This window comes from Solanum verrucosum, unplaced genomic scaffold (genome assembly GCF_900185275.1).
Source record: "Solanum verrucosum unplaced genomic scaffold, falcon-dt-bn FXZP01000241.1, whole genome shotgun sequence".
In the NCBI taxonomy this organism is placed as follows: Eukaryota; Viridiplantae; Streptophyta; class Magnoliopsida; order Solanales; family Solanaceae; genus Solanum; species Solanum verrucosum.
In genome coordinates this window covers 5,376-77,464 of record NW_026020543.1, presented here as the reverse complement: position 1 = coordinate 77,464, position 72,089 = coordinate 5,376, and the positions used below count along the sequence as shown (strand labels likewise).

General features: G+C 36.9%; 3 protein-coding genes across 3 annotated transcripts; 2 read left to right on the top strand and 1 right to left on the bottom strand.

Annotated features, from left to right (window-relative positions):
• Window positions 1-22,928: 22,928 nt before the first annotated feature.
• On the top strand, window positions 22,929-23,851 carry LOC125810017 (uncharacterized). Its single transcript, XM_049489535.1, has 4 exons — window positions 22,929-23,109; window positions 23,198-23,373; window positions 23,469-23,538; window positions 23,629-23,851. Exons 1-4 carry the CDS (start codon window positions 22,929-22,931, stop codon window positions 23,781-23,783), a joined length of 582 nt encoding a protein of 193 aa, XP_049345492.1. The 3' UTR covers window positions 23,784-23,851.
• Window positions 23,852-43,938: 20,087 nt separating this feature from the next.
• On the top strand, window positions 43,939-47,883 carry LOC125810014 (uncharacterized). The gene is given in 6 exon segments (XM_049489532.1): window positions 43,939-44,093; window positions 44,163-44,249; window positions 45,976-46,201; window positions 46,516-46,601; window positions 47,220-47,327; window positions 47,715-47,883. Coding segments are annotated over 6 exon segments (759 nt in total). The 5' UTR covers window positions 43,939-44,003; the 3' UTR covers window positions 47,877-47,883.
• Window positions 47,884-49,129: 1,246 nt separating this feature from the next.
• Window positions 49,130-59,147, bottom strand: LOC125810008 (auxilin-related protein 2). Its single transcript, XM_049489524.1, has 8 exons — window positions 58,430-59,147; window positions 54,170-55,820; window positions 53,890-54,028; window positions 53,695-53,792; window positions 53,476-53,541; window positions 50,868-50,957; window positions 50,194-50,370; window positions 49,130-49,762 (listed from the first exon to the last, which is right to left on the bottom strand). The coding sequence occupies exons 1-8, from the start codon at window positions 58,939-58,941 to the stop codon at window positions 49,724-49,726; spliced, it is 2,772 nt and encodes a 923-aa protein (XP_049345481.1). The 5' UTR covers window positions 58,942-59,147; the 3' UTR covers window positions 49,130-49,723.
• Between the last annotated feature and the right edge of the window lie 12,942 nt (window positions 59,148-72,089).

Sequence of the window (72,089 nt, the reverse complement as noted above, 5' to 3'; positions counted from 1 at the left end):
CACTTCTTCATTCTCTAAATTCATGCCATAGAGTTTGGCTCTATTAGGTCTTTCTCATAATCCATGCCCTATGGTTTTTCAGGGTATGGCTAATACAAGGGCAAATTATAGGAGGGATGAGGAAGGCAATGTTGAGAAAGAGGCTCCTCCCCAAGCTCTAATTGACCCTATAGGGGAGAATGTGACTAATGTGGAGTTTAGGTTAGCTATCCAAATGTTGGCTCAAGCCGTGACGGCTCAAGTCAATAGAGAGGTTGTAGCTCCGGTGAACCCCAATGTGAATTCAGCGGCTTTAAGAGTGAGGGATTTTATAAGGATGAACCCTCCGGAGTTTTATGGCTCCAAAGTGTAGGAGGATCCTAAGGAGTTTATAGATGAGGTTTATAAGGTACTTGATATCATGGGGGTGACTTCAGTAGAGAAAGCGCAGTTAGCCTCTTACCAATTGAAAGTTGTTGCTCAAATATGGTATGATCACTGGAAAGAGAGTAGACCGATAGGAGCGGGTCCCATAGAGTGGGAAGTGTTTAAGTTGGCATTTCTTGATAGGTTCTTTCCCCTAGAGTTGAGGAAGGCTAAAATGCAAAAGTTCATTAACCTTAAGCAAGGTAGCATGATTGCTAAGGAGTATGCCTTGAAATATACCCAACTATCCAAGTATGCTCCAACTTTAGTGGTGGATTCGAGGGATAAAATGAATAAGTTCATCATGAGAGTGTCCGACTTAGTAGCAAAAGAATGTTGTACGGTAATGCTTGTTGGTGATATGGATATCTCACATCTTATAGTGTATGCCCAACAAATTGAGGAGTCAAAACTCAAGAAAGAGAAATCTAGGGAGAAAAAGAGGTTTAGAGTGGATGATGATAAGTATTTTCATGATGGGTCTGATAGACATGGTCGCTCTAAGAATCGACAAAGGTTTTCGGACAAGGTGCTTATAATACTTCTAAGTATAAGGAAGAGATGGTGTCTAACCCTAAGCCACAAGGAATTAGTAATGATTCCCTATGGCCTACTTGTGATAGGTGTGGAAAGAGACATGAGGGTAGATGTTTAGCCGGTAGAGAGGGTTGCTTTAGTTGTGGTGAAAGTGGCCACAAGATGAGAGATTGCCCAAAGGCAAAAACTATGAAAAGAGAGGGTAAGCAAGTTGCCACTAGTGGTTCGGATGAGAATGCTCAAATGAAGAATAGATTCTATGTTTTTCAAGCTAGAAATGAACAAGAGTGACCTCCTAATGTTGCTACCGGTATGTGTTTTATGCTTTATTTAGATTCCAGTGTTGTTTGCTCTTTTGTGACTTTATATGTTAATTAGACTTTGATGTTGTCTTGAGTATGAGTGGGCTACACTATTGTTATGTGTTGTTGATAGTAGAACCCTACTTGGCCATTTTGAGCTTTGGGTATGTTTGGTGAAATCTTAAGTGATAACTTGATCCGACCTTAGAATTAAAAGTGATGGTGCTTAGAAACTCCACTTAGGCTTACTCCCAAGGGAGAGATGGTGTGCCTAGATAGAAAGGACATTGTGTGTTTATATGTGGCCATGATTTATTTATATGCATGTTCATGAAAAAGCTTAGGTCTAGATAGAAATGACTTATGTGCATTGTTTTACCTCATGTTGTAGTGCATTTAGTAGAGTTGCCTATAGAACTTCATGAAATGAATAGATGAGCATGCCTTAGTTTCGAGTGGAAAGATTCTTCCTTGAATGAATGTTTTTTTAGAGTAAACTGCATATAGGCTCCATGAGTGTATGTTTAGCATGTTTTAGCTTGGAGATGGTAGTTCCTCCTTGAATATGAATAGATGTAGAATTTCATGCATTTTGGGTTGTTAGATGTAGTTCCTACCTCCTTATTTGCATTGAGTATGTTTAGCTTGGAGTTAAAGTTTTACTCCTTGGTTGTGTGCATTTAGATTAGTTGCATGCATAATGGATTGCTAGACTAGAGTCGTGACCTTAAGAAGTGCTTAGAGTGTCATTCGAGGATGAATGTTCCCAAGGGGGAGATATTGTAACATCCCGTAGTTTAGTAGGTCAACTAAAGGTTGACATGAGGGTTAGAGTCATAGATTTAACCTCCCGTACTTAGAATGAAGGGTTTAGGGTTAAAGCGTCAAGGTACGACTCCCCAAGGAACAACCAAGGGCCCTTGAAAAGAACCCTAGCAAAATCACCCTAAAATTGCCCCAAGGTAGTGCATCCACGAAGGGACCCACACCACATAGGGGGATGGTCTCGTGGGTCAGGGCCCCTAAATTACACCTGAAGACCACCACCCACGGATGACCAGCATGCCCCATGGGTCCACCCACATTCCGTGGGTGTGGTCTCATGGGTGAGGCAGTGTACATGTTTGAGACGGTAAAATAGGGGTATTGTGGAACTTTCTGGAATTAATTAGGGGTTAAGTGGTGTCATTTTATTAGAGTTTAGACCACCTATATAAAGACTTTAGACCCTTAATTTAGTGATTCTAAATCATTATTTCAATTCACGAAAAAGAACCCAATTCCCTCTCAAATATTCTCTCTCTAGAAAGCGAAGAAGAATAGGAAGAAGATCAAGCTAGGTCACGTCAAGACTCCATTGTTGAAAGCTTTGTGAGGCTTTATAATCAAGTTATGTTAGCTTATTCATCCATGGATACTTCCATCAATGGAGCCCAATAGAATTCCTCCAATTGTGAAGATGAAATCCCCAATTCAAGTTAGGGTTCCTTCCAATATTGTGGGTTATGTTAAGTGTGAATCCAATTGAGTGGATATTGCTTATTTATGATTGAATTAGTAGTGAATCATGATATTATAATGATATTACATGTTTTCCATGGCTAACCCTAGGCTAATTGATGAAATTGAAGTAATGTGGGTTTATGCCTTATGAAGGGGAAATTGAGGATTTATAGATGATCTTCTAGAATTGATGACATGTATAGTAATTTTTCAAGAATAAAAGCAAGTAGACATGAATTGAACTATATTATAGTATATATGATGGATCATGACTAGAAAGACTTGAGATTGAACCTTTATGATGACATATGGCTAGAATCACTGAAGAATGAAGCATGTGATTAGAATGACTTGAAATCTAGGTATGTATGATGATTGTAAGTAAAGATTTGAGAGTAAGGCTTGTAGCCATGAATGATGATTGATAGGGCTTTGAGAGTAAAGCTAGTATGTTGAATTATGTATGTTAAGGCTTAAAGAGTGAAGCTTATATGATAATGGTAGACTACTAGATAGAGTTATTGTGGAAGGACTTTACCCACATGACCTATATTTTGAAAGTATGAGATTATGCATGTTCTTACAGAACTTATGTAAATGTTTTATGAACTCTTTGAGAGTGAAGTGTCTATGATTATGATATGTTTTTGTGCTGTTGAAAGGCAATTCTCATATACACATGCTAGGAGATGAAAGGTTCTCTCACATAGAATGATTCTAGGTTGAAAGATTTACTCACCTAAAATGAATCAAAGCATGTTAGACTAGAATAGCTTGCAGTTGTGACATAAGATCCCTTCATGAATAGCTTGACTTGGTAAGACCAGACCATCTCAAGGGTAGCTTGAGTATAAGACCTCATGGTAGGATTTTATTGAGAAATCACACTCTTCCTAAGGGTAGCTTGCACTAGTATTCATAGAATGCTTGCATGGTAGCATGAATTGGTTAGGCCAAATCACTTCATTGGTAGGTAGGATGGTGAAATAATACCCTTCCTTGTGTAGTTTGGACTTGCATGATAGTATTCCTCCTTTGGTAGCATGGTCTAGCCTATTATAGTGACTATTCCATGGTAGCTTGTCTAGTCCAATATGGTGAATATTCCTTGGTTGCTTGGTCTAGCCTAATAGGGTGCTATTCCTTAGTATTCTAGAAATGATAAATAGTAATCATTTAAGTATGATAGCCTAAAAGTGGTACTTAGGATAGGTAGGATTATGGGGTCTTAGCCATGCATTGCAAAAGTATGACTTGAAGCTACTTATGAAGTGTTCTCTTATATGTTGTATGCTTAGCTTGGATTGTTGCTATAGTTGCCTTCCATGATATGTTGAACTAAAGGTGAAGATTCTCTTGTCTATGAGAAATAAGATAACGATGAGATCCAAAGATGGTAAGTGTGAATATGATGACCAAAAAGGGATACTTAGTGTGGGTGGGATTATGTGGTCGCATCCATGCATTGCACAAGTATGCTTGGAGATTACTTGAGAAGTAGTTCTCTTAAGATATGAAGGACTAAGGATTGAATAATTCTTATGTTAAGTCTATGTTGGATATTACGCCTATGACTATTTTGTTGTCTCTTTTGCTTATAGTTTATGTTTCATGAAGTATCTCTTATGATTATGGCATATGATTCATGTTGACTAACCCTTATGTTATGCTTTTATGGTATTATGCTAGCTATCATATTTAGTACAATTTGTACTAATGCATACTCCTGCCTACATTCTTATCAAATGTAGGGTCCGGCGATCTTGAGTTCCATCTTTGAGGCTAGGTTCTTAGTAGGAGCAATGAGTTGAAGATTGGTGAGTCCTCATAGCATCGAGGATAAAGCCACCATTTCCTTTTTGTCTTTCTTTTATGTTTTAGACTATTGTATGGGCTGTGTCCCAAGAGTTATTCAAAGTTGTGTTAGGTGGTTTGAGACAAAGTGTTAAAGTCTTCCGCTTCGTTTTATGAGACTTGGATTGTTATGAAAAATGTTTTAAATTTCCACACTTTTCTATTATCTTATGTTATGATATGCTAAGTGGCTTACGTCGAGACCTTCGGGGTTCTATGTTCCATGTTACATCAAGGGGGTACCCTTGGGTCGTGACATATATACTTGGTCATTGCATTCAGTTTAGTTCTTTTCAGTATATCTTAGTATTTCCATTATGTTCAGATTATGTCATTGCTCGGTTATGCTTTGTTCAGCTTATATATTTTGTTCAACTTTTATCCTATCATGCATGCTCAGTACCTTCCAAGTACTGACACATACTCGGCGCTATATCTTTTCATGATGTAGGTTCAGGTTCTCAGCATCAAGATCACGCGTAGATCAATTCTCGATCCACATTCAGTAACTTCAGTGGTGAGTCCTCATACTTCGAGGACAATAGACATGTTTTCAGCTTTAGTCTTTCATTTCAGTTTCAGTTTTGCTAGGGTTAGCTGGGACATGTCCCAGCAACTCTAGTCAGTTAGAGGATTTTTCAGACATAGTCTAGATTCAGCATTAGTTTTTGAATGATTGTTCAGTATCATTAAACTCTTAGAATTTTATATATATTTAGACCACTATTGGGTGTTCCCCATCATTTAGTTATTTCATGATTTAGCTTCTATATTAGTTATATTTTCATAGATATGTTCAGTTTGCTTTTGATATGTCAGCTCAGGGTTAGCTTGGGGTCACTCGTGATCCTAGGTCCCGTGTTTACGTCCAAAGGGTAGCCTCAGGGCGTGACACTTACAAATGCTGAATATTTTACTCATATGAGCATATGGGTCTTCGAATTGCATACCATAAAATAGGACTCTGAATGTAAGCATTTGCATTAGATTGCTAGTAACTACAAACATCTATCCGGATGGTAGTGGAGGTGCAACTATAGCACTCGTTGATCCCACATCATTATGATCAACCCTGTAATTATCACGCACATCGGGTGCTTGTTGATCTTGCACTATCGCAGGGTTTTTCTTATTGTTTCTTGGTACCACTTCTAGACTTGGAAGTTGAGCTCTAGGATTATCCTCTTGTCCTACTCCGATTGGGTCGTCATTCAGCCCTAGATTCCGACCACATCTGACGGTCACCATTCTTCACAGAGTTTTGTTTAATTCTGGATTGAAAGGGGTCAGGGTATTGCCTTGACTCTGTGTACTCTACATACACATTGAACTAAACTTGCAGAGAACAAAAATAAAAGAAAATGTAAATCGAGAAATAATTGACTAATAGTGCAATAACAAAATTGGTCTAATCTAAAAGCCTTATACCCTGGCAACATCGCCAAAATTTCTTACGCCCAAACATTTCCTTAAAGAAGTATAAACAGTCGTTGTTCAAATAAAGAACCCAACAGAGGTTAGGATCGATCCTACGAGGAATGAGGTCTAGATTTAGGCTAATTAACTGTTGATTGTACTTTTACTAATTATTTCCGTAAAAAGAGGGTTTCGTGAAATAATTTATTAATTGATTGATTTTAGTAATAAGAAACTAAGTAAATATGATTTAATGTTTTGTAGAATCAATAAAAGATGAAACTAGGGTATATGTGTTCCCCAAAAGTCCTTAACGCATTAAACCTTATAGTAGTACCCGGTCTACGGGTGTGTGCTTTACTAACCCCCAAATTAGCTCTCTCAGAGATGGTTTAAGTATTAGATATCATTTGTAATCACCAAATCTCTGTTGTAATGTCTTTTCCCATTCGTTACTTCCTTCGTCTGGCAAGTAGGAATAAGATGGGTTCTAACATTGACCACCATTAAAAACATTCAAAACAAAGAGATTAACAATACATGCATAAACAATATTCAAGAGTTACAAATCATTAGGTCTACGTTGTTAATTCCTCATGGTTCCCACAACCCTAATGGTGGATTTAGCTACTCATGCTTGAGCTATCACAATTCATAATAATATTTTTAAAATAAATCATGAACTTACAATTAGAGTATTTGAATTTCGTAATCTTGAATTGACGAACAAAAAATTGTATTAAAACAATGCTTCAAGAATTAAAAGTGACAAATTGCTCACCAAAATAATTCTCAAAACCAAAATTAAAGTAATAAATTGTCTAACCATAAAAAACATAAACTAAAACGAATATTAATAAACATATAATCCTAAATAATGTAAAAAAAGGAAACATAGAAAAGTGGGCTTTGACAGTCAAGTCTACAGGTCATGATCTACAACTCATAGGTTAAACTGCAACTCGTAGACCAAGCTCGTAGAAGGAAGCTTCTTCAAAGGCTATCTGGACTCTCCCTATGGACATGATCTATGAATCGTATACCTTTGTATGGTACATGCTGGTGTAACACCTCGGATTTCAAAAAGGATATTTTTGCATGTTTTTGGGCTACATGTTTTGATCTACGAGACCACTCAATGATCCGTAGAAAGTTCTACGGGTAGTAGACCAGTCTTGTAGGTAGTGGGGGGAAATTTCTTTGAAAATCAAGTTCCAGTACTTTTCTTATGATTGATCAGTACGGCCTATCAAATGATCTACGACCATAAATAGGTCTAGTAGAAAGGTCTCATACTTAGTCAAATTGTGAGGTTTAAGTTGAGTTCTACGGGTTGGGTCTACGGACTGTAGAAAGTTCTACGGGCCGTAGAAGGGTCTCATCGAAAATGAGTAAAATTCATGGTCCCAATACTGGTCTACGGTTGACCAGTATGGACCGTAGAAAGTTCTACGGTCCGTATTTCTAAATCATAGATCGAGTTCGACATTTATTTTAAGAGGCTTTTTAGGTCTGCTCCCTATTCTTTTAAGGCTTAAAATATGATGTGTTGACCCTTATCTTAAGCCCAATATAAATACTTTAAGTCCTAAATCTAACCATTTTAATTCATTCTCCTATTTCCCCAAAATCCAACCAAAGTCACTCCCTAAATTTTCCTCTCAACCTAAGGAAGATGAAGAAGACCTAGGATTCAATACAAGTTTCCAATTCACCATTCATCTTGGGCTTTTAGTATCAAGGTATGTGGGTATTCACTCATGGAGTCCACTCCTCCATAGGTTTCCCTCAATTATGATTTATTATTGTTGATTAAGTCTTCTAATGCATGATTTAGTAAAACATGATATTTAGTTGAAATTATATTGACCCATGATAACTCTCAAATCACCCTTCAAAACCAATTAAAAAGGCGAGCGATCGTAGTCAGTAAAAACCCAACGAAGAGTCGAGGTCGAATCCCACAAAGAATGGTGTATCGTAGAGAATTCTTTATCGAGAGATTAGGATTTTAAATCAGCTTATTTAGAATAGTAAGAACAAATGGGTAGATGGTGCCACCAACTTATTATAAAGCTTTTGTTATCAATTATCGTAATTAAACTAATATTTAAACGAAATCAAGAATTAACAAGCAATCTAGGGGTGTGGGGATTGGAAATCAATATAATATAGGAGTAAACGTGCTGCTCTATAGTGATATTCATACATGAATAGGTTAAGTCATTTTTAAAGACGCTAATCATCTTACAATCTCAAAGCTTCTACGTCTAGAATCTCCTTTCGATCTCATCTAATGTCAATTCTTAACAACCCAATACCTTACTCTATCCCTTCTTTTAAGAACAGGGCAAATAGATCCAACCCATAACCTCTCTTTCGAGCAAGTCAAGGACATCAAACCTAAATTTCTAGTATTGAACTAATTACCCACTCTAATTAATCTCTTTTGATCAACAACCAGAGATCGGAAGTAAGAATTAAGTTGCAACCTAAACCCTTATGTTAACCCCATGATAATGAGACCAAACTTATGCAAGAATAACAAAAAAAATAGAGTATAGCACAATACTTACTACATTAAATTGACACCCAATCTCATTAGAGCACCCCCTAGATCTTAGGGTTTTATCCACCCATCACAAAAGTGAAGAAAGAATACCTTCCATGAAAGCAACCATGGGTAACGTAAAATCAAGAAATTAAGAGTAAACCCACTTTGGATTTTACTTCCAATTATCGAATCAAGATTCAAATGGTAAAATCCTAAGATGACTGGAAAAAGTGTTCTAAAAAGTAAAATGTTTTCTCTCAAAACTTTCTCATGAACTCAGTTGTTCAACACCCTGCTCGAACATCCTTAAAACTCTAACCACTGGGCTATTTATATTTCCCCAAATTTTGGCCTAAAAATCCACTTTGCGACCAACTCGACGACATTAGCCGGGCTCACCTAACTCACTCGGTGAATCGCCTCTTTTCACCAGTTCGCCTTCATGGTGCTCTAGGCTTCAGGTGTTTGAACATCACTTTGAAAACACGATTGAGTCAAGCTTTCTCGTTCGATGCATCATCAAATATCACTGTTATTCCGCCTTTTGAGCATCAAATCTTTAGCTTGCACTCTGCCAAATTAGACGATGTGCTTTAGATCCGCCTTTTCCATTTGGCGTGTTGCCTTTTCTACTAGAGTTCGCAAACTCTCTTTGGTAGACAAAAGTGCTATGCACTGTCAAATTGGGTGAGGTCTTACTGAATCGGCAATCTCCCATTCATGCTTGGCGATCAACAATGTTTGTTTTGCACTTCTTTCGCATTTTTAGCCGTTCTTTCAAGCTTAAGTCCATGCCTTGTATAATTGTCTTTATAGCTGCAAATCATCAACATTTGATTAGAAAAGGACAAAGTGAGGCATTGAGTGCAAATCTACCACTCATCAACACCCCCTACTTAAGCTTTTGCTTGTCCTCAATTAAATCAAGAATACCATAAGCTCAATAAGGGTGTCTACGACAGTAATTAATGAGAGTTAAAATTCAAGAACCATGGCAAGACTATTCTTAATAGCATGTTACCCTAAATCATGATAAAAAAAGCTTCACAAGATGACTCGCTAGTCTTAACACAAGCTCAAGCTCACTTTAGCTTCTTTTCCAATGCAAGAACATGTTTCAACAAATGCATTCAAATGCCCTCACATCAAGAACGATTCCATGCTCTCACAAAGAAAATCAACAAAGGTAATAGGAATCAATGCAACTCTCACTCTCTCAAAAGAGAAATATATGCAAGCTTTGTCGCATAAGTTTGCCTATATTTTTCAACCATCAAACAACTTAGTTCATGTAAGATCCAACGGGTCTTTTAGGCTTGTAATGGGGCTAAGGGTTAAGGCATGGTCAATTTGAATAAGTAACTTACACCTTTTTCAAAGCATTGTTGCAATCATCATCACCTCTTCTCAAGTTCTTTTCCTTCTTTCTCATTTGAGGACTCAAGTCTTGACTTTCCACTCAATTTATTTGGAACTCCCTTTTATTTGATTCACTTCTCCTTTTCATTTTCATTTTTCTAGGCTATTCTCATCAAATTGATGACAAATACACACAATTTTTTATTTTTTTTTTGTATAAGGAGGGGTTCTTTATTCTTGTAAAACTTTAAGATTTGAGTCTCATTACTTCTTTGCTCTTCACTTGGCTCTCATTCATCCTTCCTATCCACACCCCATACTTAGGCTTTTGTCCTAAGTGGGCTATTCAAGTATCACCATGCTTCAAAAATGATTTTAGGTGAGAAGGTAGGGGTAATTTTGGTTCAAGAGGCTTCTTTCAGATGTCAACCAATAGGTTAGGCTCAAATGGTTCACACCCTCACAAGGTAATCACCCAAGTATTAATAGAAAGTTTGGCTCCCTCATTGAATTTTCGCCCAAGATCATGTCCCACATTCACCAAGATTCAACTTATTGGACTAACAAGGCAAATTCTAGGACTCCACATGCATGTTTTCAAGTAAACCTCACCACACATGGCACTTCAAAAGACACTCATCAAGCACATCCCAAAAATATCAAAAGTGCACGTGTGATGGTCATTGCAAGGCTCACATAACGGTGCTAGTCAACACAAGATTCAAACAGATTGCTCAAAAGATGTAACCACATCGATTTCACTCTTGCAACACCAACACTACACAACATGCTCATCATGAGTACTATGTAAGATTGATATTCAAACAAATTGATTCCCAAATTGTTATCAATGAAAACAACAAGCATTTTATGATTTGAACTCATGGGGGGTTCCATTAATTAAAAGAGAATGAAAATTAAAGTACAGAGACACACTGTCCCAAAAGAGAAGCACTCTGATATGAAAAAAACATTAACTACAAAATTTCAAAATATGAAATAACCAAAATACAAGCAAAAGGGTAATTTTGACACGAAGGTCCTCACCCCACCAAAAATAAAAAGTAGTGTCCGCAATGTAAAATTAACATAAATTGGAGGCTAAGATATAGAATTCCCCTGACAAGCTATGTCTATGGAGCATTCTCATCCGGAGTCTCTGGTGGAGAAGCCTCAAGTGGGGCATATGTGCTCGGCTTGGGCATCAGTGCCCGTCTTAGTAATTAGAAGTGTGGAGGAGTCTGGAGTGACTCCACTGGGTCCAACAACTAAAGTCTCTTAGAGAGACCTCTCTAGGGTAGCCTAAATAACGACCTCCTCAGTCTCGTGCACCTCTAACAAGGTCTCAACAATCCCATGCTCATCCTCTCTCAGCCCCTCCTCATCGGTCTTCTCAGCCAACTCCTCATCCTCAACATTCTCATCCACATCGACCTATGGTACAGAAGAGGAAGGTGCAGTATAAGGCATCTCGAGAAGTGAGGGAAGCAACATCTGAAAGGGAAACATTACCCCAAAGTGTCGAGATGTACATTGACTGAATTTGGACCACCTCAGCCTTCAATGTGGCAACCTTAGCCCTAAGGGTGTCCAAAGCACTAGAACTACCCGCAGTCTTCTCCAACACATCTATCCTTGCAGTCAACTCATCTATTCTCATTTTTGTCCATCAATCGTCTTCTTACACTTGACCACTTGCTCAGATAAAGAATCCAAGGCATTCAGGATAGCCTGGTCAATGAGCATGGGAAAATTCTTCTCAACCCGGGCAGCTCTAACATCTGCTGACCAGGAAAGACTCCCCATCTAATAATATGTGTCAGGGTCAAGGGAGGACGGGCAACCGTAGAAAGGGGAGGTCTCATACTAACAGCGAAAACAAAAAGACTAACATCAGATAAGGGAGTAGGAATACTTTCTTGCTCCACAAAAGGAGTAGATGTGTTGGTCTCCAGAGTTAAGGTCGTAGGGTCAACTAATAGAGTAGTGTCTAGTGGTGGGTGATTCCTCCGAGCTGCATCATCCCTCAAAAATTTAGCCTCGATCCACTAAATATCACTAGAGGAAATTGACGTGATCCTAACATCAGTTTTTACTCAAAAGGGGACTCCAGCTTTCTCGTATAGCTAGGTAATGAGTACTGGAAAGGGAAGAGAGGTCTGCTCATGTCTGGATCACAGTAATATCTCTTCCAAAATTATCTCACCCACATTAATTCTCCCTCTCAATTATGTAAGCCACTAACACGGCCTCTCGATGCCTGAGTATAGACTCATTTAGGAAGGCATCACGTTGCTATTGATAAATCCAAACCAATACCTTGCCACTATGCTCATGTTCTTGTTTTCAATTTTAGCACCTCCACCCATCCAATACGGTGCAAACTCGCTGAATATTATAGGGGTAGTCACTTTTTCAATTGATCAAAATGTGTGTCCATCCGGGACTTATATTCGTCAATCAGATCACCAGGGTGCCGAATGCTTCATTAATTGCACTGTTATGACACTGCACCATCTTTCCTAGGTCTTCTATTTTATCCACTATCTTCCCGACAGTCTATTTCCTCTTTTTTTGTAATGCCTTTGCATAGGCATCGTAGAACTCTCGTACCCACTTGGGTATGTATGGTCGCCTGACTCTTGTGAACTATTCTAGCTTGTGGAATATGATTGTTCTCTATATTTTGGGGTATTCACTCAAAACCCATCAGTAGAAACTTGACGCTCCTCCAAAATTGTGTGTTTCACATCTGCCTTCCGCCTTTTCCAAGATCTTGGCGCTCTAATCGGGAGAACATGCGAAGCAGGGTTGGGGTCTTGAGCCGGTGAAACCAACTTTGAATAGATATTCACCTGCTTCTTGGAAATATGCTTTTGCTCCTTTTTACCCCCGCTTATAGGTGTTCGAGGGTTAGTTTTGAGGCCTTAGAAGACGCATTGATTGAGAGACCCATTTGTTTATTTTGAGAAGTAGGAGGTGGAGAAGACTCTCTATCTGAATCAGTGTTGAAGTGGACCACATTTTTACCCTTTTTTCTCGCCATCTCCTGCAATGTATACATTAAAGCATAAGATTTTTGAAGGTTAGTTGAAATCGAAAGAACTTTAACAAACTTGAAAACAGTCTTGAGGCTCGCCTAACGGAAAGGCGTATTGCCTAACAGGATCGGCGAGCTCCAGTGAGCTAACCGAATTAGACAATAGCACAACTCTAAGGGATCTAGCACACAAGGTGGATTCAATGAAAACTCGGTGATTCGCTGAGTTGGTTTCGGCGGGATAAGACAAGTTCACCGAAATTGATAGTGCAAAAGGGAAAGATACGTGCATCAAGAATGATATCCTATCCCACTCGGTGATTCACTAAGTGTGTTCGGTGGTCTAAGACAAGCCCGGTGAATGGGACTGAACCCAAGGACATGCATAAACTCAAGAAGGTAAGCTGAGTCTTACTCGAAGATTCACCTATCTTCCTTGGGGAGCTAAGACAAGCTCGCTCAACAAAAATCTTCTGCCTAATGCTTATTTTTCATATTCAAATCTAACATGCACAACAAATACAAGTTTCCCCCAATAATTATATTCCACCTATATGTTTTTCAACCCATGGGTACTCACATTTCCCCACTTAATCACTAAGTGTTGCTCGAATTGACGATTTGTTCTTAAGAAAGTAGTCACCTTGTCTATCATTGGGAAAAATCATGCAATGAGTCAACACTGAGCTACTCGGACTTCACTCACAGTCAATTACATACCGACCTAACAAGTATATTGACTCAATTTGGTATTCTAACAAACACAATAACAATTCACCATTTATACATGCATTTACAATCAAAATCATATGGGTACAGTTCAAATTCAACAATATGATGCTACCTAATAAAATCAAACACTTAATCTCAATTAAAGGGATCAAGCCCACACCCTATATGCAATCTAGACTCAAAATTGATAATGAGAAGTCTAAACACCAACCTTTTTGCCAAAAACAACCAAGAAATTTAGGAATTGGGGTTGGGCTGACTTGAGATCCAAACAAATGCACTCCTAGCACTTTCAAAACACTCACACGAGGCACAAAATCACTCAAAATGTACAATGTAAGAGAGGGGAAATGAAAAGGCTATGACAATTTGAAGGGTCTTGATTTTTTAATTTAAGAATAACCCTGGGTCTTTTATACCAAGCCCATTTGGCGCACTCACTAACGTCGCCGAACGGGTTCAGCGTATCACCGTCTGGAGTTTAAGTTCGCCGAACCTTCCTAAACTATTACCAAACCTAGAAGTTGATTCGGTGGACCCGATAAAGTCTTAAAATACACTTCGGTGAATCACCCTTTGGAGTTCTGATCGCCGATCTTTGCAGTGCACTATTCCATCTTTTGATGCTCAAAGGGCGGACAAGAATCATTCCGCCTAATACTTTTATCGGATTGCCCTTTTTATTATTGCCTCTTCCAATCTACTCTTATCGATTTTTCAATCTCTTTTCTACCTGCACTCATAACGCACATTATTTGGAAGCAGTCAAAATAAAAGTAAAGACTTGGGTTGCCTCCCAAGAAGTGTCTTATTTAATGTCATGGCATGACATAGTCCTCAAACTTCAACTATTATTTTTGGGGTTCGGGATGGTATCACTAGGAAAAGTTCCCTTTTTCCTTGGATTTAGATGAGTGGAAATTTGACCCAGTTAGGTCTCCAGCTGCTTGATCGAGACTAAATGTGAAGTCACTGTTTGGGTTAAAGTGGAGAAGTCATTTTTCAAATCCTTCAATACCTTATCGGATCCTTCAACCATGTTATAGATTCTCACAAACATGTCTTCCATCTTGCTTCCTTCTAGACCAACTGGATCTTTTGGCATGGACGATCATGGGGAGGCACATATCTATCTTTGTCAACCTCCTTGTCTCTACAATTTCCACCCCTCCAATCTTTCCAACCACTATCTATATCCTTGTTCCAACCTTGGTTCCCACCTTGACATTGATAATTATTGTGAGAAACCCCCACTTGATTTCCCAAGTATTGAACCTCTTCTTTGTATGATGCCTCAAATTTGGCATCATCCGGGCACAACCCACTGTTTGTTCCAACAACATTTACTAACTTAGTTCCACCTCCTAGGACATGTTTAGATATAAAATTGAGTTAGGTCATCATTTTGGCCATGTTTCATCTCTTTCATGGTCCTATTCGATTTGATCTTTACTCAAGCCCACTTATAGAAGGGGTGTTCGGTCTTCTCTTGTGTGCCATGCTCGGTTGACCTTAGTCATATCATCTAATAACAATGCTGCTACATCATAAGGTTGCCTCATTAATACACCATGAACCGAGTGATCAACCACACTTTTATTTATTGAATCAAGGCTCCAATAAAAGTATTGAAGCAACAAATTGTCTGGAACACCATGTGTTGGACATTGCAAGAGTAACTTCTTGAATCTCTCAGCCATGTTTCATGTAATGGATCCCCCTCCAACACTTTGGAAATTCTATATTTGGAGACGAAGTTTAACCATCTTTGAGGGTGGAAAGAATAGTTCCCAGAACACTCTTGTTAGTTCATCCCACGGAGAAATAGAATCAGTTGGTAGCTCTGCCAACCATCTTGTAGCCTCTCCCATTATGGAAAATGGAAATAGTATCAACCTTATGGACTCTTGGGAGATATTATTGAAAACAAAGGGTCCATACATCTCCTTAAAATTCCTAAGGTGCTCATGGGGATCCTCAGGAGATAAGCCCCCAAAAATTCCTTTCATCTGGAGCAATTAGATCATAGTACATGTGATGTGAAATACCGTCCTCTTGGTTGCAGGATGTATTCGGATTGCTCCCATGATTTGAATGATATTAATGGATATTTCATTCAAGTCACCCATATTATCATTTTGACCATAGTGACTATTATTGTCACTCCCATGGTCACTCGTCTTGTCAACCTACAACTCAGCCGACAACAACACAAAGCAACAACTCTACTACAAATAAACAAAATTAATATCTAATTTCTCAATTAGAATTCTCAACTACCGTTATCCGGAAGCGGTGCCATTTTTTATAACGTTCAAATCACCCTTCAAAACTAATTAAAAAGGTGAGTGATCGTAGTCAGTAAAAACTCAACAAAGAGTCAGGGTCAAATCCCACACGGAATGGTGTATCATAGAGAATTCTTTATTGAGAGATTAGGATTTTAAATCAGCTCATTTGGAATAGTAAGAACAAATGAGTGGATGGTACCACCAACTTAATATAAAGCTTTTGTTAGCAATTATCGCAATTAAACTAAGATCTAAACAAAATCAAGAACTAACAAGCAATAAAGGGGTGTGGGGATTGGAAATCAATATCATATAGGAGTAAATGTGTTTCTCTATAGTGATGTACATACATGAATAGGCTAAGTCATCTTCAATTACGCTAATCATCTTTCGATCTCAAAGCATCTAAGCCTAGAATCTCCTTTCAGTCTTATCTATTGCCAATTCTTAACAACCAATACCTTACTTTATCCCCTCTTTCAAGGATAGGGCAAATAGATCCGACTCATAACCTCTCTTTTGAGCAAGTTAAGGATATCAAACCTAAATTTCTAGTATTGATCTAATTACCCACACCAATTAATCTCTTTCGAGCATCAACCAGAGATCGAAAATAGGAATTATGTTTGTAACTTTAACCCTTAAGTTAACCCCATGATAATTAGACCAAACTCATGCAAGAACAATGACAAAACAGAGCATAACACAATACCCACTACATTAAATTGACATCCAACCCCATTAGAGCACCCCTAGATCTTAGGATTTTAGCCACCCATCACAAAAAGTAAAGAAAGTATACCTTCCATGAACGCAACCATAGGTAACTTGAAATCAAGGAATTAAGATTAAACCCACTTTGGATTTTACTTCAAATTATCAAATTCAGGATTCAAATTGTCTAACCCTAAGAAGACTAGAAATTGTGTTCTAAAAAGTAAAATGTTCTCTCTCAAAACTTTCTCCTGAACTCAGTTGTTTAATACTCTGCTCGAACTCCCTTAAAACTCTAACCATTTGGATATTTATATTTTCCTAAAATTTGGCCCAAAAATCCACTTCACGGCCAACTTGGTGTCATTAGTAGGGCTCAACTAACTCACTTGGAGAATCGCCCTTCATTCACCAGCTCGCCTATGTGATGCTCTATGCTTCAGGTGTTTGAACTTCAGTTGGTAAACTCGATAGAGTCATCCTTTCTCATTCAGTGCATCACCGAATACCACCGTTAGTCCGCCTTTCGAGCATCAAATATTTTCCTTGCACACTGTCACATTAGGCAATGTGCTTCAGGTCTGCCTTTCGAATTTGGCGTGTCGCCTTTTCTACTGGAGTTCACTGACTCTCTTTGGTGGACAAAAGTGCTATGCATTGTCATATTGGGTAAGACCTTACTTAGTTGGCAATCTTCCCTTCATGCTAGGTAATCATAAATATCTCTTTTTATAGTATTTATCCGTACAACCAAATTGGGGTGTCGTTTTATTTTTGCAACATGCTAAGTTTTTTACTAGTATTTTTTTCATTTTTATTTCTTCTTTATGTTTTTCACATAGTTCTATAAACCATCGTTGTAAGAATTTTATTCTAGCTCCTAAGGTATCTGTTAATCCTGCTTCATTCCAACTTTTTATTACTTTTGAATTAAAAGGTTCTGGTAATTTTGTAAAATATAATTTTCTTATTTCCTTACTTTCTTCTGTGCTATATGTTCCTTTATAATAATATTCTCTAAATGCACACGTATGTTCATCTATATAACACATATTACATATTGCTAATTTTGTCATTAGATTCCGATTTATGATATTTTCTCTATTTTGTTCTTCTACTTCTGTTGTCATACTACTAAATTCATTTTTTATAGCTATTTCGTATTTATGTAATATTTCCATAGTTGTAGTAGCTAATTCACCATTAGATTTTTTATTACTTCTTAGAGTTTTTAAACTTTCATCTGATAAATTTTGTAGCCATAATTTTACTGTTCTTATAAGTGTTCTTTCTATATATCCTGGTGTTTCTATCATTCATATTTTGTTATCTATTAAATGTTTTGATAAATATCCCATCCATAATTGGATTGTTTTATTTATATCTGTTACACAGTCTAAATCTAAAAAATCATGTTGTTTAGTTATTGGTTTAGGTGTCCATTTTTTATTTAATCTTTTATCCCATATAGTTTTTTCTTTATCATATTGTTCATAGTTTGCATTATAATATTTTATATTTTTTGGGTTTTTCATTCCTGATGTACTAGGTTTTTCATCCATGTCTACGTCTCCTGTATTTACTTCTAAATTCTTTGTATCTATGTTTGCTAAAAGTTCTGTATATGTTTCGCTTGTTTCCGAATGTTGTTCATCTAGATCATCGTCATTTATTTCATCAATTCTTATTTCAGGTAGATTATCTTGGTTATTTTCTTCTTTTTCTTCTAATTCATCTTCTAATTGCAATTTTTCTTTAAATTTAATTATCTCATTTGTTAATTTTGTTTTTTGTTCTTTTTCTTTTTGTTTCATTTCATACATTTCTTTTAACATTGCCAGCTCTTTTTCTAGTTCTATTGTTTTAGTATTTTTTACTTCTTCTAATTGTTGTACTTCCTTTTTTGCTTGTTGTTTTATTTTTTCAATTTCCGTTTTTCTATCTATTTCTTCATTTTCTTTTGTTATTCTTATCATAGCAGTTAAACTATCTTCTAGTTTTATCGTTTCTTTTTCTAACATTAAACTTATATTGTCACCTATTTTCTTGTATCTTCTTTCTAGATTAGAAAATATTATCTTTATTTTTAATCCGTCATAGTTTTCATATGTTTTTTCGTCTATGGCATATTCTTCCTTATTCATTTATAGATTGTGTTGAAGTTTATATTCTAAACTTTCTATCTGTATATGTAGATATAAAATAGTTTTTCTCTGTGCTATTATAGATTTTTTACAAATTCCTGCAAATATATTACTGTTAAGTCTATTTTGCCTATGTCTTAATTCTTGTCTTTTTGCTATAATTATTTCAGTAAGTTTTTGTCTATATTCGTTATTCTCGTTATTCATTGTATCTTTAGATATTGAATATATTTATATTCTATTTTAGATCTATTAATTGATCTAATTTGTCGTTATCAGTTTTTGTGATATTGAGTTATTTATATTCCGGATATAATTTGTTTAATTTTCTTCTTATTTTTCTTAACTTTCTTCTAGTATGTTTCTTCTTATATTTCTTTTCATCCATAGCTCTGATATCATTTTTCGGTGCGGAATTCATTTTAGTGGTAGATGATAAATTCATGATATACTAAGATATTTTTGGTAGTGTGGTAGGTGAGGAATTCATGACATTTTTGGTAGGTGAGGAATCTATTTTAAAGATTTTATTATAATATTCTGTTGCTAAGTGTTTTAATCTTGATATCTCTTTAATATTATCTATGATATATTCTAGATATAACATATCTTGGGTTCTTAGGTACATATATAAATTATTTTCCATTAATTATTCTAATAGTTTTATATTTTCCATAGCTTCTGTCCAATATTGTAAATATTCGTAGTTCATTTTAATCTGAATTTATTTCTAAATCATACCATTCTATTCTTTCGAGGTCAAATCATGTAGGTCTATTTCATACCATTGTTGGTTTAATATATCTTTTGATTCGTTATCATTAAATATTTTTTCCCATATGATTCTTCTTAATTCAATTATTTTTATACCTTTAAGTATATATAAGATTAAAGTTTCATAGTTTTTTATCATTTCATCATGCATGTATGTAGTCATGTTCTTTATCATGCAGGTTTTTTATTTCAAATTATTCCTTCCTATCATATTCATAGTTGATTAAATCCATATTAGATCATTATGAACTAGATTATTTGTTTATCATGTTCTCCTGTCACTACTAGCATCGTACTTTAGCGAATACGTCCTTCTTATCAGCGCCTCAACTTTGTTTACTCCCCTAAACGGCTTTCCTCGCCTAGGGGTTTCAACATTAGGATGGCATAGTATAGAAATTTTCTCCCTGTTTCTAGTGTGCTAATAAACTAGAAATCATGATTCAAATAATTCTAATACATAATAACTAACATAAATTTATTCAATCATATATATGATATTCAGGAATATATGAAATTAGTTCTGCATATTTGTTGAACAATATACCTTTGCCTATTGCTTATCCATGATATCTGAAGTTTGTTCCATTATCTATTAAGTATTTTAAATATTTGAGAGAGTGTTTTTTTATTTTATGAAAGTGCTCCGTTTATTCAAAGTCTGTCTTTACAATGTTTACATCTATGCCTATATATAGGAAAATAAATGACTCCTACTATTCACACTTTGGCTTTTCCGAAAAGAGAAAGCCTTTACTTTACTTTATGTCACTAAGCATTTCAATATTTTATCTTTATATCTAACATATCATTTACAAAATATTATTACTAAATTAATAATATAGAGAGGTAATTTTACCAAAAAAGTGTACTTTGTTGTTATCATGAATGATGGTTATATATACTTCAGTAGAATAACTTAATTTTAAGATATGAATAACATCACCTATGGTGAAAAATATTTCATTTCATTAAGTTTCTACCTTATCTTTGTGAAATTGTAGTCTTCTCCTTTTTTCTGCCGCATACATATAATATAGTTGTTGTCTAAAATATCTAGTATCTTATAGAAGTTGTATCATGATATAAAAATATTTAAAATTTTCAATGATAAAAATTAATAGATGAATAAAATTTAAAGTATTATTTATAGAATCATTAATTTGATTTAAGATCGTCTTATGATCAATCAGTATTTTCTTATCTATTTTTATATAGCTAGTAAGGAGTGTATCTTGTGACATAAAGAAAAATTATATGGAACAATACATAGCCAATAAAGAAGGAACACAAAAATATATGTTCATGCTATATTCACTCTAGTGTTCCATTTGATTTAAATTTCTTGCAACCAACACTTTACTTTCTCCGTTTATTTTTACATAGATGTCCATTAAAAATAATTATTATCATGGCTATGTTATCATATTATAAGTAAAAGTAAAAATCTATTTTTGAAATACTGAATTTAACATCAAAACGAATAATTCAATGGACTACGTTGATACCAATTGTTTTAGAAAAATTAGGAAGAAACCCCTTCGTAAAAGAATAAAAAATAAAAAACAAAGAAGAAATATCTTACCCAAATCATATGCTTTTTTTTTTCATATCTATTTAATATAATTGTCTCTCCCATTACTTTTCATCACTGTTAACTCATGAAAATGGTAAGAAAAATTACGAGTGTGAATTGATGAATTATTTGCTACAATTTTTTCACCAACACTTTCTTATGAGGTACCTCGAATTTTGTTGAATTTCGAACTAAATCAATTTTTGCAAATAACACTTGAGATTTTTTAAGAAGAAGAAGAGTAGAGAACTTAAAGAAAATATAGTTTAAAAGTGTGAGGAAACCCCTCTATTTATAGCTACCAAATAGTAGTATGAATAGGTATTAATTGTGTCTTATCCAAAAAGTCACAACCTTTCGAAAAAGTCACTGCTTATCGAAAAAGTCACAACCCTTTGAAAAAGGTACAACTCATCATAAAAGGCACAACCCTTTAGAAAAGTCACAACCCTTCGAGAAAATCACAACCCTTCGGAAAAGTCACAACTCATTGAAAAAGTCACAACCCGTGAAAAAAGTCACAACCCTTTGAAAAAGTTACAACTCATTGAAAATGTCGCAATCCTTTAATTTGAAAAGGTATCTACTTTAAATATAATAAAATCAATTAAATTAATAAATAAAATAAATTGAGTGTTTTTATTTGAGGGTATTATAGTAATTCAACATTCAAGTTTGGGAGTTCATGCTTTTAAGGTATTATAGATTATAGATTATAGATAGATATTGATTATAGATTATAGATATAGATTATAGATAAAGCAAGTACTTCTATTAGGTGAGACGAGAAATTTAGATAAACAACAAAAAACTTTCCAATTTTTTTTACAAATCAAAAGAAAACTAAATAATTGTCAAAATTCAGTAATAAAATATGTAATTAGAATTAGGAAATATTTTTAATATGTTACGGATATTTTTGATGTAACAGGTAGAATGAGGGTAAATTTGCATTATTTTTTAATTCAATAGGTAAAAGAAAGGATAACTTTGATCGAGTAGATGAAAGGGTAATATTTTTGTACCATTTATAATCCATTGAGAGTGTTTTTGTAGGTTTTCCATTCCTAGAGTGTGCTACTGAGCTTTATTTGGTCGTTGAATTACTAATTAGAAAGTATTGTGTCAATGTATGATAATTTGTAAGTTTATCTATTCTAGGACTAGGAAGTGATTTCTATAGCTCCTGGAATTTTAGACTCTTCTTTGGAAGTAACTGACTAACCTTGATCGGAAAAAGAAAGAAAGAAAAAAGAAACTGACTAACCTTAAAGTTTATGCGATACTTTTTTTTTTTTGGTTCAATTATGCGATACTTTATTCTCTGCATATTAGTTTTGTCGTTGTGATTGTTCTTTGGCTTCAAATGTAATGCTAATATGGATTATAAGTTATCAAATTACTAGAATTTAAGCCGGATATTGAATTTTAAAATAGAATGGGTCAAGTCAACCCATCTTTTACCCAAAATAGTTTTACTTGTACGAAATAAGAGCAAGGTCAAAATTTTATAACGGGCCGCTTGACAAGTTTAATGGGCTAAGGAAATGTGCTTCAACTAGATGAGGGACCAATATGCAGTGGCATCCAGTCTCCTAACAGTGTGTGGATGAGAAAGCAGGCTGTATTTCTGATGTTGCCACTGCTTCACTAACAAGTAGTACGCAACTCAACTCTACAATGCTGTAAGAAGATAAAAGACAATAACAATATCCAAAGGGACATACATGGCAACAACAGGAGGTTCTATTTCACTTTCTAGCTTCGCTTCATCATCTTTTTGCCGTAAAGCTAAACCCATATTGCCTGCTGATTCACTTGAACTAAGACACCTCAAAACGTGCAAATGTAAAATAATAGTCAGAAATCTTGTCTGCTTTGCAGCCCAAGAATCTTCATCTGTAACTGGTAATTTTTCACTTCTTCTTTTTTGTGAAATTGGTGATTTTCATGGCGTCCTGTTAGACATACAATTGATAATTGACAATACAACTAGTTGCTGAGGAGAAGAAAGAGTCTCAGACTGCTGATGAAAAACCAAAGCCAAAGGCAAAGGCTCCAGACAAGCCTCTACCTCAGATGATGGAGGAGGATGTTATTCCTTCACTGAAAGCAATTCTTGAATCTCAAAACGACATCATTGAGCTTGAGCTATCATTTAATGACAACAAGGTGAGTATCCTATTAACTTGTCTTGATCCCACTACTTTTGATTGTACCACAACTTTCATAGTGCATTGGCTTTGTTGTTGTTTTCATAAATGCAGCTGGAGGGCTCATTTCTAAAGAAGGGCAATCCATATTCATTTTGGGCATTCTTTCCGGATGGACTCACAGGTATGTCCTGACCTGTTTTAATTTTGTTGTGAGAGTTCAGTTTGCTTGAATGATCAGGAAACTTACAAAAGTTATTGTTTTGATGGGCAGGTCCTAAAGGTTTCTCTTTGTCCTCCTATGGTTCTGGCGCGAGCACTGTGGAACCTTTTCTCGTTGATGAGAAAAAGATAACAGCAAAGCACATTGTGTTCTGGGTTGAGAAGCGCTTAGCTGCCCAAGGAATTATTCCTGTCTGGAAAGAATAAGTGTGTATATTGTCTCTTACCTTCTCCCTTTTCTTCTTTCATTTTCCAGTAAAAAGGTCCATATGTATTCCATGTATATGTAGTCAACCCTTGCTCTTCCTCTTCCATTGTGCAATTTAATATAACAAATGTACACTTACCAAAAGAATGAAATTTCACGTTTCCTCAATGCCAACAAAATATTTCAAGACTTAGGTTTATAAAATTGTAGAATCTCATTAAACATACAGCATTACAAGTACATTGCAAATAGAATGCAACAGGCACACACACAAGGAAGAGTGTCAACTTTAAAATGTTCATGGTGCTAGCAGATGCTGCCTTCTTAAAAAAGCAGTCTATCAGGGTTGATAATAACTCACAACAAGTGTCTTACCATTACAATGCAAACGCATCGGAACAGCCTAAGTTTGGAGAAGTTTTGGCACTTGAAGCTAATAATTAGGCATCGAACTGACACTTGTACCCTGTATTGCAAGTCGAAGCTCACTTGAAAAGTCCTGCAACCCAGGGGAAGATACACCTCCAGCTTGTAACATCAACTGACAGTGAAAACTGAATATTCAGTGGTCATGGAGAGCGAATCAGAAGGTTAGGGACAGGAGTTGGGACACAGCAAAACTGCCTCTTACCTGGTGCGGAAGCATAGATTGCCCCCACGGTGATCTTTTTGTATACATAACTGGCCTTTCTGCAAAAACAAAAGCACAAATGAATGAGTTGTGATCACAAGTGTGGGGGATGGACAAACCATCAAATTTCATAGCAAGAAGTGAGTGATCCTCATTCTTTCACAAGGTCTCCGATAATTCTTGCTGGTCTACTCCTTCAGTCCTCCACAAGTAAGCCGTAGAAACAATATAAAATTTAAAAATCAACAGAAATAAATTGAAAAAAGTTCAACACTCTCTCCATGTTTTAACTCTGAGAACTACTGTATTATGACAGAAGTACTGTTGGCACTCGGCAATTGTGAAACACAACAGGTTGGAACTCTCACAAGACAGTGCTGAAACATTGCATGATGTCATAAAGGAAGCCATGAAAGAAGTAGAGTATGATACATCCTTGTGGAACATGCCAAAATATATTTTAGAATCTCCCAGGGGCCAGACAACAAATACTAACACATCAAATGACAAACTGTCCATTCTCTCCTTCCTCCCCCCTCTTTTGTGGTAAGAATAAACGTTAAGTAAAAACCATTATGATCCCACTCCAACCCCCTCCCCCCATTTCCCCTACCCACAATTTTTCAAAAGTAATAAAATAAAATAAAAAACCTCACCGCAACACAAAAAGAAAAGGAAAGAAAGAAAGGTAAGTCTTAATTCATTCTTCATTTGTAACTTGTCATATTCTGTCCAGTACAAATTCTTTTAAATTTTAAATGATGTGTACTGTTGTCATTCGAATATGCTTATTTCAGGGTAAATTTTTGCACAAGAAAATGTATATCAAACAACACATTATGTCCAACTCCTATCTCATGAACCTCTACAATATGAAAACAATTTTAGGTGATGAAAAATGCAGGTGATGATGTGCTACTTTTGCCACCAATATCCAATCAGAGTAACTGTGAGTTTAAAGCTTTTTACCATGTATTTCAAGGGACACGTAAAGACATAAAAGGGTGGGACTATGGAATGTCACCTTAACTATTAGTAGAGTTGATTTAAATCTCCAGCTATTAGTAGAGTTAATTTATTTTATGCATCGACAAAGTATCTCATCAAGCAGAAGCTTTTTCAGTATATAAACCAGCACGGCCATAGCCCTATTTCCCTGAATGGAGCCTCTGTGCACTGTAGCCAGATTTTTACAAATATGCAATCTTAAGATTAGATGAATTGCTAAGAGATGACTCAGAACATAGTCCTGAATAAATTTTCTGGTCACATACTCTCAAGACAGAGTTGATACGGTCATCTAGGAAAAAATCAACAACAAACAAAACTACACTTCAATTCCAAATTAGTTGATGAGGATAGCTATATGAATCCTTTATATCCATTCTGCTTCATCTAAGAAGAAATTAGACCCATTGAAATATTAAAGAGCAGCAGGCTACCGTTTCACTCACAGAAGAATCATATGGTAAATTATTGTAAGCATTCAAAGCAGCCATCCAACCTACAAAAACATGCAACATTTTCTTAACATTATCGCTCGCAACTAATTGTTCATAAGAGGAACTGCTACCACCATTATTCATCCAAGAGTGGAAACTGGCTGACAAAGAACCAAAACAACCGAAAGAGATGGTATGTGAGGCTTGCTCACTCATCTTAACTGAGACCTATCCTACAACTGGCTAACTGAATTTGACAGGCATTCTTCCCAATTAGGTCAACAAGGATTGATATGGAAAAGTGGCTGGATTAAAGAATTTAATCAGAAAAACAACAGTAGTTGCTCATTTATGATGGGAAAAATTATGCCATCTAAATGCATATCACCATTCATCTCATTTTCCTCACGGACAGATGTGAAGAATCAGTATCTATATACAAGTAAAGAACTCAGATCCCACATAAATAATAAAGAAAATGAAGGAAAATACATGGCTAAACATCATCACACCACACCAACTGAACTAGAGGAAAGACTGAAACCAAATGACCACAATACATTACAGCATAGGAAATGGTTAACAGAGAATATGTAAGTTACTGACAAACTGTTATTCGAAGTAACAAATTCAGCTCAGAATTAATCTAAGAAACATATGGCTATTTAGAAGCTGAAAAGCATCATTGCCAGAACATCCTTGTAGCGGTATTAACCCTGTCCAATGATTCCCATTTGCTTGATATCTGCCACCAGCATCATCAGAAGATTTTGACCTGGAGGCACTAATTTGATTCTTCTCTCCATCATTACTATTGCTATTGACTTGTTCAAGTCGATCTGCAAAAATAGACTATCTGAGAAAAAATGTCTACCAATAGGTTTATAATTCAAAAGACCTGTCAGCTATTTATCCATAATATGCTTGGCAGTGGAACAAAATAGAAGTACCATAATATGCTAGGCAGTGGAACAAAATAGAAGTACCAGATGACAGAAATTACGTTCTTTTTGAACTTACATTCTATGTGGGTGGTTCAGCTTAGACTTTTAGGGCATCATCTGCCTATCCCAGTTGTTTTGCCACAGTTTGGAACTTAGCTCATTCTTCTTCTTTTTTTGGGATAAAGTGAAAAACTATAGTAATGTTTGGGCAAAACACATGCCCGTATACAAAACCAAAAAAAAGATGGTTTTCTACTAACGGCATTCAATCTTCCTATACATAAAGGAACCTTATTGGTGGACCAAAAGAAATAAGAGAGACTTCAAATCCTGGAGCCACAATTGAAGAGATGTGGGGCTCACAAGGATGGATCTCAACTTACGAAGAATGCTAAATGACTGGGAAATTGGTCGGGCAGCTAAATTACTGGAACTTTTTCAGGGAACTACAGATGCTGATGACTCCTTATTATGGAAGGGCACTAGCAACAATAGATCTTCAGTGAAATCAGCCTATTCATTAGCTTCAAGAAATAATCAAGATGACGCCTTAGAAGCAGAGTTAGAAGATCAGAGCTCCCTTTTAATTTGTCAGCCAGACAGGCCTGTTTAACTCAGGAAAATTTAAAGAAGAGAGGAAGGAGGATTCCAATTAAGGTTATGCCGTGCAGCATCAGAGTCTAACAACCGTCTGTTCTACATTGTGGTGTAACTGTTCAATTGTGGCAGAGTCGGAGTATAGTTGGTCTCAAATAGACAGTGCCAACAACTAGAGCTGACTTACTGAGATATTGACACAATTAGGGAGATAATGTCAGGCAAAAGAAGTGATGGAATTTCATTCCACCTTGTATTTGGTGGACAGCGAAGGAAAGTAAGGCCAGATGTTTTGAAGGCAGCAACAGCTCCATTCAGAAGATAAGGATGAACTGTTTTTTTGTTGTTCATGTTATGGTGCAAGAAGAAATATGTAAATGAGGTAGAATCTATACAACACATGATGGACTCCATGTGAGAAGTGCCAGCTTTTCCTAGTTTTGGAAGCTGTACATGGTTACCATCACAACCTTTGTGCTGAGTTTTCTAATACAAATGTTACTTTCTCAAAAAAAGAAAAAATTCCAACTCCTCAAATGAAACAAAATTCATCTCTACATTCTCAAAGGCTCTCTTATTTCTTTCCCTCCAAACGACCCATATAAGTGCTAGCGGCCCAAGCTTCTGCACGTTGTGTCCTCTCCTTCTACCATAACTTCAATTCAATATTACCTCTTTCATCAAGGCTGGCATCACCCAAAATATGTCAAACCACAAAGGACTTCCGACCATAATTTCGATGCTGATAAAATAAACAATGAATCAGGAGGTGATTGACATCTTCACCCGAAGCCATGCACACAAAGCACCAACTGACATAGGTAACCTTCCTCTTCCCCAGATTCTCCGTCGTCAAGATCACCCCAATCAAGTGAACAATACATATTTAGTTCGAAAAGGCAATCTTTTCTCTAATAAAAAATTTTCACAATAGGACTTAACAACGAACATCCCCCCCCCCCTCCATACATCGTGGTTATCCTACAGTGCTTAGTTCATTCTTATCCGACATCCTAATATTTATAGCCCGAAAGAAAAAGGTTTAATATTAGTGGTTGGTTTAAATACTAACTAGGTTGGTTGTTAACATCTGACATGATATTCAATCCTGCCATCCTGGCAAGTGTTGTCAATAGCAAAAAGCACAAAAAAAACTCCAAGGTCCATCCGGGCATTAAGCTCAACTAAAGCATGGGCTTCAATGAAAAAAGATGCAAAGGGAGAAAAAATACAAATATATATGTTTAGTATAAGACTTATAATTTATAAGCATGAATGACAAATATAGTAACAATGAAATTGAAAAATAATTACTATAAAGTGAAATATTAATTGCTTAGTGTCGTCTCTTCATCAGAGGTTCATTGGCAAGGAAAAGTATGTCTTAGTACCTTGTTAATGACATTGAACCACACATTAAGCAAGGCGAAGCGCTAACACGTTTTGAGCCTCACTTCAGGGCTTAAGTGCTCCTTTGATAACACGGATTGTGGCACATTATTACCAAGTGTTATCCTAGTAAAACTTAACATATGCTATGTGAAATAAATTACTGGCAGAACTTGCATTAAAAAATGAAAATGAAAAGCTGCTCTCTTTAGGAAAATCACCTAGATACCGTCTATGAGAAAGAAAGAGAAAATAAAGCAGCATGCAATGATGATGGTCAATAATCCAAAAAGAACAACATTTTGGAGTGGGACATGCTGAAGTCAACTAAGGCACTAGCTCAAAAGATCAATTGGATATTTTGCACTTATACCAACATATGCTAAAGTAGTTTAGAACCAGTGAATTATAAGCACTCCAACAGACCAAAATTAAATGAGCAAACTTATAAAAAGAAATTTTGGGTTGTAGGTGTGTCAAAACTAGTTACCTCCTCCAGATTTTTGCCTACCAAGTGAACGATTCCTGCAATAGAAAAGGACATCAGAAAAACAAAAATCAATTCAATAAAACATGTCCAATTTTAGCAATATACACAATCATGGAAACATCATCATAAATACCGCTGACTGGGAGGGGCATAGCGTTTAAGGGGTGCAATGTTGGTGGTTGCTGATGAATCTATGGAAGGAATTTCCACCATTTTTTTGTTCTTCAAAAATGTTCACCACCTCTTTCGCCACCGCCTCCGGTGTTTCTGTTGAAAATGAACTTGTTTCTTCAGAATTTCCGGCGATAATGTCAGCCGAAGATCACAAACGGTCAGTGTGGTAATGTTTTGCTTCCCGTCGACCAAATTGGCAGATTAACGCAAGGGTTTAGATGGAAGGCTTAGGTGATACCATGATTTGCTTTAACACTTTGTTTGCACCTGTTGTTTCCTATTATATAATGTTAAAATAACTAGTACTCCCTCTGTCCCAATTTATATGACTTACTTTCCTTTTTAGTCAGTTTAAAAAAGAATGACACATTTCTATTTTAAGTAACAATTTAGCTATAAAATGTCTATTTTACCCTTAATGAAATGATTTACAGCCACACAAATTTCTATCATTCATTTTGGACCACAAGTTTTAAAAGTTTTCCTTCCTTTCTTAAACTTCGTATCGAGTCAAAGTACCTCATATAAAATGGGACAGAAGGAGTATTATGTTTGAACATACATTATACACTTGTTTATACGAAGAAAAAAAAACAATTTTCTTTTGGTTCAAATTAATTATGTACAAAATAGGCCACAAGTGTGACCAACAAACCAAATAAAAACAATCAAAAAATAGCAAAATCCGTTAGTCGCCTCTGCATTAATGAATATTGTTTTTATCTTCCTTGTCCTGATTCTCACCGGTGAAATCTGAGTTTTATCTATGTTTATCAAATTCTTTAGATAGCTCTGAAAAGTTGCTCACATTTATTGGATCTGTTGATCCAAAGTAATGTTTGCTACTTTAGCTGCCCATGAAAACATGATTAATTATACACTGTGAATCCCTCATGTGTTGCTTTTTATTTTCATCTGGTCTATGAGCTTTCAAGGTATCTTTCATTCCTTTGAAATATTATTTCTCAGATTGAGCGAGTGTCACGCCCCAAAATAGGGAGGCGTAACTGGCACTCGATAACCTAGTTGATCGAGTTAGGCCTAGACCATGAAGGTCATGACATGTATGACAATAACCCACACAACCAATGGTACACAAGCAAAAAAAAAATAAAGATCTGTTAGCTAGCCCATGAGGCTGCAACTGAAGACATACCTACATACACAGACATATATATGTACATGTCAAGTCTATAGGCTGGAGATTGAAACTTACAAAAGAAGATCCAGAATACTGTGTCCATAATAGCCTCTACGAGTGACATAAGCACTATCAAAACAAGGCCCCAACTATACTCAAAATGTACAAGAAAAGTAAACATCTTCTGATAGTCCCAGGATAAGATGGAACTTACCAAGTCACAGCTGAACCTGAATCTTAGGGGGTGGGTCGATCAGAATCCCTGCCTAAACCTACTCGCAAGAAACAAAAAGCAGTGTCCCCCAAGCAATGGGACATCAGTACGAATAAAAATATACTGGTATGTAAAGAGGAAAGTAATATCATAAGTAGCTATTGTAAAAGGGTAATAGAGATACCACTGAAACTGAAACTCAAATAATCTCCATGGCTGACATTTGCCTCCTACTATTTAAATATGCATGGTATGCTCGTATAATCGTATGTCGTGAATACATATATATATATATATATATATATATATATGCAAATGCAAATGCATGACATACCCAACCAAATGCTAGCAATGGTGGTGTTTCCCGGTAGCTAACCGACATCATATTCGCGAACTTGTGGTCATAGGTGTCTCATACGTATAAATATAGGCAATAGGCCTCATATCTCCTGATTATAGCTTAGGGGTAGAATCCATAGCATATCATGCCATGGATTTATAACACATATATGTTATCATTGTCATGTTGCAAATCTTAGCCCGTTTGTGTACTCTTGTTCTCATAACCCCGTAATCACTTTCGTATGACATGTAACCATTGTCACGCCCCGAAGCTACCCCCAGGATGCAGACACGGGACCTAGGATCACGAGTGACCTCAAGCTAACCCTGATGGCATAACATAAACATACTATAATAACTTAAATAAGATAATTATGTGCGGAAGCTTAAAACATGACATAAGAGAAAACTGATGGGTAATACCTATTCTAAATCTGAATGTATAATATGAGAGTTTAATGACAAATGAAATGTCAAATTCCAAGCTAAAACTGAATCTATCTATGTCTAAAATAAAGTCTCTATCTGACTAGAGATGCTAGGACATTGCCCAGCTAAATCTAGCAAAACTGAAACTAAAGACTGAAAGTAGAAAGATAATCATGTAAATCGTCCTCGAAGAATGATGAATCACCACTGATGCTGCTAAACTGAAGATCGGGGACCGATCTATGTGTGATTTGGATCTTGAAGGCCTGAACCTACATCACGAGAAGATGTAGCAGAGTATGTGTCAGTACTTGAAAAGTATTGAGCATGCAAGATATAATAAAGTTGAACAATATACATAATTGAACAAAACATATAACTGAGCAATGATATAAGACGAGCATGATACTATACTGAAAACACTGAACATGAACTAACTGAATGCAATGACCAAGTTTATACATACTGAAACTAAATATTGAACTATATCTGATAACCTGGTCACTACACTATAACCTGACTATGGGAGCTACTAATAACCGATATAAAACCACATGAGCTAAATGTGGAGTCCGATGTATACGCCCCATCGAGAGGACCCAATATACTATGTCATAGGTATTGATGCATAACTGGCGTGATTACTAAAATGTAATACCCATAGTGGACTTATAAACCTACGGGGGCACGTAGTTCTGGACTATGAGGGTGACTGACCCTAGTCCAACTTGGTATTAAGTCTACTCCCAACTGATTATGTAAATAGCATATTATGACTGAATTTCTGTAATACTGGATAGTTAAAAATTACTGACATGCTAACTGAAAATGTAACATTAATGTACTGATAATGAAACATTTGTAATTGGAGTATGTATAACTGAATAAACTGACCTAGCATGTGTAATTCATGAACTAAACGAATCTACACAACTAGGGTTCTGAAATTCATGCAAGAACTTAAGCAACAACAAGATAATCTGATTTGGATCATTCTAACAGCTAAACCCAACAAGCATTCAAGACCTTCCTAGATCTAGATAATATCAAGGGAATCAAGATTCTGACTGAAATCTAGGGACCTAATGGGCGAAAGGAACCCACTAGTGAAATCCCACATACCTGGTGACGAATTTCATGGAAAAATCTTTCAATTCAGGGATGAAACTGATGAAAACTTGCTACATTCTTGGACTAGGTCTTGGTCGACTTTTTCTCCTTCTTTTCGTTCAACTTGATGATTTTTTTGGAGAATGAGTTGACTTGGGTAAAGTCTAATTAAGTTACTAGGCTAAAACTAACCAAAACTACGTAGTTTAGGGGTCCAACGCATAGGGAAAAGACCAAACGATCCCTGACTTAAAAGATGTCAGGCCAACCAACGGACTGATCGACGGTCCGTCGTCGACGGACCCACGGTCTGTCCTGTCAACCGTCGACTGGCTTCAGAGACTAGAAATCTGGGGTCTCGATCCACGGACCAACTTACGATTCGTGGGTCCAGCCGTGGGTCGACCCTTAGATATTTTTCTGGGCTTTTCTAGATAGGGGTTACAAGTGGTGAACCACGGACCACCAGGACGAACCGTGGGTCACCTTACAGTCCGTGGGTGGTGCCCGTCAGTGGCACCTGCAACTTCTGAAAATCTGCATTTTGGTAGTTCTAGCATACGGGGTGTTACATTATCTTCCCCTTGGGAACATTCGTCCTCGAATGAAGACTAAACTAACTTAAATGGAGGGAAAGAGTTGCAAACCCCACCACTAAGTAATGGAACCGAAATTTGACTGAACTATGTTCCAAGAACATGTAAATACGCTAAAAATGCAAGTATAATTGAAGGAACAAGGTACTAAGACTAATTTTATGCATGAATGACTGAAAGACTAGAGAGGAACAATTACCTCAAGTTGGAATGGAATCGGAAGGAAAGAGATGAGGATACTTGGCTTTCATGGCTCCTTTTGCCTCCCAAGTAGCTCCCTCTACGGACTGACTCTTCCACAAAACCTTAACTGAAGTGACTTCTTTGTTTCTCAACCTTCGAACCTGATGATCAAGAATCTCAACTGGCACATCCTTATAAGTGAAACTATCTTTCACAGCCACACTCTCTAAAGGTACTATGGATGCTGGATCACCCACACAATTCTTCAATAACGAAATGTGAAAGACTGGATGGACTGTTGCTTGTTCTGCTGGCAACTCTAACTTATAAGCCACTTTACCAATTCTTTTCAAGATCTTGTAAGGGCCTACATATCTAGGACTGAGCTTTTCTTTCTTGTCAAACCTCATCACCCCATTCATGGTGACACTTTCAAGAAAACCCAATTATCAATTTGGAACTCCAAGTCCCTTCTTCTTACATCTGCATAGGACTTCTGACGACTCTGGGCTGTCTTAAGTCTATCTCTGATGATCTGCACTTTTTCCATAGCTTCATGAATCGAATCTGGCCCTATCAAGGCTGCTTCACCTACTGCAAACCAACCAACTGGGCATCTGCATCTATGCCCATATAATGCCTCATAAGGGGCCATCTGAATGCTAGAATTGTAACTATTATTGTAGACAAACTCTATAAGAGGAAGGTGATCATCCCAACTACCCTTGAAGTCGATAACACAAGATCTCAACATTTCCTCTGGTACGCTCTGCCTGACCATCCGTCTGTGGATGAAATGTTGTGCTAAGATTAACCTGAGTACCAAGACCTTTTTGAAATGACTTCCAGAAATGAGAGGTAAACTGAGGACCTCTATCTGAGATGATAGACAAAGGAACCCCATGCAACATGACTATCTCATTAATGTAAAGCTTGGCGTAGTCCTCCGCCGAATCTGTACTCTTGACAGTCAAAAAACGTGCAGACTTAGTAACTCTGTCAACTATCACCAAATGGAGTCATGTTGTCTGCGAGTACGAGGTAAACTTGTCCATGTTGATCACTTCACACTTCCAAGTAGGAATGTTGATCTCTTGAGTCATACCCCCTGGTTTCTGATGTTCTACATTCACTTGTTGACAATCAGGGCACTTATCCATAAAATCTGCTATATCCCTCTTCATGCCATTCCACCAAAAGACTTCCCGCAGATCACGGTACATTTTGGTAGCACCTGGATGAATAGAATACCTGGAGTTATTCTGCAAGAATCAGCTGTCTTAACTCACCCACCTTAGGAACACATAAACAACCCTGATAGTGAAGCACACCATCTCCCTCTTTAGAGAAAGCCTCAACCCTCTGCGATGGACTGCACCATTTAGTTGAAGCAATATATGATTACTATCTTGCTTTTTATTAACCTCCGCTACCAATGAAGATTCTGACCCATTCTGAACTGTTACACCACTATCTGATATGCTCATAAAGCGAACTCCCAAGCGAGCAAGCATGTGGACATCCTTCGCTAGTTCTTTTCTTTCTTCATCAGCATGTGCTACACTACCCATAGATAGTCTGATAAGAGCATCTGTTACTACATTGGCCTTTCCAGGATGGTAATGCACACTCATATCATAATCCTTGAGGAACTCAAGCCATCTTCTCTGGCGAAGATTCAACTTTTTCTGGGTGAACACATGTGAACACCATACAAGTAATGTCTCTAAATCTTAAATGCGAACACCACTGCTTCAAGCTCTAGGTCATGAGTCGGATAATTTTTCTCATGCACCTTAGGCTGTCTAGAAGCATAAGTTATAACCTTACCTCCCTACATTAACACACAACCTAGGCCGTCTCTGGATGCATCACAATAGATCACATAACCATCTGAACCTTCTGGTAGAGTCAAAACAAGAGTTGTAGTCAACCTAGTTTTCAATTCTTCGAACCTCTTCTCATAATCATCTGACCACTAAAACTTAACATATTTCTGAGTCAACTTAGTCAATGGATAAATTATGGATGGAAATCCTTCCACGAACCTTCTGTAATAACCAGCCAAACCCAAGAAACTTTTGATATCTATAGGAGAGGTAGGTCTAGGCCATTGTTTCACTGCTTCTATTTTCTGTGAATCCACTCGGATCCCTTCGCTAGATACAATATGCCCAAGGAAAGCAACAAATTGCAACCAAAACTCACACTTGCTAAACTTAGCAAATAACTGGCGATCTTTGAGAGTTTGCAGAACAACTCTCAAATGAGTCGCATGTTCTTTCTCATTCCTAGAGTAAATGAGGATATCATCAATAAAGACGATAACAAACAAGTCCAAATACTGCTTAAACACCTTGTTCATCAAATCCATGAAAGCTGCAGAAGCATTGGTTAGTCTTAAAGACATAACTACAAATTCATAATGACCATACCGAGTTCTAAAGGTTGTTTTTGGGATGTCACTATCTCTGACTCTGAGCTGATGATAACCAGATTTGAGGTCTATCTTCAAGAAATGACTAGCACCCTAAAGTTGGTTAAACAAGTCATCAATCCTGGGGATAGGGTACTTATTCTTCATTGTGACTTTGTTCAACTGCCGATAGTCAATGTACATCCTAAGATAACCATCTTTCTTTTTCATGAACAACACTGGTGCACTCCATGGAGAAATACTGGGTCTGATGAAGCCCTTATCTAGAAGGTCTTTCAACTGCTCTTTTAATTCCTTAAGTTCAACTGGAGTCATTTTGTAGGGAGGAATAGAAATGGGTTGGGTATCTGGAAGGAGATCAATTCCAAATTTGATTTCCCTTTTGGGAGGAACTTCGGTAAGATATTTTGGAAACACTTTTGGGAACTCATTTACTACTGGAACTGACTCAAGAGTTGGGATTTCAGAGCTTGAATCCTTAACCCGAACTAGATGGTAGATATACCCCTTGGAAATCATCTTTCTGGCCTTAAGGTAAGAAATGAATCGACCCATATGCGCTAAGCTACTACCCTTCCATTCTAAGATTGGTTCGTCTGGAAACTGGAAACAAACGATCCTAGTTCTACAATCAATTGAGGCATAACATGAATGTAAACAATCCATGCCTAGAATGATATCGAAGTCTACTATTTCTAACTCTACAAGATTTGCTGAGGTAACTTTCTGAGAGACTGTGAAAGGGCAGTTTCTGTATACCCGTCTAGCTATAACTGGGTCACCAACTGGAGTAGAGACTGAGAAGGGTTCTGAGAGAGTTTCTAGAGTAATATCGAATTTGACTGCTATGTAATGAGTTACAAAGGAAAGAGTAGCCCATGGATCTAACAAAGCATAAATGTTTAAGTTAAAGACTCGTAACGTACCAATGACCACATCAGGAGAATCTTCCTGATCCTGGCGAGCCTGAAGAGCATACAACTTGTTTTGGCATTGACCGCCACCTATACCAGATGAGTTACCCTGCTGAGTCGGGAGACCTGCTGGTGCTACTGAAGTCGTAGACTAAGCTCTACCATTATTACCTCTTTGACCTTGAATAAGGACAATCTCTCAACATATGACCAGTCTGACCATACCCAAAATATCCTTCCTTTCATGGAAGACACTCGCTTGGATGTTTCTTACCACACTTAGGACAAGTTGGGTAGGTCCTAGTACCCGAAACACTCCCTTGAGACTTAGAGCTTGATGCCCTACCTTTCTGATCCTGTCGAAACCTGGAGGATGGTGCACTAGATGATGAAGGTGTTAGGGCTGAAGACTCTTGCTAAACCTGCGAGCTATTTCCACCACCTGATTTCTATTGAGAATACTCATAGTTGCCTGTCCTAGCCTTTTTGTTCTCCTTAGCCTGCTCCCAAAGATTATCTCCCTCAACTTGCTGAGCATGAATCATGAGCCTAGAGATATTCATATTTTCTAGCAACATAGCATTTCTACACTCTGTTTTCACTAAGTCAGATACCCTATACAGAAACTTGTTCATTTGAGCCTTGGAATCGGCAACCATGTGAGGAGCATACCTAGAGAGTTGAGTGAACTTGAGTCCGTACTCTTGGATTGACATGCTACCTTGCCTCAAATTCATGAACTCCTGAGCTTTTGCCTCCCTCAACTCTCGTGGGAAGAACCTATCCAAAAAAGTCTCACTAAAACACTTCCAAGTGATAGGAGCCGCATCCGTACCCCTGTTTTCCTTCCACTGAGTAAACCAAATGTGAGCCACATCCTTAAGCTGGTAAGATGCTAACTCAACCCTATCAGTACCAATCACTTGCATCACTTCAAAGATCTTCTTGACCTCATCTATGAAGTTTTGGGGATCTTCTCCAACTTGCGACCCTAAAAACACAGACAGATTCATCCTAACAAAATCACGAACTCTAGTTGCAACTGACCCAACATTAGTGTTAGTAGGAACTGGGGCCTGCTGATTGTTTTGGTTAGTCACACTCTGAGCCAAAAGTTGGATAGTATTCCAAAACTTTGCACTTCTTGATTTGGGACTGGAGGAGTTGCGTTAGCGTTGCGGGAATTCCTTTCATAAGCTCTACGAGGAGGCATGATCTGAAATGCATAACGACGAGTTAGAAGGTAGATCATACCCACGCACGATAAGAATAACAAGAAAGTGAAGTTTTCCTAAAACACTTTGTGGCCTCCCTCTCATTAGATGTGGTGCACTTCACACCCATGAAAAAGACTCTACTTAGTGCGGCTTTTCAGACATCCAAGGACATTTAAACCTAATGCTCTGATACCAAGTTTGTCACTCGCCGAAGCTACCTCCAGGGCGTGGACACGGGACCTAGGATCATGAGGGCCTGAACCTACATTATGAGAAAATGTAGCGCAGAGTATGCGTCAGTACTTGAAAGGTATTGAGAATGAATGATAGAATAAAGTTGAATAATATACATAACTGATCAAAGAATATAACTGAGAAATGATATAAGATGAGCATGATACTATACTGAAAACACTGAAGATTAACTAACTGAATACAATGACCAAGTTCATACATGCTGAAACTGAATACTGATATGTATCTGATAATCTGGTCACTACCCTAGAATCTGACTGTGGGAGCTACTAATAATCGACATAAAACCACATGAGCTAAATGTGGATGTATACGCCCCATCGAGAGGACCCAATATACCCTGCCAGAGGTATAGAGGCATGACTGGCATGATCAGTAAATGTAATGCCCACAGAGGGGACATATAAACCTATGGGGGCACGTAGTTCTGGGACTGTGAGGGTGACTGGCCCTAGTCCAACTCGGTATTAAGTCTACTCCCAACTGATTATGCAAATAACACATTATGACTGAATTTCTGTAATACTGGATAGCTCAAAATACTAACATGCCAACTGAAAATGCAACATTAATGTACTGATAATGAAACAATTGTAATTGGAGCATGTATAACTGAATAAATTGACCTAGCATGTGTAATTCATGAACTAAACGAATTTACACACCCAGGGTTCTAAATTTCATGCAAGAACTTAAGCAACAACATGATAATCTGATTTGGATCATTCTAACAGCTAAAACCCAACAATTTCTAACATTCGAGAAACCCTAGGTCTAGATAATATCAAGGGAATCAAGATTCTGACTGAAATCTAGGGACCTAATGGGCGAAAGGAACCCACTATGAAATCCCACATATCTGGTGACGAATTCCACGGAGAAATATTTCGATTTTGGGGCAGAAACTGATGAAAACTTGTTGCATTCTTAGACAAGGGCTTGGTCGACTCTTTCTCCTTCTTTTCGTTCAACTTTATGATATTTTTAAAGAATGAGTGGACTTGGGTAAAGTCTAATTAAGTTACCGTTACGACCCAGGGGTACCCCCTAGATACAACACGACTACTTGACCACGAAGGGGTCTCATACAATCCCTTAGCATACATAAATATAAGAAAGTAGAAATGACGCGAAATTTAAAATTTTACAATCGAATTCTTTTTCATAAAACCAAAAAAAATCTAGACATTGTCTCATAATCCATCTACTACAATAGAATGACAATAGGCTCACAGCCCTTTAATGTCGAAAAGTCTCAAAAGTAGAATATAAGAAAGTAACTAGAAGTGAATGACATCTTGTCCTCGAACCATGAGGACTCACCACAAGTCTTGGAGATAAGCAATCCAAGCCTTAGTACACTTCACCTAGCCGGAATCTACACTTATAAAAAATGTAGAAGAAATAGGGGTTAGCACAAATATGTACTAAGTATGGAAGCATGCATAAAAAATCCTTGAATTATGATAAAAAAGGACAATTTATTTGAAAAGCATGCATTTGTCAAGTTTGAGAATCACTTATGCATTTTAATGTAAAACACAAGTCATAGCATATTCATCACATAAATCCTCATAACATAGTAGAACCATTACCTTAGCAGCCCTAAGGTATACTTGTGCAATGTATGGTTGGCATCCCATAATATAAACCATACTAAGTACTTCTTTGAAGCCACCTTAGTCATACATATCATCTTTAGACCTCATCATAGTCAATAGTCATGGATAAGGAAATAGTCAGGTACATTACTTGAACATAAGGAAAGTCATTCATAGCAACAATCCATTTAATATACATGCATACATGCATGTCTTATCATAGCATAAAGAACCATCCCATAACCCATTTCCAAGTCCACTTGTGCAATGTAAAAGTGAAGTCCCATACCCCCACTCCTACTAAGTAAAGCTCATCAAGAAGTCATAAGTATAGTTCATGTCATATTAATTATCTTGTCATGTAGGGAAAATAGCCTTAACTGACATAGACCATATGAGCTACATGGAATCTGGTGTCATGTAACCCCACACCGAAAGAAGGTGTCTTACTTGCCTAAGGTAGAACTAAATGTATAGCTTTTAGGTGGATCCACTAGCTAAAGACCTATGTGGGCACATAGTTATGGGATAGGGAGATTGCTTCTAGAAACCCGACCTATTGTATTGGCGGAGGAGCTTCCATCTCATGAGAATAATTAGATGACCCGGCCTATTGTATTGACGGGAGGGCCTCTACCTCATTTTCCATATCCACTCGGTGTTAAGTATTATTTCCCAAATTATACATAATTAGTCTTGAATTGAATTTACATGTGTGAAGGAATATCTTGCCCTTGATTCAATACAACTCATAAAATAGCTCATAGATTCAATTAGGTGAGAATAGACTTTCAACCTTAGAATCATCATTAACATGTGAGTAAACCTTTCACATCATGTTCATAATATTTCATGAGAATAGCCTTTCAATCAACACAACAATATTATCATCATCCTAGACAATTCATACATAGTAATGTGTAAGGGTAAAGGGGAGAATCATTTTTCAACAATACCACAATTTACACAATAGTCATAGGATCTTCACTTTCTAGGTGAATCATAAGTTCATATACAACTTTCATCAACATGTACAAACCTTTATAATTTACCCTTCAAGGGTCATGAATCATGTCTCACAATCACACCTAGAAATACTACATTAGGCATGGATAAAACTAGATTCAATAACTACAATACCATATACACAATTCATAGTATTCATTTTGCATCAATACACCCATCACAATTCATAAAATTGGGGTCATGGGGAAATTCATGGGTTTATGGGGGACTTTATTATAAAATCACCATAAAACAACAATTCCATCATAATGTAAGACAATTAACTCATTGAAATCGTCTTTAGGAAGAACCCATGACTTAGATTAAAAACCATAGATTTTGAAGAATCTAGTAATTTGAAATAGAGAGTTTTAGGGCTTCATGGAAGAAAGCTTTCCATGAATCAAGACTCCCATACCTTGATTGTAGATTTCCTCACGAATTGGAGTTGAGAAGGTGAATTCTTGAGCCCTAATCTTCAAGTTCTTTCTCTTCTTCAATGGATGATTTCTAGTGAGAGAAATATTGTGAGGGAGAGGATTTTGGGAATTATTTGGGTGTTGTGAATTAATGACTAAAATTGGGTGAATTTGACTTAAAAACAACGTATATAGTACCCCTAAAAATACCCAAAGCGACCTCACTTTGATAGGACTTAAAAGGAAATGACTTGACTAACCCTCATTTAAGTGGCCACGTCACGGACCACGAGCCACCTTCACGAGTTGTAGTGTGGACCACGACCCGTGAAGGTGAGGCAGTGGCTAAGGTTTTGGTGCTCGAGGCTCCCTCGCCCAAGGCATCTTCACGGGCCCCTTCACGAGCCGTGGTGATGACTATGAGTCGTGGTCACACTCGTGAAGGGTGAGGCAGTAGCTAGGCTACTTGATGCCCCAAGCTACCATGCCTAAGTCATCTTCACGAAGGGCTCCACGAGTTGTGGTCAAGACCATGAGTCGTGGTCCCTTCCGTGATGTTAAGGCAGTGGCTAAGATTTTTGGAGGCTCCTCTCCTTTGGCCAAGGCAACTCCACGAGGCCTCCCACGAGCCGTGGTGATGGCCGTGGAAGCTAAGGCAGTGTGCTCAAGTTTGGGGCAGCCTTGGCCTTTGGCCTTGACTTGCTCCTTTTTCTTGGCACTTGCCCCTTAGGCCTTGACTCTTAAAACCCTCATATTTGACGTACATCCTCACATTTAGGCTCTAGTTTACCCTATCATTTTTCGGAGTGTTACAGTTACTAGGCTAAAACTGACCAAAACTACGTAGTTTAGGAGTTAAACGACGTAGTTTAGGGGTCCAACACATAGGGAAAAGACCAAACGATCCCTGACTTACAAGCTGTCGGGGCCAATCGACGAATTGATCGATGGTCCATCGACGGACCCACGGTTCGTCCTATCAACCGTCGACTGGCTTCAGAGACTGTAAGTCTGGGGTCTCATGGGTCCGGCCGTTGGTCGACCCTTAGACAATTTTTTGGGCTTTTCTAGAAAGGGGTTACAGGCAGGAAGGACCATGGGTCACCCTACGGTCCATGGGTAGTGCCCGTCGGTGGCACCTGTAACTTCTGAAAATCTGCATTTTGATAGTTCTAGCATACGAGGTGTTACAACCATCTCATGGAACCTCATATGTTCTTCCGAATAAGCTTGAAAACTTAACTCGACTTTTAGAAATATAACCTAACCTTGAAGATGTTCATAACAAGTTTAAGGTGATTTACTTAGTTCCTATACTTGGTTCTTAGATAATTTATAAAAGAAGTATTTCAAAAATCAAGTGTTCTAATAGTTTAAATTTAAGTTATATTTGAGAGTGTTGAAAATAGTAAGTTACTTTAAAGATTTTTCATAATAAACTTCAGTGGGGAAAGAGGGCTGGTTAAAAATAATAAGGGTCTCCCATAATATTTTTAACACACACCATCGAAGGAAGAATAAGAATTCATACATGTGGACTTATAATCAACGAAACCAATAAAATGACATGTAGATGTCGAATACCCTATGTATCCGAACAAGTGGAATATCAAAATACTAGAATTATGTAAATAATTCAGCTGAGATCCCAAAGTCTTTCATAGAAGGTCTTTTTAGCAAGAGAATAGCAAAATATCACATTTGGCATTTTAGGAATTTCCCAGGAGTCGTGCTAAAATGAGGGACGAAGCTTAGCCTTAACATACCTTTCCAATGAACGCTCGAATGCCCGCATTTCTTCACGAAAGTTGTTCCTTACGCCTAAGCTTCGCAAACACTATATATACACAATTTGTACACACCTATAAACAGTTCATAATTGAGCTTAAATCGACAGATTTTCCATATGGCCCCAACTTGACGAAACGTTCGTAAAACTTCGTAAAAACAATCATAAAAGAGTTCTGGTATGATTACCTTAGCAAACCAAGTGTAAACCTTGAAGAAACAACAATAACTACCAATTTATATCTTCAAAAACTAGCACCTAACGCAACTAATAGAAGGGGAAAATGATTGCCAAGATAACGTTTCTAGGCACGGGGGCAACCTTTAATGGTAGAAATCGCTATAAACTAACCTTCATCATGCAATAACTTCATTAGAACCTTCACTTCAGCTTTCTTTTTTGGTTAGGAAGTGAAAATAAATGTTTTATGGGTTAAAACATCGAGTAACCCGACATACCATATATTTTATCCGACTCGGTTCGCAACCTGGATTCTGCATATATATATATATATATACTGATTTAGTATCAGTTAAGCAAAATTATTAGCCTTAAGGATACCAATACAATATATGATAATGATTTAGTATCAGTTAAACGAAAATCAGCATTAATGAATGGGGATATTGAATTTTTTATTTTTTTTGAAAGAATGGGTATTTCTTGAATTATGTTGGATTAGGATATGAACATGAAATTATTTTGAGTTTTATAGTGCATTCATATAGTTTTTTCTAAAATATAAGTCACCCAAAAAAAAAAATACATTGAGGATGCAAAATGCAAATTAATCTAAATAAGCACTAAAAGGCCAAATTTATTAATTTATTTATTGTGATTTGATGAATAGCAATCAAAAGGTGAGGGCGGGAGAGAAGTAAGAGAGATTGGCATCGAAAAATGGCAGGAAATGAGGAAGAGAGAGTCCAAATTCGGGATTCTCTTAAAGCTCAGAGTTGCTTCAATAATTATCCAAAATGGAAAGAAAAGGTAAAAATTTAGTTGTACAAATTTTGTCTCATTGATGAATTAAATGTTTGATTAAAGTGGAGTTTGTAGCTCAGAGAAAATTGTTACACAAGAGTCAGAGAAGATCGAAGCCGCCTTTTTTGGAAATTAAGGTTCGCCAACAACCAACCACATAAGGTGATTTCTCTTTCATATTATTATAACTACTACTAGGTCCTAATGATACTATGACATGATATAATTGCATTATACAACACTTGTGTATTGTCTCGAAAGACCTTTTGTACAATCTCTTTGGATCTATGCATATTTCGCAACTAAAATTAAAAATAGGATACAATAAAAGCAATAGATCCTTATTGGTGATAGATATCAACTAGTTAAGATGAAGGCTTATTCATGATACTTTTTGGTTTCCCACCCGGTGTCCGGAGCCCATATTGGAGCTTCGACTAAATCTGGATCGTGCTTTGCAGGGCCCATTCGGAGGTGGCGCTCCCAACATGATTTTCTCCATACCCAGGGCTCGAACTTGAGACCTCTGATTAAGGGTGATACACTCCCACCAGTGCACCACAACCCATGTTGGTACTTATTCATGATACTATGCATATAGTAGGGCCCAATGTTACCACTTACCAGGAGTAATTTAAGTTTCTTTAGAGATTTGTATCTCACTTGGAAATGTAGAGAACCTCTAATGTTAGGAAACCTAAAAGTAAAGAATATTTTATTCTAATTTTTTTTAAAAGATATTGGAATGAGACGATTCCAGATAGAGTGAAATAAATAGTCAGGATTCATATGCTAAACCACTTAGCTTGAGATTGAGAAAAAGATGGCTTTTCCCGGATAAAATGAAAATTGGATTCATGTAACAGGAGAAAGATTTCCCATTCCTTAGCCGGAAAGATATGTGGCCATGAAAGAGGGATTAAGTGGAACAAAATTGACTGGGTGGTAGAGTCATGGGGAATAGCTGTTGTTGTGTAGCGCTTGCATATGTGTACCTATGGAATATCTCATGCAATTGCTCAACATTTTTTTTGTTATATCATCCCTCTTTTTCCCCTATGCTATTTGCTAGCTCCTATCTTCTTGATCAAGGCCTCTTGTAAAGTATTTACTATTTACTATCAAACAATTGAGTGAAGAGGAGAAAGACCCAGCTAAGTGGAATGTGATGGCTGATCCATGTGTAACAAAATGTGTTTTGTTTCAATAAAGCTTTGCGTACAAAGTGGTTATATTGGTTTGACCCGTTGAATGACCACATATATGAAAACTGTTGCAACCTTGTTGTTAATGTTTGTCCCTACGTTGTTGTCTTGGAAAAATAATTGGAACAACACTTGATTTTGTTGTATGTCACTCAACAACAAATAATTTGTAAGTTCTCTCGAGGTGATTTTCCTTCATACTGATATAGGCTTGGAGGACAACTATCTTTGAGGGTACTTTTGTCTATCATACTATACGTCTAGTTTGTGTAAGCTCATTGTGGTAAACTAAAAACTTTCTCTTCTCTAGTATGTCTCTTGGTGTCTAGGGGTATCAGAAGACTTTAGCTGAGACATATATTTTTCCAGTGACATGACTCTTCACGAGTTCATTGCATCTGAAATTTATTTTATCCTTACAATTTATGCTCCTTTTTATGTATATCCAATGGAACCCTATGACTGGACTCCTATTTGTCACATGTTTGTCATTATTAATCAGCTTTTCCCTTAAAAATAAAAGTTCCCTTTGAAAATCTGTACTCTTTCAAAAGCTTGGTGTTTTGTCGGTTCTGAATGTGGTAATCAGTTTGCCTTCCAAGTCCCAACTTATCCCACTTTGTGTCTCCAAGAAAAGGTAATTAGTTTGTTCCTTGAACTTATATTAGACTATGTTGTCGCAGGATCTCGTCAAGTCATCTCTAGAGGACATAGTTTCTGATGAAATACAGAAATTTAAGCACTCATATCAGAGTGAGACTTTTGATAATTATAAATTCTCCCTCTCACTGGATGATGCTATATGGCAATATGATGGCCTTCATGAAGCTTATCAAGGTGATTGTGATGAAATGCTGCTCGAAATGCAGAGGATTTTCTATGAAGATCTCAGGATGGAAGAAACAAAAGGTGAACGTCTTTTCCATATCATCTGGAATTTGGTGCTCCACCTTGTTGATGGATTTTAGAGACCGTAGTTTTCTGAATAGACATAGCCTACTGTATATGAACTCAGGAAAAAAGAATTATTTATTAAGGAGCTCAAAAACACTCATTTGTCCAAAGTTAGAAGGTGACAGAAAGTCTTGAATGATAATTTGCCAAACAGAACTAGTTATTCTTTTTTAGTTTTATCTTTTCTCGTGAAGGAGGAGGGGGATTATTTTAGGAATTACATTTCAATTAACCTTCCTTCTGAGTTAAATTGTTATGGCTTCTCGCAGAGTAAGTTTCAAATGAAACTTGGGAGGATGAATAAGATGAGTATTTGTCTCGTGCAGTATATGAGCACATGAACCTCAATGAGAAGGTATGTGGTCCACAATAAAAGCCAAAAGAAAAAAGCAACCTTTTAAATTATCAGTTCAGATTAGTCAAAAAGTTAACGATGTGCATCTTTGATGTTAATTTTTTTGTTAGAAAACCCTTTTAAGTTCCTATTTCACTAAGCAAGGAATTGAAATTCTTTTCTTGTTTGTTTCATGAGAATGTGAGTCATAGCATGGCATTGGTAGTCTAAATTTTCTATCAACTTCTAATTTGACTCTTTTTATACCACTGTATACTTCCCCAATAAAAAATAAAATTTCAATGACATTATATCTAATGTGATCCTACCTCGATAACAGAATGTTTGGTCGTATAATGACACTAGAGCAAATGAGATGGCTAATTGATTATGCTGTAGTGAATATATTAGGCAGGATTAGTTGGAAGATGGCTAATGGAAGGAAAGTTGGTACTGTTTCGTGTATTTACATTTGTACGTGAATCTTTTGTTGATGATACATATTCACTGATTCATTCAAGTTTCGCCTTTTGGCATTGTTATATGTTTCAGTTGCACATTCATACATTCAATACAAATTCACACGGTCTGTCAGTTGATAATAGGTGATTTTTTTGAATATCTTGATGTTTCCAATAGGCTAGCAAGGAGGTTTGGTGTCCCATCTGCAAGCAAGCAAAGTTGAAAGAGGACTGTCATCATATCTATTGCTCTCTTTGTGGACTCCGGCTCAACAGAGATGATGAGGTTAGTGTTTTTGAATTCCCATGTCTTGCATATTTTTCAGAGTTTCTAAACTTTTTTGTTATTTTTCTAGTGATTAGAGACTTTTCTGAAGGTTTTTAATTTAACACCACTTGCTGCCTGATTTGAGTAAATTACACGCCTTTGTATTTTTTACTTTCTTAGATTTGAGTTGAAAAATATTTTCCCACCACACAACTTTGCATTTTTTTATTTGTAATCTATTATTGTGAAGTGTTGTATGATTTTTTGGATATTGGTGCAGCATTGAGAACTAGTAAGATAACATTTGAGTTTTATGTGTGTATTTGTCTGCACTCTGCGTTACTGGTTTAGTTGGTAATTTCTGGAACATATTATAAATATGATTAACAGAGTCGATTTTTCCAGGTCAATCTAGAGGTGTTACGAAATAGGTTGGATGAAGCTCATTCAGACCATCTTGATCAAGGATGCAGGTTAAAATCGAAATTCTGCGTTGAAACTAGATTTGATCTGACTGCTCTGTACATAACCTGCCAGGGGTGCAACATGTTTGAGATTGTAATGTAGCCATTTTGGTGTGCTTCCCTTGATTGTAATGGTTTTATAGTTTCATGTGGATACGCGAGTTATTATAGGTGATATGTTTGCTGAAGTTGATCAACCAAGTGGTGGGAAACACTATTTATCTTGGTTTTGTGGTTAATCCAACTGATTTTATACACTCACTTTGCATACCTATGTTGCTCTTCTCTTATCACGGTACTTCCATTTTCTAAACTCTAGCAAATAAAGGAACAATCTATTCTAGGCACTTATTAACCTGACGAATAACTATGATTTTCTTCTTCAGCCTTCATTATATGCTATTCAACTACTTTTCCATCACGCCACAATCAAGCAAGGTTTTGATGAAATTTAAACTCAAGTTTAAGGAAAATTACAACCACTAAACTTCAAGGTGGATTTTGCCAGACTATTCTATTTCATTCATCCTCCATTTCGTCTACTCCGGGAACCCAACCTTGGAACTCACTTGCTATTTTTGTTTATCAAATGCAAATATATGTATATATACGGTGACATCTCTCTATAAGGTCACTTGTTATAATAATGTGCTTTTTCACTTCTCTATAATAATATTCTACCTTTATGACATTCATTATAATTGCATGACTCAAATATTTTGCAAGAAATATATTGTAACCCTCTATTATTTTGTTAAAATGGTTGACAAATACATTCCCTTTTATTGAAAGTTTAGACAAATTTTTTTTATCAATTCAAACATTAGGTCACTAAGAGATTATAATTTATAAAATAGCCTACAATTATAAAATCCTTACACCAACCTTGATATATTTACATTTTTAATTAATTTTAAATGTTTATAAAACAACCAGGTGCACTAAATCTCCCACCATGCACAGGATCTTGGGAAGAGCCTAACCACTAGGGCCTGTTGTAGGCAATCTTACTTTGTATATAGATCCCTATTATTTCAATTCTTTGTGGTATCATACAATTAATCATCAATTTATTTGTAATGTGTCGAGTCTCTTCGTTTTAATTAAAAAATAAGTGTTAGTCTCTTCAATTTTTATGAGATTTTAAATTTAAAAAGTATTTTGTTTGCATTTATAACATAAAGTAGCAAAAAATAATTTTGTATATTTTTGTTGATAAAATATGAGATCTAAATGTCAATTGTCACTAAAGATATATAACAGCTCAATATAGCAATTAGAAGCCATGAAATCTTGAGACAAAACACTTCCACTATAGAAAGGTTTGACTGCATATACAAAAGACAGTATATGAACTTGGAAACAAAACATACAAGCTTTGATTTGAGCATCATATTTAGCACCCGCAAAAATACCATCTTGACAACACTGGATCTTATAAAATCTATAAATCAAGTAATATCTTTTTTCCTCACGTAAAACAAATTTTTCACATAAATGAAGGGAAATTACATAGGATTTTACATCTTGTAGGATACTCTGCTTTTACAATGCCTCCTTCCATGTTGGATATGGCTAACAACAGACATCTCTTCCAGCACAAATAACTGCAGCATAACAGGAAAGGAACCAAAAAAGAATATCGAAGACAAATGATCACATGCAAAGGGTGACCAAATGCACTACAGAAGCACAACATGAATGGAAATAATACTACTCTACACCAACACGTTACGCACAAGCCACAAGTCTCTGGCATTGACATAAATTTACAAAACACAGTGAAAATTCACTTCATCATCACTGATAGATTTCTATGACCATCTATAGAAATCAATCAAACGCCTCGTGCTGGGGAATGCCAGATATCAGAGGCATAGCAAAGGCGAGCTTGCTTTAGGAAAATTTACCCACCTCTGAAAAACCCAAAAGGGAGCTAAAATTCAGTCTCTAGAAGAGTTCCTCAGAATTGAATTTGTTCCACGCTTCCTGAAAAATATATAACTTGAGAATGAGCTAAAGAGAATTTTGCAGTCAGAAATAACATAGGCAGAAAAAAGATATTATAATGATAATTTTTGCAAAGGTAAAGACAACAACTCAAGATATGCAATTCAGGTAAGAGGATGCACAAACCCTGGCCACTTAAAAATCAACAGAATGGAGAAAGAAGTGAGTAGTCAAAACATATGGATAGCTACAACCCCCCAAAATATGGACTCTCAATAGGTTCACCCAGCCTACACCGACAATAGAACAATTGACTCCTCATTCCTTAGAAAGGAGTAGCTCTCTACCCTCTGCTTAACAATAATGTTAATCATGACAGTTGCTGGGAACCTAATACATGTCTTATCCAAGGAAAACACAAAAGAGAACAATTATGACAGATTTAAAATGCATTGATCACAGTTCAGTACCTTAAGTAGGTCAAAAACCTTCTCGGCAATATATTTTTGTTGAAGGTTGGCACCTTTCTGCTGCACCTTATCAGGATGAATACAAAGGGTTGCTTTTCTATATACTTTTTTGACAGAGGCACCCACAATCAAATCGGTCAAGGACACAGGCTGCCAGCCACATTCAGGCCAAAGCACCTAATGAAAAATAAAATAAGAGAAATTCACATCATAAGGAAAAATAAAAGTTGAAGTGACTTTGAGCAACATTACATTATTATTAGGAAGAGCAGAAAGTTCAGATATTTGAGGAAGCATAAGATAGTCAGCAAGTAGATCATAACCGTATCAAAACTAGATCAAAAAAATTATGATTTCCATGAGATTTGAAATTGTAGTCTCTTTTGCTTGTGAATTTCCATTTTAGAAAGTAGAAGATCCATTTTCCTTTTTTACCCATGGTGTTTAAAGTGGGAGGACAGAGGGTACACCTATCTCCAAGAAAACATAGGAAGACTTTGATTAGCAACCAAACAGAAAATAGACACAGTGAGCTGTTTGTGAGTTTTAACTTTGGCTCCTAGAATTTCTCTTTTAGAAGAAACACCAGTATTCCTTCAGGTGGCAGAGGGTTTATTGGGAAGGGATTATTCTGAATAGAATATTCACAAATTATGTTTGGAAAACGAACGCACATATTGCAAAGTCGATAGAAGTGCACGCAGATTTCCCTCTTTTCCAGCAGCCCATCGCTTGATCTCAAAATCTAATGTTTCGGAAATTCTCTGCAACAATTAGTAAACCAATACGATTAAGGAATAAACAGAAAAAGTCAAAGAAGCAAAGGATGATGATACAAATATAACTTAAAAAGGACAGAAGAAAAAGCAAGCTCATCTATCTATAGCAACGCGAGTTCAACCATGAAACCAGCAAAACTTGGCTCATGTCTGTTCACTAAAAATGTCACATGTTCAAAGGCAAGGAATCACAGAGCAATATAAGTTTCCTCGCACTAAATATTGTTGTACCCAATATATAAGTATGGCTACTTAGGTTTCGTATACTAACACAACCAATGAACTACAATTCACTCCAAATTAGTTGAGTTAGCTATATGAATTATTTGTGTTGATTCTTGCCCTATTTGTCTTTTTCATCCCAAGCTAAAAATATTATAAGGCAATACATGAGTGTGCTTCATGCAGCAACAAAATACTCCAGATAGTCAGTTGCGGATTATAATGCCTGCATTACTAGGATTTTCAGCAATTGGTTCAACATTTGGTTATGAATAGTAGCTTAGCTGTTTAGTCACCTTACATGTACGTATTATTCTATAGAGGCTTTGAAGCTGGTGTCTTACACATGACATTAGCAAGGTAAACTACTTTGATTCTCAACTCGCGGGAAAACAGAACAAGAAAGGTTGTACGTACCAGAGGCCAAGGAAATAGACCCATCAAAAAGCAAAAAAGATGTGTAACCTTAGAACAAGTTCTCAGGAATTCTCTATAAGTAAAAATCACCCCGTATCTCAGACTTATCTTTACACGAATGTCCAGTCTTTAACCAGAGGAAAAGGACTCTTAACAGACACCATACTCCTATTGTAAGCATAGAAACTATCCAAATGTTGGTATCACCTACACAAATTATTTGCTTCCATTACATCTGCTCTTAGCTAGTCTTCATTGGTTAGAGAGATTACAAGTCTATACAAACAACTACTCACCATGTGATTTTAGGTGTACCGCATCATCATATTTATCTTTCCATATTCAATCATTATATTGTCACATTGAACATGACAAATCATTTCTTGCAAACTTCTTTCTTTTATCCTTTGTGTGCTACCTGCACCATCTATCAAATGCTTTTTTAATCTTGTCCAATGTTATATCCATATAGACGTTTGATTTCCACTACATTCATTTTGTGGACAGTGTTGTTAAAGGCTCGTTTAAACCCTCAAAGCTTAGTTTGCTTCGCCTGAGCAGTTTGGTATATGTCAAGGTGCTAAGGCATGTTCACCTTTATCAGTTTATTGATGGGTTCTGTCTTTAAGGGAACTATACAACATATATATAGCTTAATTATAGTGTTTCTATCCTCGTCGAAACAATTATTACTTGTTTTTACAATTACATTTTCTTGCATTACATTTCTATTTTCATTTTTCTTTATTGCGATTTTTTCCTCTCAAGTCCATGCTTCAATTTGGCTTTGCGCTTAAAGCTCAAACAAGCTTTGGCCTTTCTTCGCACTCTACAACTTTGACTACTATGTTTGTGGGTATGTTGAGCATTAAAGGCCCAATGTTTTTTTTTTTGATAACCGAGAAATCATAACTTGATAATTGTAGCAAGAATATGAAGATGTATGATTGAGATCTCATTAAAAGGAAATGAGCTGTTAGACGTAGTAACCAATCGAGCTGTTTTACAACTAGAAATTAATGAAGGATATACTTGGTAAATATGTATTTCTGGTAGGAATACTTGTATTTGGAAAAATAACTTTTTGCTTCTACTTTTTTCAAGAAACAAGATTTTTTAGCTTCTTGCCTTCTTCCCAACCGTAGAGAAACTGTTTTTGCTTCTACTTAAAAGCAGTTTTACTTATTGGTCGAACACCTCAAATTTCCAAAAAAAAGTGTTTTTGGCGCCTCCAAATCACTTGGCCAAAAAGGCTCTATGTCACGATGTAGTCAGGCTCGCTTGAGAAGTGTTTAAACCTTGAAATTGGGTGCAAGATATACTAACCGCTTTGCCTCACTTTGGCAGCATTTGAGTTGGACCAGATCTAGAACTGTTCTCAACAGTTTGTGTAGCCATAAATCCTATTGTATTCATTGAGATCTGTTGACTTTGTATACCATTCCGTAGTAATTATACGATCATATCATAGATCCATTGGGGTCTTGAAATTATATAAATATGATAAGAATGTAGGCACCAAAGGCAGTAAGGCCCTTGCCTCATTGTTCATTGGCTCTATCCTGAAGAGAGCAGCACTAAACAATAAATCTTTCATCTAGTGATAACTTCTTCAATTACATTATTCATATAATTGATGTTTCAGCTTTTAGCAATTATTCTCCAACTACACATATTTCATTTGTGCCTTTCTTTGTTAAAGCACGTATTTTATTTGTGCTTTGGGCATAAAGTCCCATCCTCAGTGCATCTTACACTTTTTTGCCTTTGATAACACTGCTATGAGAGGCAGAGCGAGTATATTGGCTGCAACTGAATTCCAAAATTATAGATTTTGCAAATTATTTATCAAAACAAAACTTACATGTCTTTCTTCCTGATCCCTCTGCACTTGAAGGTCGCGCTGATTCTTCTCAGCCAAAGCTTTAGCCTGAGCACATACATAACAACTATGAAGAAATACATAGAACCTATTGTGCAAACAGCCAAATACTAATATACTACATGCTAAAAGCTGTAATCAGAAAATTGTACTGAATATTCAATGACAAGAAGGAAAGATATCATTTGTCAGGACGCATACTGCACGCTCCTGAGTACGTTGATGGCGTTCTAGTCTTGCTCTTCTTCTTTCTTCAGTTTCCCCTTCAACATCTTGGAATTCCCCAGATGATGCAGAAGCTGGTGAAGTTCAACAGTACATAGTAAAGCCGCGAGAAACAGCTTAAAACCAAATCAGATACATAATGTTAAGTCATGAAGACACAAAAGAAAGTACCTCCAAAAATAGAAGAAAGATCATCCACGAAACTAGTCGTGGAAGATGCTTTCCTCATGTTGGAGGAGGCTACACCAGCTGTTGATTTTGGCCCTTCAGATCCTGCCTTATTCTGAAACTGTGAATCAAATATGTTGTCCTAAAATGGAACGAACAAAGTAAAAAGTCAGCAAGAATGAGCGACAAATATATATCAGTGCTTATAAAAAACAATTAACAAAATAATGACAGTACTGTTGCAAGAACAATAGGCTATATCTTAATGGTGTTCGCTACTCACAGGAGTACTTGTTCTCGTCTTTGGTGCACTACTGGCTCTACCCATACTAAAAAAGGATTCAAGATCATTATCATTCCTTTGTTGGTTCATCCTTGCAGAAGCAGCTGCCCTTTCTCGAGCTTCTGCAGCTGCCCTTTCTACTGCTGCTCGTTCTGCTCGCCTTCGTGCCTCAGACTCGGCCTTCACAGCAGAAGCTTTTTCACATGCTTCTTTTTCCCTTGCTTCTGCAGCTGCCTTTTCAGCTCTTTCTTTAGCTTCTGCTGCAGCTCTTTCCCGAGCTTCTGCTTGTGCTCTCTGAACTGCAGCCTTTTCAGCCCGTCCTCGAGCTTCAGCTGCAGCCTTCTCCACAGCAGCTCTTTCTGCTTTTAGACGGGTTTCAGCAGCAGCTCTGTCACGTGCCCCAGCTGCTGCTCTTTCACGTGCTTCCCTAGTAGCCCTTTCAACCGCTTGCCGAGCCCTTTCTTTTTCAAGCTCCCTGGCTCTCTCCCTTTCTCTCTCAAGCTTCTTTTGTGCTCTTTCTTCTTCTTCCTTCTCCCACTGTCGCCTCTCATTTTCTAGTCTCTCCTGGTTTTCTCGAAACTCTCTTTCCTGCACTTCATTTTTTGCTTGTTCATCCCTTTCCAGATGTACAGCTTCCTTACTCTTAGCAGACTTTGCATATTCTCTTTCTCGGACCTCCTTAGCATGTCTAAATTTGGCCTCAGCTCTATCCATAACCTCCTTCATTGCAGCTGCTGATGCAGCAGCAACAGAGTTTCCATTCATCTCTTCTCCAGAAAGAGCATCAGCATTTTCATCAATACTACTCTTAGTCCAACCCCTGGCAAAATCCTCAAGTTCATCCAACTGTGAGACTGGAGGGCTTTTAACTGCAGGACGAACCGGCTTAGGACTCTGAGAATACTGGTAGTGATTAGGGGAAGAGGAGTAACCCTCACCCTTCCTTGCATTTGAAGAGGAAAAACTTGCCTCTGACTTTGAACTGCGCCGTGGTATTGGAGGCGGTGGTCGTGATGGAGGTGGAGCACTTGTAGGTTGTGTAAAAAGAGGAATCTCTGATACAGTAAGCCATATATCTTCAGAAGCCTGTACTTGATCCTCTGATCTTGGGGATGTATCCACTTGGAAGTTTGTTTCGTGAAGATCATTATCTGCATATGGAGGAGGAGCAGTTTCACCCAAAGATCTTAGAGGATCTTCTGAAGGCATGTTAAAATGGGGAGACTCTTGAAAACTATCCCCAGGCACTTTTTTCTGTGAGTGACTTTCAGAATATCTAAATGGCGGTGTCTCAATATTTTCTCTTGAGGTAGAGTTATGTGCATCGCTCCTTCCTGCTCCAGCCTTTGATGGGCTTCTGTCCTTCCCTCCTGTCTTCTTCTCATGGGAAAGTGGACGAACAGGCTTATCAAACCCACTAAGTGGATCTAGATCATCAAACACCCCTCCACTAACTGATGAAGCACCAGTTTTCGCCATTCCAGATTTACCAAGCTTACCAATCTCTTCCAGTGGATCTGAAAACTCCCCGGGAGGAGAATTTGCTGGCACCGAGGTCGACTCTAGCACGACAAAAGGATCATCCAGCATACTAGAGCTTTTATTTGAATCTCCAGCTGGTTTGGAGGGATAAGTTGAATCGGTAAATGACCTGTGGTAAAAGCACGCTTTTTATCATAACCGAATCAAAATGTAATACAACAGAGTTAAAGCAATATAATTCCTGCATTAGGAGTACGTAGGATTTAATCTAATCAGTAACTCTAATTAGCAAATGATATGCAAATATTAAATTTTCTCCACATGCCAGATACAGTTTATTTATTGCGGTCCAGTTTGGTAACCTCCCTGCTCAATCTTGTTTTCATCTTACACATACCACTTACAGTGAACAATTGAATCATCAGTTTCCAGCCAACTCTGGTAACATGAAAGAGAAGCATGAACAATGAAAATTTAATTAATTAAATGAAGAAATGTCTTTTGAACAAGACATCCAAACTACTAAATGAATTCAGTTGAACCACTAATCGCCCCAGCTGACAGGACTTCAACACCTCCACCACAGAAATTGCATTTTTGCACTTATCTGTTGGAGGTGACTAGAGCTGGCAATTTCAGCCCATTAATCCACATTTAGTGAAGTGGATCACTTATATTTCAGTTGGGTAAATATGGGCTTCCATCTATTTTTAACACATACAAATATGGACAAAGTATCCATATTTTACTAGAAAACCAACTCAAAAATTTCATTCTAATGTGCATATGTTGTTTGCATATACAAAATGCTACAATAACCTTACATTATGAAACGAATTTCCATACTTCTCCTTGCAAATTTTCACAATTCCCCTCAGAGGAAAAGATCTATTTGCACTTTTCCATTTCTGATTTTCTTTTGAACTTTTTATAACAAAAAAAAAAGAATATTTTTGTTATCCCCTATCTCTTCCCTTCTCTAGTTGCCAAACGAAGCAAACTCTAAATAAAGACAGAATGAAGTCACTTCAACTTATAACATTTTTGGTCTCTCAATTATTGATAAATACTGATGTTAATCCCTATGATATCTGGCGAAACATATTAAAAACTTTCTTGAAGGATTTAAAAAGTTTTAAAGAGTTCATATGTTATTTTTATTTTGAAACTGAAGAGTTCATATGTTATTTTCACTTTTATAAGATCCTTAAAACTTTATTCCTTATTGATAAAATCCAAAGAAATAATTTCCAATCCAAACACATAAAATTAAATGGGAAACAAAACACCATAAATTTAACAAAGAGCAATTTTATTGTGCTTTCTAACATACAAACTTGAATTGATCATAGCTGCATAAATACAAATTTCAAGATCTTCAGCTAATTACAAAACTTCAAGAACTTCTACTATTACAAAACTTCAAGAGCATGTATTAATCCACTAAAGAGGGAAAAAGAAACAAAAAAGTAATGTATTTAGTTCCAACATAATCCATTTTACCAGATTTGCAACGAAACTAATAAAGCTTCAAAATTAACAACGTGAAAACTGCAAAAGAAAAAGAAAAAAAAAGAACTGGTGCAATTAGTTATTTAGTTCTATCAGAGTAACAACATAATACTCAAAAATATGAAACATTATTAAAACAAAGAAAGATTTTTCGCTTTAGGAGATTAAAGTGAGTTAGGACCAATCTTTTACCCATATTCATATGGGTGGATTGTAATCCAATACATTTTAGCTCGAATCATTTTCAATCCACCCAAATCTGATAAAATCCGCTCATTTTGTCACAACAAGAGGTGACAATGTTTCACCCAACCAACATTTGGAAAATCAGGAGCATACCCCGATAAATGGAAATTACTCCATATATTAGCAAAAAAGTTTACGAAGGTTTCAATTTTCAAAGACTATATTAATGTGTGAGAGATTCCAAAATTCCATGCCAACCAATTCTTTATATAAAATGCGACAAGGTTACCATGTTAGCCCTCTAAAGCAGTATTTACACCCTTAAAGTGGTATGCATGTCCACCAGAGAAAGCAGATGACCTAATTATGTTCTCCATCTTGAGCAGTACACAATTTTTTTCTCTTTTGTATGAATGTAGAGAAGAAAAAGTATTCGGACTTCAACTCCAAAACCCTCTCCATACCCTCCAAAACAAAGGGGCAATAAGTAGATAAGATACAGAACCATTTTCGAACTGCCAATCATAATAAGTAAGCAGTATACACACAATCATCATTACATAATCAATACTCTCTAATACATGTTTATCTATGCAAATCCTTAGCTACGTCACTTGAATTAGGAAAAAACTTAAATACAGAGAAGCAAACTATTACCAGAAACAATTCCTCAAATAGAAATATGTTTTAATCCAGAATGAACACATTGCTAATTTCATCTAATAGCTCTAGTAATTCAGCAATACATTTAATAACTCTGAGGAGTGTACTAAGTTCTACACATTAATGGGTCCATATAGCTTTCTAATTCTATGATATCTAGCAATAAATTCAAATAATCAAATTTTGAACCACTGATCTCCAGCCAAGTAAGATTTTCATAAGAAGTGATTGCAAATGTTTTTCTCGCAACTGAATGAAATTCTGTTTTTGTTAATGACCAGGCCAGCCGCCATGCTGATCCACTCAAATACAAAACTTAGGTACAACAGCAAAGATCACATTTGTTATTAATTTCTAATTACACCAACTATACAATCTGATAGGGAAGGAGCACCGAAAGAAGATATGCCAAAATACCTGCAACTGGTGCCAGTTCCAAAGCCAGCTAGTAAATCATCGAACTCAGTGGAACCAGCACTACTCTTTGGTTGTGCCACCTTCTCATTCCTCCCGAAATTCCCCAAGAGATCATCAAAATGAGTGTTTTGCTGGGGCGGGGAAGTCATTGTAGCAAAAACATCGTCCTCAAATCTCAGTGTAGATGAAGAAGATAGGGATTTGCTCTTTACTCCTGGTAAGCCGTCGAATATATCGTCGTCGTAGACTGGCTTGTCATAGACAGGGAAGGAGGAGGTCTTGATGTTGTCATCATTGTTGTTATTGGTCTTGCCGGAGATGAAAATAGAATCGTAATTGAAATCGGCAGAGTTATTGGTATTGGTGTATTTAGGAGGGCCACCGAAGACATCGTTGAATAACATAGCATCAGGATCAGAAGAAGAGGTTGATCGGACGTCGGATCTCATTGGTGCGGATTTTCCTGCGTGCCGAAAACCCAAGTCTCGAGCTAACACATCGAGGTCATCCATTGGTAAATATAGATCTGATTCTGACCCAATACTGCCCTTCAAAACAGGCCAATTGCCGCCGGATGGATCTGACTTGGTTAGGGTTCTGTCTTTCTTGCTTCTTCTTGCTATGGCTCTTCCTCTTCCTCCACCTCCGGCCCTGTGCTTCCCTTTTTCCCCTCTCTCCTCTCTTTCATTTCTTTCTTTCTTTCTTTTATTTCACTCATGGAAACACCCTTCATCTTTCCTAAAATTTATATTCTCTCCCAAATAGACTATTTTTTACCAAATCTTTTACTAATAACTACTACTTTTTACTTTTCCGTCTATTCTGTTCTATCTATATTTATTGACATAAACATTACTAAGAAGTTAGTTGATTATTTCAATTTTCACTTTATGTCACTATGAGGATGTCACGACTCAATTTAGGGACCATGACCGGTGCTTAGGAGCTAGTCCAATCAAGCCTCATTGATATCGAAAATCGAAGAGTTTCTCCTATTTTTAGGTCTATCTACTCTTTCCCTATCTCAGAATTCAACAACACAACTAACCAACATCGCCAAAACAATACACATTTTTTGACAATAATCTATTTGTGATGTACTAATTCTAAATCCATCATCAAATATGAAAAGAAGTTTAATACTAGTCACACAACTATAATAATGAAATAACATCGCCAAAACAATACACATTTTTTGACAATAATCTATTTGTGATGTACTAATTCTAAAGCCATCATCAAATATGAAAAGAAGTCTAATACTAGTCACACAACTATAATAATGAAATAATACTAATGACTCTAATAAAGGAAATTACTAATGGAGAGACACTAAGAGTTTCAAAAAAGAGAGATTAGCAATTCAATAAACTTCTTGTCATGTGGAGCAATGTGGGACCCACCAGAAATAGACAATTCACACGCTCTAATTAATGAAATCCTCACCAACGTAATATGTGTTCTCTAAAAAATATTTAGCAGGGGTGAGACACAAGCTTAGTGAGTAAATCACAACTGTTTTTAATAGGGACAAGTCAGAAACATGTTAATCATAACCATAAAATATCATGAAATAAATGCCCTTATTTTGAACAATAATCAACCTTGTTTGTTTCATGTAAGCGAAAATCAATTTAACAATTTAGTAATAAACTTAGTATCACACCCCGAGCCTACACTCTAGACGAGATCGGCACTCGAGAATCATTTATGGTCCCCAAGCGAACCATTGGCCTGACTAACTACTTAGTAGGGAGATTTACTCAAGCAATGATAGGCTCAAAACAAAATTGAATCAATTAAACTCAAATACTAATCTCATAAAATTTGGAAAATACTCAATAATAATATTATAGTTTATAAAACAACTCAAAGAGAGTAAATACTGATAGATACCTCGACTTTGTTTATCTATGAAACATCTACTATTAAAGAAGGATGTCGGGACAAGATCCATGACATTCCTCCGGAATGTAAGGAGGCTTACCAAAAGCTATCTAGAGTGTAGAGTGATCTCAATAAAGTGTTTGTTGATGATCATTAACACTTGTATTTGCATCATAAAAAGATGTAGGGGTCGAATGACATCAATACATTGAATGTACGAGTATGTATTATAGCCTAAGTGAAACAACCGAAAGAAAGGACTACAATAGATAAATACATACTCAAGTTGAACTTGAGTGGCCAACACTTGAGTCAAATTATGAATAACCGACCTTATCTCAACATTAGACATAGCCCCTTCTTCAATAGGGACTTGAGGGTTTTGAGGAGCTTGAAGGGGAACCACCTCATTCACATTCTCCTCACCGGCCCTTCTTGCGTTGTTCCTTCTTGTATTCATTGCATATAAGCACAAGAGAAGGATTAGAAGAAAAGGACTAAATAGAGTTAAGACTCTTAGGCACGACTATGGAATAACAAAAGAGTGAAAGTTCCTAAGCATCTTGTAGCCTCTCATTCATAAGTGTGGCGCGCTTCATATCCATGAACAAGACTCTACTCGACGTGGTATCTTGTGACATGAATCCTACATTATTCTCAACTTTATGCTCTAATACCATGTTTGTAACGACCCGAGAGCACCCTCTAGTCATTACCGACGTATTCGACCTCGAAGAGGTCTTATACAAGCCCTTAACATTCATCATAACATGTATCATAGAATAAAATCACAGAAAATATAAAACTTTTACTTTGGAAGTTCAACTTCACTTCATATATGAAAAAATAGAATCTAACTTCGTCACAATGCACCATCTAGACATAGAAGTATCGAAAATGGGACTTAGCCCTTACATCAATAAGAAGTCTTGAAAATAGGAAGTAAAACAATGTATTTCAACATAAGCAAAGAACTAAACATAGAAGCTAGATCATAGGGTCTTGTCCTCAGACTTGAGGACTCACCAACTTGGGGAAACAAATCCAAGTGTCTTGAGAAGTAAACTTGAATCCTCAATGGCCCAAACCTAAATGTTTGGGAAAAGGGAGAAAATATGGGTTAGTACAACACACGTACTAAGTATGGCTTCTAGGCATAAAAACCATTGAAACATGCATAAAAGGACATTTTATTCAAAACATGCTTTTTGCCAAGTAAATCCAATATGCACATAATTAAGTATCATAGTCCAAACCAACATAATATCATCCGAACATGTAGACAACCCAAGCAATATTAGTGCAATGTAAAGAATAGAACCCCATAACCCTATTCTAAGCCAAGTATCACATTAAGCAACCTACTTCATGCATACATTCATAAGATCATATTTCATCATAACTTACCATATTCATAATGATCATACATAACATAGCTTTAACATACATAAGTCATAATCATCAAAATAATAAGAGAACACTACTACAACCATCTCATAGGATCCCACAAGTGCAATGTGCAAGAGAAGTTCCATACCCTCCCTTACACTATGTAGAAACCCTTAAGAAAGCCCTAGTAAGAGTTCACACCTTTCATACCTTCATTTACTTTTACATTAGGGAAATATTGCAATAACCGACATAGACCATGAGAGCTACATGGAATCCGATGTTCTACTCCCAAACCAAAAAGAGAGGGTTAACACTTGCCTAAGGTGTAACCATTTGTACATAGCTATCTAGGTGGATCCACTAAGCTAGAGTCCTATGTGGGCACATAGTTAAGGGTCAAGGAGATTGCTTCTAGAAACCCTAACTTACTAAACGTGGGGGTTTCCATCTCATGAGACAACACATATCGTAGGTAATCCGGACTTGCTAAACGTGAGGAAACCCATGTGGGGAGTCGGACTTACTAAACGTGAGACCCCTATCTCATTTACATGCCCTTTTGGTGCTAAGCATCAAATTCCCTTTTGTAATCGTCTTTAGTCATCACATAAGTTCACATTAGCCTTTACTAGACTCTTATGTAGACATCTTACCATAATAGCTCATATGTGTTCATAAGTGAGTAATAATCCTTTCACTTTAGAAAACACTTAGCAAGTGAGTAAACCTTTCATACTTGAGTTCAAAGAAGAACTAACCTTCATACCTTCTTGCCCTTCGTGGGACATCCATACTTCAATTACCAAGCAATTCATAACCAATACATAATACAAGGTAATCCATGAAGTAATAACATAATCAACATCAATATAATCAATTGACATTTTCCCTTCATAGCCTTCAAGGCTTCATTCAAAGACTCAACCCTAATTTCATAGAAATTATACATAACATAGGGTAGAATCATCATACAAACATGAATTACCTAACATCACATTCAATTCATAGCCTTCAATCAAATATCCAACACAAACTAGGGTTAGAATTAGGAAAATAAGGCGAAACATGGGTCTCATGGGGAATTCTTCAAGAAACCACCAATATAACATAAATTCATCCATAATTGTTCATATAACATCAATCAAAGTTAGTTTATAACATCAATTTCACTTTAGAAAGAAGACCCACGTTTTTGGATTGAAACCTAGAAATTGGAGATTTTAAAATTCATCTTGAAGGGGCCTCTTCGGGAAAGGAATCCCAAGAGTGATAAGCAACCATACCTTATAGATGAATTAACCACGAAAATCCGAGTTGAAACCTTGGAGAGTTGGTCTTCTTCTTGAAGCTCCAATCTTCTTCAATAGAGTTCTTGAGAAGAGAGAGAGTAGAGAGAAGGAGGAACTTTAGGTTTAGATCTTTGGGGTTTTGTGTTTGAGTGATAAAAAGTGAGGTAAATCGACTTAAAAATAATTATATACACGTCCCCTAAAGTACCCTAAATACCCCTCACTTAAATGGACTCTTTAATGAAGTAAAAATAGATTTCTGAATTTCTGCATTTTCGTCGCGGAACAAGTCTGCAACGCGGGGCTGTTCTCTGAAGATATTTGGAATTAAATTTCGAGACAGTAGAGTCTGCGACATGACCGCGTCGTGAACTGGATTTTTTCTCCTTGGGGGAGCAAGTCTGCGACGCGCACTTTTTCCCTCCCTGTGCAATTTGCAAGCTGCCTTGGCAGCTTGCTTGGCTAAGGTTGGGGTCCTCCTCAGGTCCCCTTAGGGTGGCCGTGGGGCGTCGTATTCGAATGTTTTGACCCTAGGAACATATATTTACCTATTTTAAACCTTTTCACCAGATTATACCATCATACGACACTCCCAAACCTGCCCAAAACCTAAGGACACACTAGAACACATTCTTCTCTTGTTTCCGGACGTCGTGGTTGTTTCTTGACGTTTAGACTTTTACTCTTCCAAACCAAGTCAATTGCATTTGTTTAGGTTTATAAACATCATTTTGACTATTTTTAAGTCATTATTTATAAGGTGAGGCTCTAAATTAAGTCATAGAATTTCCGGGGTGTTACAATATCCCCCCTTAAGGAACATTCGTCTCCGAATGTCACTTGGACTTCTTTCTAGGGAGACAATGACTCAAACTAGCAGCACAACAATTAGTCACATCAACAACATCAAATCATCATATCATATAGGGATTTAATCCACAATATCACTATGCTCAAAACTCTTTACTTCACATAAGTATAAGAGGAACTACCTTCTCCATATTCAATGAGCATAAACATATATATTAAGCAATCAACAGGACATTTCTTTAACAAGACAACATCAAGCATGCTTATTACAACTCTCATGAAGACAACATCACACAACATCAATGGGTGCAACATCAACCATGAGAAACAAAATTCATGAAAACTCAAAATACAACTTAAGCATGAATTTTCACAAAAATATGCACATACAAGGAAATCATGTCATAATCATCAACACACATGATTTTTTTCAATTTATACCAAATTAAGAGAGACTACTAACCTCAACTATGGCTAGGAGTAGGAGGAAAAAGATAAGGGTAGCGGGACTTCATGTTGGCCTCGGCCTTCCATGTTGCACCCTCAACTAGGTGGTTTCTCCATAGGACTTTTACGGAGGCAGCCTCTTTATTCCCCAACTTCTTAACTTGACGATCTAGGATTTCGACCGGAACCTCTTCATAAGAAAGGTTCTCATTCACCCCTAAACCTTCTAGAGGGAGAATGGACACCGGGTCACCTATACACTTCTTTAACATAGAAATATGGAACACCGGGTGAACCGGGGCCAATTCGATGGGTAATTTCAACTCATATGCGACCTTTTCGACACGCTTCAAGATCTTATAAGGCCCAACATACCAGGGGCTAAGTTTCCCCTTCTTACCATGTAACGACCTGAGAGCACCCCCTAGTCGTAACACGGCGTACTCGACCTCTCAGAGGTCTTATACAAGCCCTTAGCATATCATGAACATTAAAGCATATGAAAATAGCGAAAAATTTAAAACTTTTCTTTACAATCAAAGTCTTCATAAAAGAAGAGAGAGTCTATGACACTACGTCTCAAACGATCTATAACATTTAGAATAACAACTCTTTCATAACAACTTAGAGATACGACCCTTAAATAATAATTACTAGGGACACGACCCTTACACAAGTCTAAAAACATAAAACATAAAGACTTAATGACATAAGTGTACGAGGTAGGTTCATCCAAGAAACTATGAGGACTCCCCAAGTCTTCATTCCCAAGCTCCTTTGAAACCTAACTTCCATGCATAAGACATCACATCACCAAACCCTACACTTTGTAAAAATGTAGAAGAAATATGGGTTAGTACAACACACGTACTAAGTATGGAAGCCATGCATAAAAACTATTAAAACATGCTTAAAAGGGGACATTTAGTTGAAACCATGCTTTATGCACATTTCGAAGATTGAAAGAGTTGGAGAATCACCAGTCACAAGCAATACACATATAGTTCATCAAAGCACAAAGGATAATAACATCATCATAAACATAGTCTCTAAACATAATCTCAATACAATATTACTCATTACAAGACATACTACTCATGCATATTCAATCATTAAGACCATTACATCATAATATAATAACAACATAAGTAACCCTAGGTTCTACTTGTGCAATGCATAGGTAGGGTCCATAGTCCAACCTACACTAAGTATTATCTTTGGATCACCATACTCATACTTATCATACATTAGTCTTATCCATTGGTCATATACATAGTAAGGTGACATTCACAAACATTAGTTAATATCATACATCTTAGTCATAATTCAAATAGTCCATACCATAGGTAAACCATCTTCATAATGATCATACATAACATAGCTTCAACATACATAAGTCATAATCATCATAATCATAAGAGAAACACTACTACAACCATCCCTTAGGATCCCACAAGTGCAATGTGCAAGAGAAGTCCCATACCCTCCCTTACACTATGTAGAAACCCATAAGAAAGTCCAGTAAGAGTTCACACCTTTCATACCTTCATTTACTTTTACATTAGGGAAATATTGCAATAACCGACATAGACCATGAGAGCTACATGGAATCCGGTGTTCTACTCCCACACCGAAAAGAGAGGGTTAACACTTGCCTAAGGTGTAACCATTCGTACATAGCTATCTAGGTGGATCCACTAAGCTAGAGTCTTATGTGGGCACATAGTTAAGGGCCAAGGAGATTGCTTCTAGAAACTGTAACTTACTAAACGTGGGGGTTTCCATCTCATGAGACAACACATACCGTGGGTAATCCGGACTTGCTAAACGTGAGAAAACCCATGTGGGGAGCCGGACTTACTAAACGTGAGACCCCCATCTCATTTACATGCCCTTTCGGTGCTAAGCATCTAATTCCCTTTTGTAATCATCTTTAGTCATCACATAAGTTCACATTAGCCTTTACTAGACTCTTATGTAGACATCTTACCATAATAGCTCATATGTGTTCATAAGTGAGTAACAATCCTTTCACCTTAGAAACACTTAGCAAGTGAGTAAACCTTTCACTTTACATTGTACTATAATCATGAGAACTACCTTTCATTCATATAGCAATCATGCCATAACATACATACATACATCCTAGCATACATAGTCATATCTTCATGGTCATGTACATTTCATGCATAATAGTATGTAAAGGTGCATATGAGAATTAGCTTTTCAATTGACACCATAGACATATCATATTCATATTTATGCATGGAGTGTGTGTGCATGATTGTCCTCACAATGGCACAACAACAACAACATTAACATCATAGACACCTCCCTTGTCAAGGGGGGCTCATGACATATACATAATATCCCAACTCATGAACAATTCACATATATTGCATTTAAGGATCTTAGATCATGTAAGTCAAATATCTAATATTCATCATTCAAGTACATCATTCATGGCATGTATCATTTGGGGATTATGTGGGTAGGGTCCTTCCACAAGAGAACCTCATAAAATTCAACATATAGACCATATCATGTTCATAACATCTCATTCATATTCATAATGTATCATACTTAGTCATATCTAGGGTTGTAGGGAAGAGGGACATTGTCTCAACACTACAATTCATACTAACAAGTAAGCACCTCCACCATAAGTGGATCAAACCATTCATTCAAAGGATATATCTCCCCCACAAGTGGATCAATAATTCAATAGAAGGCTACTTACCAATTGAAAACCTTCATTCATAGCCATCAAGGCTTTCTTCAAGATTCAACCCTATTTTCTTGATATTCATACATCATATAGGATAACCTCATAATACAATAATGAATTTCATAATAACATACTAGATTCTCATCCTTCAATCATCATTCAACACAAGCTAGGTTTAAGAATTGAGAAAGAAAAGGAAAATCATGGGTCTTGTGGGGAATTGTTCAAAAACCAAAAGTATTACATGAATTCATCCACAAACATTCATATATAATCATAAATAACCATTATAGATCAATGTAATCGATTTTAGAAAGAGACCCACGAATTTGATTGAAAACCTAGAAATTGGGGATCATTGAAAACTTAGTTGAAAGGGATTCTTGGTGATTGCTAACCAAGAATAAAGGACTCCCATACCTTAGCCTTAGAATCCCACAAATTTCGTGATGAAAAGCTTCCATCTCCTAGCCCTAGCTGATCTCCTTCTATGTTCTTCAATGGAGGTTTTTGAGAGAAGATTTTTGGGAGGGAAAAGGAATTGGGAGCTTTTATTTGGGGTCTTGAAATAATTGATTTAATTGGGTGAGTTTTGGGGTTAAAATGACTTAAATAGGGGTCCTAGGCTTGAGAACAATTAGATATCCTTGAGTTAAAACAATTGGGAAAAGACCCAATAAGTTACTTGATGGAAACTGCCGAAATGGCATCATTGAAGCCTTCACGGACCGTGATCATCACCACGGACCGTGAAACGGGTCGTGAATATTTTCAGCCTGACAATGCTTCACTATTTCGGGCATAACCTTTTATTCCGAGATCGAAATTGGGCAAACTCGGTGGCGTTGGAAAGAGGACTTAGAGACCTTTAATTCTATAGGTTATGGCACACATGATTCGTTTTGAGCTAAGAGATATGACCATTTAAAGTTGACCCTATACTCTAAGTCTAATGGAGAGCCCTTCACGTGAGGCTCCACAAGCCGTGGTGCACTCGGGTCATGATACAGTATCTAGGAAACCTTCCCCTTAAGCCCTAAAAATCTAAGGCACCACCACGAGCCTTCACACGAGCCGTGGTCACACCACGAGCCGTGAAGTGGCTCGTGTGGAAGGGTTGTTTTTGGGCAGCCTTTGTTTAGCCACTGCCTAGCCTACCACGAGCCGTGGTCCTCACCACGAGCCGTGGTGGTGGTCATGGAAGGTGAGGCAGTGTCCATGAAAGAGTGGACTGCCCTAGTCCTCTTCCTTGGCTCTAACCCTCAAACTTAGCCCTTGCTTAGTCTACTAGTTTCCGGACGTCATGGTCCTTTCTTGACGTTTGATCTCTTAAACCACCAAACTAGCTTTAGTAGCCATTTTTCATCATTTAAACATGTTTCCAACCATTAACTAACATGTGAGGCTCTAGGTCAACCTACTATATTCAGTCAAGCCTTAGCTAGGTCTTACTAGCTTCGTACGGGGCATTACAATATCCCCTCCTTGGGAACATTCGTCCCCGAATGACACTTAAACATCTTAAGGAATCAAAACTCTAACTAGCAACCCAACAAGCATGTATCATCAAAGTGATGTACAACTTAAAAAAAGACACAACATATAACGAGCATCATTCAAAGGAGGAACTTAAACTCCAATTTTAACATAGTCAAATGCAAATATAAGGAAATAGGAACTACATCTATCAATCTATGTGCATTACATTATCATGTTTAGTGATGTTCAAGGAGGAACTACTTTCTCCTAGTCATAACACACCAGCATCAACAATTCTCATGTTCATAGGAGGAACTATCTTCTCCTAGTCATTACATGGTCCATACATCATTAAGCACATATGCAAGTTTGCATGTTCAATAGCACTCTTTGAAGGAGGAACTTCTCAACTCCTTACTAAGACATGCTCATATCTTATTTTCATGAAGTACAATAGATCACTTATAACCAATGCACTACAACATGAGGGAAACAACTCATACAACTCATCTTTATTCAAAAACACAAGTTTTTATGGAAATGCACAAACCTCATTAATTCACATAAACATGGGAGGAACTACCTCCTCCATTCTTTAGGCAAGTTTCCACCACATAAGGAGCTAACATTCCATTTCAGAAGAACACATTCAACTATGTTCGTTTAATTCACATCATGAAGTCAAGTATGCCATATTACACAATGCACAACTTAGGAGAAATATCTCCATTTAAAACACACATCATACAACATGAGAGAATAGGACTACCTCTACGAACTCAATATGCATGCAACTTAGACATATTCCATTTCATTGGAGGAATTTCCTCCTCCAACTCAAATCATGCTTATCATATGATCTTAGGCCAATTATGCAATTACTTCTTAAAAGCACATTTAAACCATTCACCTCATGAATCACATAGGTTACTTACTCTAATTGCCTATCAACATGAGGGGCATGAGACATGAAACTCATTTTATCTCAAATTATGAATTCTCAAAAACATACCTTTCATAAGGAAATCATCAGAATATAAAAATCACACATGGTTTCTAAAATGTAACATAGGCCCATCTAGGAACTCTTGGTCTCAAGCTAGAATAGGAATGGAAGAAAGAGATGAGGATGTCGGGATTTCAACAAATCATGTTTTTTAAGCACACCATCCCCTCCTTAGGTGGAAGCCTTCACTACAACCCTCAAGAAAACTTTTTCCAAGCATTCCTAAAGACATAACCAAACTCACATTTGGCCATATTTGCAAAAGTCTATGGTCCTCAACATCTAGCCATACCACTCTTATATGACACAATCAAACACCAAATCCATAATAGGAAGAAATTGTACCCAAATGTCATCTTACTCAACAAGGTGATAAGTGTAACACCCCGTATCCAAAAATAAAGATTTCAGATTTCTGGTGTTACAGGTGGCACTCACGGACACCATCCACGAACCGTAGATGGACTCACGGTCCGTCTTGTAGGTCCGTGGTTCGTGACAGAAAACTTCCCTAGAACTCAGTCAGAAAATTTGGCTAAGTCCCGACTCATGGACAGACCCACGGTCCGTAGATCAGACCATCGTCCGTGGTCTGTGTCCGTGGATCGAGACTTCCCTTACCCAGCCTCTGACACAAACTACGGTCGACCAGCACGGACCGTCATTCAATCCACGGTCCGTAGGTCTGACCGTAGATGAGGGTCAGCAACCAGTTAGCTGAAAAATATTGATGGGTCAACTTCAAATGGTCATAACTCTTAGCACAAAATGAATTATGTGTCCCATCACCTATGGTTAGATATATAATTGAATTATCTTTCTAACGCCACTGAGTTTGCTAAATTTTGACCTCCGAGTAAAAGGTTATGCCCATTTTAGTGAAGCTCTGTCGGGCAGACTCGACCTACGGACCCAATCGACGGACCGTCGATTGATTGACGGACCGTAGGTCCATTCCGTCAGTCACTCTGACAGCAGTTAATTCAGGGGTCTTTTGGTCTTTTCCTATTTCATTTAACCCCTAAGATACGTCGTTTAGACCCTAAATCATGAGATTTTAATCAGTTTAAGCCTAGAAACATAACTACAACTTACCTTAGTCAAAATCATTAATCAAAACTTAGAAAATTAGAATCAAGAGAGGAGAAAAAGGTCAAGAACCCTAGTTCAAGAACGCAACAAGGTTCCATCAATTCTAGCCCGAAATCGAAAGATTTCTCTGTGGAATTCGTCACCAGGTATGTGGGATTTCACTAGTGGGTTCCTTTCGCCCATTAGGTCCCTAGAATTCAGTCAGATTCTTGATTCCATGATTATGAACAGACCTAGGGTTTCTAGAATTTGAACAGATCATCATGAATTAGTTATTTAAATGTTCCAAATCAGATTACCATGTTATTGCTCAATTTATCGCATGAATTTCAGAACCCTAGCTATGTATTTCTTTAGTTCTTGAATTACACATGCTATGTCAGATATCTCAGTTATTCAGTTATACATGCCTCAGTTATTAATGCATCATTATCAGATTAATTGTTGCATTCTCAGTTTGCATGTTCAGTTTCGAGCTATCCAGTATTTATAGAAATTCAGTCATAACCAATTAACTACTTAATTCATTGGGAGTAGCATAATACCGAGTTGGACTAGGGTTCAGCGTACCCATATAGTCCCAGAACTACGAGCCACGTAGGTGTAAGTCCCCTCTGTGGGCAACATCAGTTTAGTGATCACGCCAGCATGCCTCTATACCTCTGGCAGGGTATATTGGGTCCTCTCGATGGGGCGTATACATCGGACTCTACATTTAGCTCATGTGGTTTTATGTCGGTTATTAGTAGCTCCCACAGTTTAGTCAAATTCTTTTGCATTGACCATATTTCAGTACAGTCAGTATTCAGTCTCAGCATGTTATAAATTTGGTCATTGCATTAGTTAGCTCAGTATTCAGTATTTCAATATCTATATCATGTTCAGATGATTTCATTGCTTTATTGATTTGTTCAGTTATATGTTATTTCAGCTTTACTCTATCCTGCATGCTCAGTACCTCTCAAGTACTGACGCATACATACGCTACATCTTCTCGTGATGTAGGTTCAGGTTCTCAGCATCCAGATCACGCTTAGATCGATTCCCGATCTTCAATTCAGCAACACTAGTGGTGAGTCCTCATTCTTCGAGGAATAGTGACATGTTTATCTTTATCGCTTTTAGTCTTTAGTTTCAGTTTTTGCTAGATCTAGTTGGGGCATGTCCCAACATTTCTAGTCAGTTTAGAGGCTTATTTCTGACATAGTTAGATTCAACTTAGTGTTGAGTTAATATCTTCTTTGTATTAAACTCATCAGTTTTCATATATCTCAGTTATAGTATATGGGTATTCCCCATCTTTCAGATTTATTTATGATTTAGCTTCCACACAGTTTCTATTATTCAGATTAAATTTAGTATGCTCATGATCATACCAGCAGGGTTAGCTTGGGATCACTTGTGGTCCTAGGTCCCGTGTCCGCGTCTCGGGGGTAGCTCGGGGCGTGACAATAACTAATACACACTCAAGAGCCCCATATTCTTCTAACCATCCGAGCCCTATCATCAATAAAAACACACCAAGTATGC

Coding starts and splice junctions, on each gene's coding strand:
- LOC125810017 (XM_049489535.1), top strand. CDS start 22,929: ATGGCAACAACAGGAGGTTCTATTTCACTTTCTAGCTTCGCTTCATCA. Junction 23,110..23,197: donor AGAATCTTCATCTGTAACTG/GTAATTTTTCAC, acceptor CAATACAACTAG/TTGCTGAGGAGAAGAAAGAG. Junction 23,539..23,628: donor CTTTCCGGATGGACTCACAG/GTATGTCCTGAC, acceptor TTTGATGGGCAG/GTCCTAAAGGTTTCTCTTTG.
- LOC125810008 (XM_049489524.1), bottom strand. CDS start 58,941: ATGGATGACCTCGATGTGTTAGCTCGAGACTTGGGTTTTCGGCACGCA. Junction 55,821..58,429: donor GGAACTGGCACCAGTTGCAG/GTATTTTGGCAT, acceptor CTTTTACCACAG/GTCATTTACCGATTCAACTT. Junction 49,763..50,193: donor AGGTTTTTGACCTACTTAAG/GTACTGAACTGT, acceptor TATATTTTTCAG/GAAGCGTGGAACAAATTCAA.